The sequence below is a fragment of the Mytilus californianus genome, unplaced genomic scaffold (assembly GCF_021869535.1).
Source record: "Mytilus californianus isolate M0D057914Y unplaced genomic scaffold, xbMytCali1.0.p SCAF_4, whole genome shotgun sequence".
Lineage (NCBI taxonomy): Eukaryota > Metazoa > Mollusca > Bivalvia > Mytilida > Mytilidae > Mytilus > Mytilus californianus.
The window spans coordinates 90,632,992-90,705,080 of record NW_026262690.1 but is presented as its reverse complement, the minus strand read 5'-3'; the positions used below and the strand labels follow the sequence as shown (position 1 = coordinate 90,705,080).

At 32.9% G+C, this 72,089-nt stretch overlaps 4 protein-coding genes across 6 annotated transcripts; 1 reads left to right on the top strand and 3 right to left on the bottom strand.

Annotated features, from left to right (window-relative positions):
• Window positions 1-13,328: 13,328 nt before the first annotated feature.
• LOC127698821 (protein ZNRD2-like) lies at window positions 13,329-24,424 on the bottom strand. 3 transcript variants are annotated; one of them, XM_052202514.1, is made up of 6 exons: window positions 24,290-24,424; window positions 22,762-22,907; window positions 20,356-20,464; window positions 19,403-19,539; window positions 16,321-16,396; window positions 13,329-14,532 (listed from the first exon to the last, which is right to left on the bottom strand). In XM_052202514.1, the coding sequence occupies exons 1-6, from the start codon at window positions 24,339-24,341 to the stop codon at window positions 14,174-14,176; spliced, it is 879 nt and encodes a 292-aa protein (XP_052058474.1). In that variant the 5' UTR covers window positions 24,342-24,424; the 3' UTR covers window positions 13,329-14,173. The 3 variants fall into 3 exon arrangements, with proteins under 3 accessions (XP_052058474.1, XP_052058473.1, XP_052058475.1); XM_052202513.1 differs by having other exon boundaries at window positions 24,278-24,423; XM_052202515.1 differs by having other exon boundaries at window positions 24,355-24,423.
• Window positions 24,425-40,835: 16,411 nt separating this feature from the next.
• LOC127698825 (radial spoke head protein 9 homolog) lies at window positions 40,836-43,613 on the bottom strand. The gene is made up of 5 exons (XM_052202518.1): window positions 43,298-43,613; window positions 42,503-42,668; window positions 42,204-42,333; window positions 41,605-41,751; window positions 40,836-41,213 (listed from the first exon to the last, which is right to left on the bottom strand). Exons 1-5 carry the CDS (start codon window positions 43,522-43,524, stop codon window positions 41,053-41,055), a joined length of 831 nt encoding a protein of 276 aa, XP_052058478.1. The 5' UTR covers window positions 43,525-43,613; the 3' UTR covers window positions 40,836-41,052.
• A 98-nt stretch (window positions 43,614-43,711) lies between these two features.
• LOC127698822 (uridine diphosphate glucose pyrophosphatase NUDT22-like) lies at window positions 43,712-50,195 on the top strand. Its single transcript, XM_052202516.1, has 3 exons — window positions 43,712-44,207; window positions 46,795-47,000; window positions 48,012-50,195. The coding sequence occupies exons 1-3, from the start codon at window positions 43,740-43,742 to the stop codon at window positions 48,202-48,204; spliced, it is 867 nt and encodes a 288-aa protein (XP_052058476.1). The 5' UTR covers window positions 43,712-43,739; the 3' UTR covers window positions 48,205-50,195.
• A 5,474-nt stretch (window positions 50,196-55,669) lies between these two features.
• On the bottom strand, window positions 55,670-70,691 carry LOC127698818 (malate dehydrogenase, cytoplasmic-like). The gene is made up of 8 exons (XM_052202506.1): window positions 70,600-70,691; window positions 69,540-69,638; window positions 68,718-68,814; window positions 66,145-66,320; window positions 65,175-65,297; window positions 64,372-64,548; window positions 56,934-57,047; window positions 55,670-56,372 (listed from the first exon to the last, which is right to left on the bottom strand). The coding sequence occupies exons 1-8, from the start codon at window positions 70,600-70,602 to the stop codon at window positions 56,160-56,162; spliced, it is 1,002 nt and encodes a 333-aa protein (XP_052058466.1). The 5' UTR covers window positions 70,603-70,691; the 3' UTR covers window positions 55,670-56,159.
• Between the last annotated feature and the right edge of the window lie 1,398 nt (window positions 70,692-72,089).

Below are 72,089 nucleotides of genomic sequence, written 5' to 3'. Positions count from 1 at the left end.
GACAAGATAACGATCGATGTAAATTGTCCTTTACTCCTTCTCCACCCTAAACACCAAACAAACAGACCCTGAATTTCAACTTGCATAGTTTTTCTTTGAAGTTATATTCAACTTTAATATTTCAAGAAGAAAAAAATACATCAGATACTTTCATATCTTAGAATTGTCTTTTTATTTAAAATTATTACTACTTAAACACTGATATGTGGTTCATGGCTGTAAAAGGTTTGAAAAACAAGAAAGCATATGGTTTAGAGAGTAATGAGACTATAAAAATATCGTGTGGTATGATATATTATATATACATGTACAATGTATGATATTTTAACTCCATTTTGAAATCAGGGACTAGTATGTACCCCCAAACTGGAGAAGGAATTTTAGTAACCCTATTTTCAAAGGTGGTTGTATGAACGGTCCCTATTGAAATAGAAGAATAGCTGTATAGATATTTGCATTTGAATTCTGATTAAGGAATGCCATGAGACTAGCGACCAAATATTTCCATTCAAAACTCTGACAAATATTAAAGGAAAAAACATGATTGTTTGCCTGCATCATTGATTTTATGAAGGCATATAAATTATTGTGATGTTACACCACTGTCCAAGGTAAGAATTAGATTAAAATGTTTAACCCCGCCACATTCTGTATGTCCCTGTGCCAAGTCAGCAGCCTGTAATGCAGTGATTGTCGTTCGTTGCAGTTTTTCCTATTTGTTTTTCGTTTGTTGTTTTGAACATAAATGAGGACGTTGGTTTTTAAGGTTACATTTGTCATGTCGGGGCCATTTATAGCTTACTATACGGTATGGGTTTTGATCATTGATGAAGGCTATACAGTGCCCTATAGATATTTACATCCTCACTCTGGTTTCTAGTTGAAAGTAGCCTCATTAGCAATCGAACAACATCTCCTTATATATATATGATTAATTTAGAAATACTAGATTTTATTTAAATTGAGTAGAGTCAGTTAATGTAGATTAACTGTATACCGCCATCTTGGATTGTAAAATAGCAGTACACAATCGTTCTAGTGTTTTGCTTAAATCTTCAAATATTGAGACAGATTTTTTGAATAAAGAAAAATAAGTGATGTATTGCATTGTTTGGACTGTTATAACAAATACCAAATATTTTTTTTTGTTCGAAACAATATCTTAAACTAGCCATTTTAAGGGAGATAACTCTAATAATAAAATTTTTGTAATGGAATGTTAATGAAATTTTATTGTGACTTGAAGCAAGAAAACAAGTTCGGTGACACCATTTTTATTTTTATTTTCTTAAAGCATATTATAAAATCTATCTCGGCGTTGAAGACCCATTGGTGGCCTTGGGCTGTTTTTTGGTTGGGCATTTTGGTCGGGCTGTTGTCTCTGGCACATTCCCCGTTTCCATTCTCAATTCTATTGCTATTAGCAGTCAGTGTGGTTCAATAAAGTACAAATAAGCTAAAATAAATGTGGATAGTGTCCACATGTGGACACAGATGATGCCCCAGCTTGCATATCATATAGTTATAAAGGGACATAACTGGAGAACGGTAAAAGTGACGCTACCCAAATTTGAACTTGATCTGAGTTTTGTGGTAATGAGCATTGTGTGTAAGTCTCATAACATTTGGTTGAGGCTAACTTAAGAAGAGAACAGAAACTAAAAATTCAGCAATTTTTCTATTTGTAAACACGCATAACTCTAGAACGGTTATGTATAAGTTTTATAACATTTGGTTGAGACAAACTAAAGGTAGAGAAAGGAAACGAAAATTCAGCAATTTTTATGTTTATAAAGGGACACAACTCAAGAATGGTAAAAGTGTCGCCACCAAGTTTCGTACTTAATCTGTATTATGTAGTAATAAGCATTGTGTATAAGTTTCATAACATTTGGTTGAGGCAAACTAAAGTTAGATAAAGGAAACAAAAATGTGTACTTAAACTTAGTTTTGTGGAAGTCAAAATTAAACATTGCATTGTATAAATCATTGATTGTAGTTGATTCAACTATAATCATGGACAAAGGAAGATAACTCCAATTTTAAAAATTACTTGATATTTAGAAGAAAATAAAAATTTTCCAATTTTTCCATTTTTCCATTTATAAAGGGGCATAACTCTAGAACGGTTAAAGTGACGCCACCAAAATTCAAACTTGATCTGTGTTTTGTGGTAATAAGCATTGTGTATAAGTTTCATAACATTTGGTTGAGGCAAACTCAAGTTAGAGAACGGAAACCAATTTTAGGACGTACGTACGTACAGACGGACAAGGGTAAAACTTAATGCCCCCACTGCTACGGCGGGGGCATAAAAACTCACATTGCTGATGTATTATTTGCTTGCAAGTCAATGATTTAACTCATTTGAATTCGTATTCATGGGACCTTTAATTTAACCCTAAGGAGGACTGAGTTACGCATGGGCTAAGCATGTTCCGTTATTGTGAAACAAGGGAACCAACAGGAAGAATCTTTTCTTTGACCGATTCGGCCCAGAAAAAAATGCATTCTTGTAGACGAAACACGCGTCTTGCGCCTATCAACACTGAGGTTGTAAGTTCGAATCCCGCTAGACTTCAATCTTAATTGATTAGGATTGTTAGTTTTCTTACCAAAGGTCGGTGGTTCTCTCCGGGCACTCCGGCTTCCTCCACCAATAAAAACTGACCACCATGAAATTGCACAATAGTGCTAAAAGTGGCGTTAAACACCAACCAATCAAAACATTTCGGAATTTTGGGTCCTTCATGCTCTTCAACTTCGTACTTTATTTGGCCTTTTAGCTTTATTCGAGTGTATTTTGTAAACGAAACGCGCGTTATAAGCCTGATATAGTTGATGAGGTTTTTTTTAATACAGGTAAAACAATGATTTACATATTTTTTATATTTCTTAATTATTTTTTTTACATGAAATCAAACAGAATCAAGCCAATCGTCATTACACGATCTCTTTAATTTTCAATTTACTTTTTTTGTGCGGCCTGGTGGTCTGAACTAGAGATTATACAATGCTTTAAATCATAACATGATAAGAAAAGGCATGTAACATTTCAAATTATGGAATCGCTAATTAGCGATTTCCAAATAGTTCGTTTAACTTATGGACACAATTCCGATCTTTCTAAAAGTTATTGAATGAACAAATTCAATATTTGTGAACTGCATTCTGGAAAAGTTATTGTTTCAAACGTTGGCGGTTATTTAACATTTAAGGTGTGTTCTTTTTAGAACGCCGAGACATATGTTTCTTTTTTAAATGAAAGTTGAATTTCTGAACTAGTCCACTTATCTAGATTCTTCACACGATGAAAGTATTTATTTGCCTTGTACATATTTTGATATTTACAATACTTGTAAATAATGCTGTGTACATAATATTCAATTTTAAAATCATTTCAAAAATTTTCACACACAATCAATTATAGATCTGCTACGATATAAATACAAAATATTTAGGAAAAAAACTTGGGAGAAACAAACCCCATTGCAACATTATCTTATAGCACTAATCGATTACAAAGTTGTAGGGTCAAAATAAGAACTTTGACTTACTTGAATTTGAATATCAAAGAGTATTAATATAACACTTAAAAAATAATTTCAACAATTACATAACTTTCATATAATATTATATAATCAAAATCATTTAGCACTTCGTATTGTAGTTGTAGACAATATTAAAAATGTTATATCTTTTCGAAAGACATCATTTTAGAATTTCAAATGTGACGTCACTTTGTGCGTTGAGGCTTTGGCTAACTCGGCTGTGTATTTTTATGTGTTGGATTAAGTTGTTTTATGTAATGTATCCGTTTTTATTCTGTAGTTAGTACCCACTTCGGTTTTATCATGTATATCTATTATATAGTCATTTTATAAAATTTACTGTTTGCAAAATTATAAATTATTCTAAATAATAAGGATGTTCTTGTCCCAGGCATAAAACCCTGGCCGTGTTTGGCGCAACTTTTTGGAAGTTTTGGTCCTCGGTGCTCTTCAGCTTTGTACTTGTTTTGGCTTTCAAACTTTTTTCATCTGAGCGTCACTGGTTGGTCTTGTGTGGACGAGACGCACGTCTGGCGTATTGAATTTTAAGCCTAGTACCTTTTGTTAGCTATTATTCGTGTGTTTCTTTGTCCTATATGTTCTCCCATTTATTTGTATTGTGGTACTGTCATGTGATGTTGTCGTTTTAGTGTTGTGTTTAACGTTGCCATAAAAGCGGGAGGTTTGGCATGCCACAAAACCAGGTTCAATCCACCATTTTTTTCTTAAAATGTCCTGTACCAAGTCAGGAAAATGGCCATTGTTATATTATAGTTCGTTTCTGTGCGTGTTACATTTTAATGTTGTGTTTTTGTTGTGTCGTTGTTCTCCTTTTATATTTGATGCGTTTCCCTCAGTTTAAGTTTGTAACCCGGATTTGTTTTTATCTCTATCGATTTATGAGTTTCGAACAGCGGTATACTACTGTTGCCTTTATTTACCTGTATGAATTAATCTGTTACTGAAATACAACACACACTTTAAAATACAACAGAAGTTTTGTTTATGGTAAGAACGTCCTTCTTATACATTTTTGGAAATAAATACTCAAATTCTTGCTTTCATTTCGCAGTTATTTCGAAAAAAATGGAAACAACACTTTATAAAGTTCATGCATCCAAAGCCCTTTTCTGTATTTACCTTCATCAGGAACGCTCAGAGCCGAATATTTGAGAGCCAAGGGTGTACAAAAACCAAACAGTTGAAGAGCTATATTTCCAAAAAAGGACCTGAAAAAATAGCCAAATCCATCTAAGATCAACTTTGCCTGAGGAAGAAGCTTACAATAATTATAGAGTTCTTAAATAACTAACAAACATTATTTGTCTTATTGACCAGCCCCATTTCAAATGCATTACATTTTGTCTCATTCATTTTGGATTTTAATTTATCTTTGTCTCTTCTCTTTTAAGTAAACACAGAATTTAGTTATTTTTAAATGGTTGCATACAATTATGGTAAATGGTTGTTTAACAATTTTTGGAAGAAGATATCACAGTCGTAAAAAAAATATATATAATTTTTTTTTATTCCATTTATTGTTACGTCAGTCAAACATGTCAATACCAAATCCAAATCACTCTGAGAAAGATGTCAAATGCAAAAGAGACTACCTGCTAAAGATGTGGTGTCAATGCCAAATTCTAAATAGTCAAATATGAAATAAATGGAAAATGTGTCCATGGGACACAGATGATGCCCCCGCTTGCATACAAAATTATAAAAGGGTCATAACTACAGAGCTGTAAAAGTGACGCCACCCAAATTAGAACTTGATCTGTGTTTTATGGTTATAAGCATTGTGTAAAAGTTTCATAACATTTGGTTGAGGCAAACTAAAGTTGGAAAACGGAAACCAATTTTGGGACGTACGGACGTACAAGGGTAACACTTAATGAAATGTCTCGCCTGTTTTACTATTCATTGAATTCATGTTGAAAGTCTGTAGTATGATGGTTTTACTACAAGTACCACATAAACTTAATCAATGTTCTATGAAAATGAGGTCATGTTCAAATGAACCATGTAAGACAGACATGTACAATGTACACCTTGCAATCATTCCTTACACCAAATATAGTGGTCCTAGTGCTACTAGTATCTGAGAAACAGATCAAACCTCAAATTCTTAACATTGACCAATGAACCATGAAAATGAGGTCAAGGTCATATGACCCCTACCAGACAGACATGAACACCTCACAATTGTTTCATGCACTAAATATAATTGACCTATTGCATATAATATCTGAGAAATAGACCAAACCAAAAAAACTAAAAATTGTCGAATGAACCATGAAAATGAGGTCGAGGTCAGATGAAACCTGCCAGACGGACATGCACACCTGACAATCATTCCATACACCAAACAAATTGTGCTATTACTTATAGTATCTGAGAAATAGACCAAACCACAAAAAATAAACATTGTCCAATGAACCATGAAATTGAGGTCAAGGTCAGATGAAACTTGTCAGTCGGACATGTACACCTTACAATCATTCCATACACCAAACATAATTGACTAATTGCTTATATTATCTGAGATACGGACTTAACCACGTAACTTTAACCTTGATCACTGATCAATGAAATAAGGTCGAGGTCAGGTGAACCCTACCTGACGGACATGTAGACGTTGCAAGGAACCCATACACCAAATATAGTCATCCGATTACTCAATAAGTGAGTATTTCACAAATAAATGTGGATAGTGTCCACATGTGGACACAGATGATGCCCCCGCTTGCATATCATATAGTTATAAAGGGACATAACTGAAGAACGGTAAAAGTGACGCTACCCAAATTTGAATTTGATCCGAGTTTTGTGGTAATTAGCATTGTTTGTAAGTCTCATAACATTTGGTTGAGGCTAACTTGAGTAGAGAACAGAAACTAAAAATTCAGCAATTTTTCTATTTGTAAACACGCATAACTCTAGAACAGTTGTGTATAAGTTTTATAACATTTGGTTGAGACAAACTAAAGTTAGAGAACGGAAACGAAAAATTCAGCAATATTTATGTTTATAAAGGGACATAACCAAATTTCGTACTTAATCTGTATTATGTAGTAATAAGCATTATGTATAAGTTTCATAACATTTGGTTGAGGCAAACTAAAGTTAGAAAACGGAAACAAATTAATTTATCAGTAGGAAGTAAAATTGAATACTGCATTGTATAAAGCAATGGTTGTAGTTGATTCAACTACCATTATGCACAAAGAAAGATAACTCCAATTTTCAAAGAAGACTTTAAAATATTTTTAGAAATGAAGGGTAAAAATTGCTTTAATTTATCAGTAGAAGGCAAAATTAAACATTGCATTGTATAAAGCATTGATTGTAGTTTATTAAACTATAATCATGGACAAAGGAAGATAACTCCAATTTTAAAAATGATTTGATAATTAGAAAAAAAAAAAAAAATTAACAATTTTTCCATTTGTAAAGGGCATAACTCTAGAACAGTAAAAGTGACGGCACCAAAATTCAAACTTGATCTGTATTTTGTGATAATAACCATTGTGTATAAGTTTCATTACATTCGGTTGAGGCAAACTAAAGTTAATGAACGGAAACCAACTTTGGGACGTACGGACGGACGGACGTACAGACGGACAAGGGTAAAACTTAATGCCCCCTCCGCTACGGCGAGGGCATAAAAAGCTGTAATTTTTTTCAAGCAGTCACGGAACCATGAAAATGAGGTCAAGGACAATAGACATATAACAGACGGAAACTTCATAACATAAGGTATCTGTATACAAGGTATGAAGCATCCAGGTCTTCTACCTTCTGAAATATAAAGCTTTAAACAAATAGTTTATGCAGTCGCCGCTTGATTGTAATACCTATGTCTCGCATGCTGTGACTTTCGTCGCAAACAAAAAAAGAAAAAGAAAAGAAGACAAACAGTATACAAAACACTACAAAGAAAACTAAATATTGAGCAAGACGAACCCAACAAAAACCGGAGGTGATCTCGGCTGCTCCAGAAGGGAAATTCGAACCCTAGTCCACATGTGGTCTAATCCTGTTGCTCTATATATTAGAAATCTGTTCAAAATTTTCAAAATCAAGGGACCATGATTAATGGGGTTGGGCAAAATTGTATGCATAGAAATGAAATGTATCTGCATACCAAATATCATTAACTCCCCCTTACTGGTTCCCCTTAAACTGTCCTAATCAACAACTTTGATTTGCTAACTCCAAATTTTCATCATCAATGTAACATACTTTGAAGAGTAAATAATCTCAAAGGTAACAAGAACTGTCAGGTATAGCTCACTATTGATACACCCGCATTAAGTTTTGGGTAAACAGGAAGTTGTGGAGTTATGAATCTAAAAATGCATTACACGGTCAAGCATGGTGACAAAATGAAGCTTGATAACAAATTTCAGGAAGCTATAATTTGACCTTCCCTAGAAAAATGCAACGAAAATTTCAAACAAAGCCATTATGTTTAGAATATATAAGTATTCGGAAGTTGATGACAGAAGAATCTGAAACTGTGTCACACGATAAAGCATGCTTACAGGAAGCAATATAACAAGTTTCATGAAGCTCCGATTCGTAGTAGCCGAGAAAAAATGTGACGGGAGTTGCAGATGAACAGACAGCAGCAAAACAGCTTACCCTGCATCCTTCGGAGTGGGAGTATAATAAAATATGGTAATGCTAATACAACTGCATACCAGCTGTTGTGTGCATATAGGACCAAAGTCCATGTCATGCCAAAGTAGACCCCAATTTTTTGGATGAGGAAATCAAATAGGTGCAAATGAACATCATCTGAGTAAGATTTTGTGGAATGTTCACAAATCTTTGTCAAGTGGTTCAGGAGCAGTAGTGGATACAAGTAGAACCAAAGGACGATCTGACAGAGACCCTCATCACTATATACCACCTGCTTCAAAAAGGGGATTGTATAATGACACAAATGTGCACAGGCTTAAATGTGTCACCTACTTTACTTATCATGATTGAATCTACACTTCACAATCATAACATACACCAAATATAGTTAGCCTATTGCTTATAGCATTTTAGAATCAGACTTAATTACACCAATGAACTATAAAACGAGGTAAAGGTCAAATGAATCCCCGACAACATGTACACCATGCAATCATTCCATACATCAAATATAGTTAACCTATTGCTTATAGTATCTGAGAAACAGACATAACCAAGAAAATTTAATATTGACCAATGAAGCATGAAAATGAGGTCAAGGTCAGATGAAACCTACCAGACAGATATGTACACCTTACAATCATTTAATACAAAAATAAAGTGGCCATATTACTTATAGTATCTGAGAAATAGACCAAAACAAAACTTTAACATTGAACTTTGAACTACAAGGTATGTAGCATTCAGTTTCTTCTTAATTCTGATATACAAATAGAATAAGCCGCCGCTGGATACTTATCCCTATGTCTCACATTATGAGACATTGTCGAAGGTGAGACAAAAAAGGTTGGTATCGCAGACATTCTTTAATGGTTAGTTGTTAATGCTATCTCAATTGTGATTTCTTTTGGATATGAAGATATTAATCTGTACTTTTTAATAAATGAGATATAAGGAACCATAATCCTATTGCAGTCATCAATGAGATTTGCAGGTTTTAGGAGGTTTTCAATAAAATAAAGGGAGGAAATACATAAGGGACAATCAAAAACTATAAATCAAATTACTGTAAAACCGACAACTTAATCACCAAAAGAAATAGATGAAGAAATAAACAAGTCCACAAAACATTAAACAGAAAACTTAAGATTCAGCAAAATGCACACCCCACCAAATCGGAGGTGAACTCTGGTTATCTTGAAGGGTAAGCAGATCCTGCTGAGCTAGTGTTATCTACTGTGATGGTATATGTATTGAACACTACATCAATGCAAGTGATTTATTCTGCTCTTTCCAATCTTTTTGATTTCATGAGTACAAATTAAGAAATCTAGTTGGAGTTCCTAGATAACTAATGTAACCATTGGATTATGTTGGTTTTTTAAAAACATTTGACTACATTTTTTGTAATTAACCAAGATAAATCTAGAGAAATCTAGGTAAAACATCTTGACATTAAAGATAAGATATATATTATACAACAATATGTTTTAAAATAATTCAATAGCACACTTGGTAAATATATATGTAATTCTCGGCATGTTATTCATGTTAATTATTTTCACATCTGAACAAGAGCTACAAGTTTGCCTGGCTTAATCTGGTAGTCCAACGATTGCATAAATCATCAATTAAAGTATTAATGGTTTTCTTATTAATATTGAATCATCTTAAGTGTGAAAAATTCCATCTTGGTTTAAATTATAACTTATTTATACTAATTTCATTCTTAAGTTGGTTACAAGTAACTAGAGGCTCTCAAGAGCCTGTGTCGCTCACCTGTATTTACTGATGCTTTGGAAATCATGTAAAATAAGGTGAAAATCATAATTAAAAGTATTAGATATTAGATATTATAATGATATCTAAGATAACAAGAAATGATTGTAACAGGATGCTGTTACGAAGTCTCCCAAACGAAGCTCCCATAATTCGAAATTCCCAGTGTCGCCTGACATTGGACAAAGTCCAGTGAAAATTGGTTTGGTCCAGTAAAGTATATGCATTAGTGATGCCTGGGGACTAACCCTGTATATCATTCAAATCATCTTGGCATGACAAACCAGAATATATATGGTTTAGGGGTGGGGATCTCGACCATTTACAAGATATTAGAACTTTCTTAAATGGCATGGGGTGGGGGTGACCCCTGGGGACTAACCCTGTATTTCATTTGATGTGCTTTATCATGACAAACCAGAATATATATGGTTTAGGGGTGGGGATCTCGACCATTTACAAGATATTAGAACTTTTTTAAATGGCATGGGGTGGGGTGACCCCTGGGGACTAACCCTTTATTTCATTTGATGTGCTTTATCATGACAAACCAGAATATATATGGTTTAGGGGTGGGGATCTCGACCATTTACAAGATATTAGAACTTTCTTAAATGGCATGGGGTGGGGGTGACCCCTGGGGACTAACCCTGTATTTCATTTGATGTGCTTTATCATGACAAACCAGAATATATATGGTTTAGGGGTGGGGATCTCGACCATTTACAAGATATAAGAACTTTTTTAAATGGCATGGGGTGGGGTGACCCCTGGGGACTAACCCTTTATTTCATTTGATGTGCTTTATCATGACAAACCAGAATATATATGGTTTAGGGGTGGGGATCTCGACCATTTTCAAGATATAAGAACTTTCTCAAATGGCAGGGGGTCGGGATGACCCCTGGGGACTAACCCTGTATATCATTCAAACCATCTTAGCATGACAAACCAGAATATATATGGTTTAGGGGTGGGGATCTCGACCATTTACAAGATATTAGAACTTTCTCAAATGGCAGGGGGTCGGGATGACCCCTGGGGACTAACCCTGTATATGATTCAAACCATCTTAGCATGACAAACCAGAATATATATGGTTAAGGGGTGGGGATCTTGACCACTTACAAGATATTAGAACTTTTTTAAATGGCATGGGGTGGGGTGACCCCTGGGGACTAACCCTGTATTTCATTTGATGTGCTTTATCATGACAAACCAGAATCTATGGTTTAGGGGTGGGGATCTCGACCATTTACAAGATATTAGAACTTTCTTAAATGGCATGGGGTGGGGTGACCCCTGGGGACTAACCCTGTATTTCATTTGATGTGCTTTATCAAGACAAACCAGAATATATATGGTTTAGGGGTGGGGATCTCGACCATTTACAAGATATTAGAACTTTCTTAAATGGCATGGGGTGGGGGTGACCCCTGGGGACTAACCCTGTATTTCATTTGATGTGCTTTATCATGACAAACCAGAATATATATGGTTTAGGGGTGGGGATCTCGACCATTTACAAGATATTAGAACTTTTTTAAATGGCATGGGGTGGGGTGACCCCTGGGGACTAACCCTTTATTTCATTTGATGTGCTTTATCATGACAAACCAGAATATATATGGTTTAGGGGTGGGGATCTCGACCATTTACAAGATATTAGAACTTTCTTAAATGGCATGGGGTGGGGGTGACCCCTGGGGACTAACCCTGTATTTCATTTGATGTGCTTTATCATGACAAACCAGAATATATATGGTTTAGGGGTGGGGATCTCGACCATTTACAAGATATTAGAACTTTTTTAAATGGCATGGGGTGGGGTGACCCCTGGGGACTAACCCTTTATTTCATTTGATGTGCTTTATCATGACAAACCAGAATATATATGGTTTAGGGGTGGGGATCTCGACCATTTTCAAGATATAAGAACTTTCTCAAATGGCAGGGGGTCGGGATGACCCCTGGGGACTAACCCTGTATATCATTCAAACCATCTTAGCATGACAAACCAGAATATATATGGTTTAGGGGTGGGGATCTTGACCACTTACAAGATATTAGAACTTTTTTAAATGGCATGGGGTGGGGTGACCCCTGGGGACTAACCCTGTATTTCATTTGATGTGCTCTATCATGACAAACCAGAATATATATGGTTTAGGGGTGGGGATCTTGACCACTTACAAGATATTAGAACTTTTTTAAATGGCATGGGGTCGGGGTGACCCCTGGGGACTAACTCTGTATTTCATTTGATGTGCTTTATCATGACAAACCAGAATATATATGGTTTAGGGGTGGGGATCTCAACCATTTACAAGATATTCGAACTTTTTTAAATGGCATGGGGTGGGGGTGACCCCTGGGTACTAACCCTGTATATCATTCAAACCATCTTAGCATGACAAACCAAAATATATATGGTTTAGGGGTGGGGATCTTGACCATTTACAAGGTATTAGAACTTTCTTAAATGGCAGGGGGAGGGGGTGACCCCTGGGGACTAACCCTGTATTTCATTTAATGGGCTTTATCATTTAGAACATTTTCAATTAAAAAAATTGTGTCTATCACAAACAGTTTTCAATTTATAATCATTTGAAAATTTTTAAAAATAAAATCCCATAGGGTTCTATAGTAAAACCCTCTTTTCTTTTTGCCCCTCAAAGTACCCCTTTATAAACCCCATTGCACAAACAAAACCCTGATTGCACCACTAGACATGTTAGTCTAACATATTGTGAAACCCTAAGTTAATCTGACAGCGGTTTTGGAGAACGGGTGCGGACAAGTTCAAATTTAAAAGTGGCGGAAGAAGAAGAAGAAGAAGAAGAAGAAGAATAATAATAATAAGAACTGAGCAAAAACAATAAGTCTTCCCAAACTTCGTTTGGGAGACTTAATAACAAAAAAATGCAAAATTTTTGTAAAATTACTAACTCAGGGGCAGCAACCCAACAACGGGTTGTCGGATTCGTCTGAAAATTTCAGGGCAGATAAATCTAAATCTGATGAACATTTTTGCCACCTGTCAGATTTGCTCTAAATGCTTTAGTTTCAGAGATATAAACCAAAAACTGCATTTTACCCGTAAGTTCTATTTTTAACCAAGTACCCCATGATGGTTGGGAGGCAAGGCCATCGGACAAATTTTTTAAACTAGATACCCTAATAATGATTATGGCCAAGTATGGTTAAATTTGTCTCAGTAGTTTCAGAGAAGATTTTTGTAAAAGATTACAAAATTTACAAAAAATTGTTAAAAATTGACAATTAAGGGCAATAACTCCTAAAGGGGTCGACTGACAATTTTGGTCATGACAACTTATTTGTAGATCTTACTTTGCTGCACATTATTGCTGTTTACAGTTTATCTCTATCTATAATAATATTCAAGATAATAACCAAAAACGGCAAAATTTCCTTAAATTTACCAATTCAGGGGCAGCAACCCAACAACAGTTTGTCAGATTTGTCTGAAAATGTCAAGGCAGATAGATCTTGACCTGATAATCAGTTTTACGCTATGTCAGATTTACTCTAAATGCTTTGGTTTCAGAGATATAAGCCAAAATCTACATTTTACCCCTATGTTCTATTTTTAGCCATGGTGGCCATCTTGGTTGATTGGCGAGGTCATCGGACACATTTTTTAAACTAGATACCCTAATGATGATTGTGGCCAAGTTTGGTTAAATTTGGCCCAGTGGTTTCAGAGGAGAAGATTTTTGTAAAAAGCTAATGACGACGGACGACGACGGACGCCAAGTGATGAGAAAAGCTCACTTGGCCCTTCGGGCCAGGTGAGCTAAAAATGATTCAATTTCTTCCTCCTTTTTGATCATTTTAAAATGATACTTTTCAATAATTGTTGTCATTTTGTAACATTAAAATATACAGATAACACTTAAATGCATTAGATTTTTCCACATTTGTTCAAAAATTAAAATTTGATCTATCATTTAATCAATTCATAGTTTCATAACCACTTATTAAAACAGCAGTCGAATAGCATACCTATGTCTCACATTCTGAAAAATTTGCAAGAAGCAAGACAAAAAACTAAATGAAATCATTCGCACAAATGCCATAGTATCTTCTCATCCATATACCGGTATTTATTCATGAAAACTGGAAAACATCACAATTTTGCATTCAAAGCAACCTTAGGGGTAAACAGATACCAGTTATTCATTAGTAAATTTAATAGTCTGTAATGATGAAAAAGCATCTGCAGCTGATTTTATCAGATTACAAATTTGTATGCTATAGTCCACACTGGATGATGACTGGAGTTGTTGGGTTGCCCATTCTATTTTGTGTCTTAATACATCCTCAGTATAGGATAAGGTATTGGTACACTGGGATCGACTAGTTGTTCTTGTCACCGTCTGAATCGGTCGTGAGGACATTGCAGTGGCATTTCTTAACATAGCTGGGGAGGACATTGTATCAGCATTTTCAAACCTTGCTGAGTTGGGTATTGCAGCGGTATTCGCTAACATTTCAGAGGATGATGATGTTGTTACTGCTGTTGGGGTATTGTCTGAAATATAATAATATGGTTATACATGAAAAAAGAAGTATACTATCAAACACATGCTATTAAAATAATTTAAAATCTTAAAGCAAATTAATTTTAATCAAAAAAACAATATATACCTTAATTAATGAAATATCATTAACTCAATCAATGGTATCATTTAAAGTTAAAACTTTACCTATAGGACTTTCTAGAAACTCACTTCCGAAACCAAGAATCTGATTTAAAATTATAATTAAAATTACAATTAAATACAGATTATTTCCCTTCTTGGGAAGTTTACTGGTATGAATACTGGTTCACTGCAGTGCAGAGCAAAGGTGAGAAGTTAAATAGAAAACAATCTATTACCTTAGTTTACAAGCATTTCAAATTTTAAAATAGAGTTTGGTAACAAGTATGTTGGAAGAAAAAAAACAATTAATTATTTCATTTTTATATAAATCAAAAATTATCTTTATTAAAATCAACAGGGATTAAAAACCACTTATCGTTGACTCTTGTCTTCAATGAGCTTCATTGCCATGAAGTAGTTCTACTTCCTTACAAGGGAGATAACCAACTTCAAATTTTAATTTTAGAGTAAAATTTGTAATTCCGGATGTAAGTTTTGAAAACGGCTATAGGAATTGATACAGCCTATATTCTAGAGTTCATCTCTATCTTCAAATAGCACTCACCTTAGACCTTGAAACAATTTTGGAATTAAATTAACTTTCTGAAAAACTATTTTGCATCATTTTATCTTTATGATACATAAAAATCAGCCAAGATTTTCAAAACTTTCAAAAATTTAAACAAAGTTGACCGTGAATTATGTGCAAGGTACAAATTGTTCTTATGTCAACTGAACATACAAACATACTGTAGACTAACTTCTGAGATACATCTTTTGGCTTTTGGCTATTTCAATCTACTTCATGGTAATTTATTATTTTTATGATTTTCTATCTTTGTTGATGAATTAAAAAAAAGAAGAACCAAATTTCACATATTTGCAATGATATATATTCATGTTATTTTTCAAGTGAAGGTGAAAATAATTGGTTTACAATATTCAAAACTCAACATCATAAATAAACAGAAATTTGCACAATTCAATTCAATACTATTTCAGTCACAGTTGTATGGAATGATAAAAAGGTTTTTTTCTTGTATGAATCACTCAAAGTCAATAATTTCTTTTTATAATTTACTAAATAACATCCTTCAGATGTTCATAAGACATGAGTCCATCAAAAATTAGAATTTATATTTTTCAAATTCTGTTTTATGTGTTAGCATTAGTGCTGCATACTTCAAGCATTTGCTGCAAAACTGCAAAAACCTCATTTAAAGAATGTCAAATGAGTCAAGGCTTTTACCACAAATAATATGTTGTTACAGGATGTATTTTACAAAGTTGTTAATGTGTGTAAAATATCTTTTTGGGTAAGTCTTTGGCACATATTCATTTTGTCCAATAAGTATGTGTAAAATTGTCATTTTAGGTTGAATTCATCATTTTCAATATGTTTACATCTTAGGGACATTTCTGCACTAAAGTTTTCAAATTATATCAACCAGATCATTTATCAATAAAATTATCATTTTTCTGAAAGCTTCAATGATTTTTCTATTCTTGCAATATCAGGGGACAAATAAAGACTTTTATTATGCCTCCTTCTTTAATTAAAATTTGACATGTTTTTGACGTTGGTTACAGGTGTTTTACCGATAACCTGTGAATTATTATACAAAGTGCCTTCTCACACATAACTTCATATATTTTCTTTCTGAACTGGCCCATACCTTTTCCATCATTAAGAATTTCACAGGATACACAAAGATCTTTTTCATTTCTGCCTTTGCCTTGTAACAGAATAGTCTGAAATATTATAGATGTAAAAGTTCAAACGAGTACTCATTTATTCAAGAATTAATTGGATCTTTTTGTTGTTTCATTGACATGGATAAGTACTGAAAATAGAATAGTGTGTATGAAACCAGCAATCAGTTTATTCTAAAATTGTGTAAAATGCTAGTGAAACCATATACTTTTGTATACAAATTTCCAATCTATCGGAAATTAAACTTAAACCCCTTTGGGGCTCCAGTAGTGTACCCCCTTAGGTCACAATTTGCTCGAGGTCACCAGATCACTTTCAGTAAATACAACATTTTTAAAGTTGACAAGTCCTTTTAAATGAGACGTCAGGTTGCAAGGACGCCTGTTAAACCTGGTAGTGGAACAAATATTAAAGAATTTTCTCCTTCAGGAATAAAGGGTATAGAATATTTGTTCCAACAGGAACAGATATTATGGCATTGTCTAAAACAAAGTTTCCAGAGGCACTTCTGTTAGGTGGAATAAATATACTTTGAAAGATGAAAATGATATATTCGATATATATGTAGGCTTCAATTGTAACTATGAGGTTCGACTGTCGCTATGAATGATCCTATTCAACATTAAATGAGGATTCCTTGTAGAGGCTCCAACAATCAATAATCTTTTAATGTTTCAAAATATTTCACTAAAAAGATTTTTGAATAATTGGCTAATCAATCAAAGATTACCTATGATCGCCTTGTTTGTCTTCAGATTATTCTATAAAATGGGTCAAATTCTAAAATAGCCGGGTTGCAATAGCTGTAGGAAGAGTTGATTACAAAAATTTGGTACCCAGTTTTTTAATTTTTGCTGGAAAATAACTAAGTTCCCAGGAAAAATGAGAAAAAAAATCCTCAAACAGTTCCATATTAGCAGGTGCACAGCTTCAACATATGTACAATCTTCCTGTGAAGTTTCAGGGATCTGGGTTGAAAACTGAAAGAGGAGTTTTTTACACAAATTAAGTACCCACTTTTCCCCACCTGTCCATTTGCCCAACATACATGTAACCATACTAAACCAGTTGTTTAGGGGCCAGTTGAAGCCCGCCTCCAGGTGAAATTCTATTACAATAATCAGTCTCCAAAAGTTTCAAAAACATTTGGCCATGTAGTTTCAGTGAAATTTTTAAAAACAGGCAAATCAGAATCAATGATTGCCTTTGGCCACTATGTTTTTAGACCCAAATGAGAACCATTTGTAGAAGCTTTTCTGTACATCATTTGTACAAGTTAAAATTGGCCAAGAAAATGCAGAGATGGATCCCCTGGACCAAAAAGCAAAATCTGTTAAAAAAAAGCCTCCGAAAGTCCTTGTCATGAAGAAGTTCACCAAAAAAAACCCAAAAAAAACATTAAATTTGGATCATAATTAAAAATTCTATGTACCATGTATTACGGTAATTTTTGGCCCCTTAATTCTGTAAACCAAATAATTTTTTTGCAAGTGACTCATCTATATGAATTTGAGAGGAGAAAATGCAATGAATATAACTCTGCAAATTTGGCTTGGCAAAATGCTTGGGATTTATACATGCAATATAAGTGTACTATCTTTCAAACCCCATTAAACTAGAGGCTCTAAAGAGCCTGTGTCGCTCACCTTGGTCTATGTGCATATTAAACAAAGGACACAGACGGATTCATGACAAAATTGTGTTTTGGTGATGGTGATGTGTTTGTAAATCTTACTTTACTGAACATTCTTGCTGCTTACAATTATCTCTATCTATAATGAACTTGGCCCAGTAGTTACAGTGGAAAATATTTTGTAAAAATTTACAAAAATTTACAAAATTTATGAAAATTGTAAAAAATTTACTATAAAGGGCAATAACTCCTTAAGGGGTCTATTGACAATTTTGGTCATGTTGACTTATTTGTAGATCTTACTTTGCTGTACATTATTGCTGTTTACAGTTTATCTCTATCTATAATAATATTCAAGATAATAACCAAAAGCTGCAAAATTTTCTTAAAATTACCAATTCAGGGGCAGCAACCCAACAACGTGTTGCCTGATTGGTCTGAAAATTTCAGGGCAGATAGATCTCGACATAATGAATAATTTTATCCTCGTCTGATTTGCTCTAAATGCTTTGGTTTCAGAGATATGAGCCAAAAACTGCATTTTACCCTATGTACTATTTTTTAGCCATGTCGGCCATCTTGGTTCGCGGGCGGGGTCATCGGACACATTTTTTAAAACTAAATACCCTAATGATGATTGTGGACAAGTTTCTTTAAATTTGTCTTAGTAGCTTCAGAGGAGAAGATTTTTGTAAAAGATTACAAAAATTTACGAAAAATAGTGAAAAATTTACTATAAAGGGCAATAACTCCTTAAGGGGTCAACTGACCATTTTGGTCAAGTTAACTTATTTGTAGATCTTACTTTGCTGAACATTATTGCTGTTTACAGTTTATCTCTATCTATTATCATATTCAAGATAATAACCAAAAACGGCAAAATTTCCTTAAAATTACCAATTCAGGGGCAGCTAACCCAACAACGGGTTGTCCAATTCATCAGAAAATTTCAGGGCAGATAGATCTTGACCTGATAAACAATTTTACCCCAAAGTCAGATTTGCTCTAAATGCTTTGGTTTCAGAGATATAAGCCAAAATCTACATTTTACCCCTATGTTCTATTTTTAGCCATGGCGGCCATCTTGGTTGGTTGGCCGGGTCACCGGACACATTTTTAAAACTAGATACCCAAATGATGATTGTGGCCAAGTTTGATTTAATTTGGCCAAGTAGTTTCAAAGGAGAAGATTTTTGTAAAAGTTAACGACGACGACGGCGGACGCCAAGTGATGAGAAAAGCTCACTTGGCCCTTTGGGCAAGGTGAGCTAAAAATTGTTGAGAAAACCAATGGCTTAGATTTCAAATTCTATCTTGTATTTTATGGTCTATAACACTATAATTTATGGTCTATAACATTATAATACCACACATAAGCCACAAGTGAAACACAAACAAACGGATTACATACATCACATTTACTGCATGTAGATCCTAACATTTTGTATCCCTTCAGTAAATAATCTCCTAATAGTTTACTGATTGCATCAGACCTTTCCAGTCTCTCTTCACCACGTAAAGATTGCTCAGAAGCTTCAGCCTGAAATACTAAAAGAAAGAAGTAATGACTATATGCAATCTAATTAAAATACAGATCCTGTATCCAAGCTTTGTTTACAAGGATCTGAAAACGCTCCTTCTACTTTCTGTTTGAACATGTTGAAAGAACTTTCAGAATCCTCTGGTTTTGTCCAATTAAGACACTTTTAAAAATTTGAAGGCTGAAATTTCATTGGCTGATGTTATAATTACTAGAACAGAAAGTAAAACAGAGTGTTTCAGATCCTTGACAGCAATGCTTGCACACAAGATCTGTATTTTAATCAGATTGGACTATATGCATTTACTTTAAAATTTTCTATCTTAATTTATTGTAGAGTGTTAAATAAAGGATCTGATCTAGCGGTTCAGGAAATTTTAGCTTCTCTCAACTAGTATTTGTGGCAAATATATAACTGTTCAAATATGGTAAAATACATAATACATTTGTATTCGTAAATTTTTATAGCTTATTTTAGCAGATTATAAATATTTGTGAAAAAACTTTCAAATTCAATCAGTTTCAGTATACGTAATATCTATATTATTTATTTACAAGTTATAGTTTGTTTGATTGATTGATTGTTGGTGTTTATCACCTATTTCAGCGCCACGTGTGGAGGAAGCTAGAGTATCTCAAGAGATCCATTGACCTATGACAGGAAAACTGGCATTTCTAGTCAATTAAGATGAGTCCATCTAGTATGTTTGAATTGTTGAAGAAAAGGATCACTTTTGGTACTCCCAATGAGAGACTGCTTAATAAAGGTTTGATTGTATGCCTTTTCCATATGTCCGTCTACGAATAAGCATGAAGAAACTTACCAGGGTTGTTTTCTTGAAATTCTTCTGGGATGTTTTCTTGTGTATCTTCATCAAGTTCTTTGCAGGCTATACAATACTTCTCCCCAATTGGAGTTTCTAATAAAATTGTCTGGAAAGAAATCAGTGTGAAGTTTCCTTAGTTTCATGAGTAAGTTTGCTATTGAAAAATAAAAAAATCTGTAAAGGGTTCCGCCAAACCTTGTGTCTTGTCTTTGATTGCTGCTGTGAGTGTAAGCATGTAATGTTGACTGTTAAAAGTGAGTTCATTTATCAGTAAAATACAGAATTACAAAAAATCAAACTTTTTCTTTCAATGTTATTTCTTGATTTTTTAATATAATTAGCTTCTGTCCAAGTTAAATAAAATTCCATTAAGGTTTTCAAATTTATCATGTCAAAAAAATTAAATCAGATACTGCCTGTTAACTGTTAAAAAAGTAAGTCCATCTATCAGTAATATACTGCAAAATTGAAAAGAAAAAATACGTTTTCAAAATGTTGCTTCATACATTATCTCTTAATCATAATAAGGCCAAAAAATAATATTTGTCTGTTTAAGGTTACATACTTTAAAAAAATAGGGTAGGTAAGTCTATTTCCATTTTATTTTATTTTTTTATTTTATTTTTTGTGACATGTTTTTGAGTCATGCCGTTTCGTCTTGTCGTGGTCCGAGTTGATCATTGGCCGAGTTTACCCGTATTTTTAATGATTGGATTATTTCCCTTGGTAATTGGTTGGAAAAAATGGCGGCAAAGCGTTTATTTCATCACACGAGTTGCAAATTTCCTTAATACAGCTGTCATGTTCACGATTGTGAACATTGGGATGTATCAGGCAATTGATTTATGTTATTTGCAACACTAACTTCGCTTTTGACACAAGTTCAGCATTGTTAAGTTTATTTTTCACTTTACAACGGAAATAAAATGACTTAGGGTCGGCTCTCAAAAGTAGGGTTGGTCGGGTAACCGTAAACAGACATATATTTTTTTTTGGCCTAACCACCTTTCCATGAAGCATCCATATATATAGTTTGGTTAACCTAACTTGTACAGTACAAAGTTATGCCCTAACACAAATCAGACAAGTTTTACTTTCATAGGTCAGGATTCAAAGTTCAAAGACAAAGGTCAAAGTAACCTGAATTTGGTATGAGATACTCTACCTTGCCGTGGAACATCTTCATACCAAGTTTGGTCAAACTAAGTTCTACGATACATAAGTCATGTAAGTGATGCTCCGAACACAAAGCAGGACAGATAGACAGACTGAAAAGGAGATTCCTATATACCATCCCAAAACATTGGGAGGGGGGGGGGGGGTATATTAAAAAGCAAATGTGATTCCTCTTTTATTCCTACAAAATGATAAATGTTTGGGCCAAATGCAAATGTTTGTCTGCAGAAATTTTTTTTTCATTAAAATCTTCAAATGCCAATACATTAATGCAAGCAAATAAAAAGAAATGAAATGGAATTTATCATGGCCTAATCATACTACTTTTCCATCTGACAGGGCATACAAAAACTTACATGTACATGTAGTTTGGCTAGAGTAAAAAATGTCTTCTATTTCTTCTAGTTTGTTGAGCCCTGAATTTAAAGCAAAAAGGAAAAAGTATGACAAGGCAACTTTTTTCACCGTTTCAAGTCGAAAATAAAAAAGAAATAAATCTATTAACAAATAACACCCTTCAAACAACCTTGCAAAATTACAGTCAGATATCAGCAATAATAAACTGGAAATTCTCTTGAATATTTGCTTTAGGTCTTTAAAACTTATCTATGGAACAAAATGCAAAAGCTGCCAAAATTGATTGTCTGATTTCAAAATCTTTCCGTTAATCTTTTTTAGGCTTAAGCAACAGCAACAACCCAAAACAATATATTGCCACAGGTTAGCTTGTGCAAAGTTGTCGATGTGAGTGAAATATCTGTTGGGTATTGATGTTGTTGACACATATAATATTACTAAAGTATATGAAAAATGGTAGTTTTGGGTCAATAAGTGGCAACAAAGATGATTATTTTTTCTATTTCATTGAAAAGACTACATGTATATACTTTTGTTCATTTATCACTAAAACTTTTATTTAGTTTGAAAGAATTGAATAATTTTACAAATTTGATGGAACTGTTTGTGGAAAATTGCTGTTACAGTACACATTAGGTGATTGACAATTTCTTTAACATGTTTAATGATCAAATTTCACAGTGAATTCTAATGTCGGTTATTTACTCTCTGTACATATTCCACTAGTAATATAAAACAGCATTATTCATCAGAGTGTTATCACTACCCCCCACCACCATTTTTTACAATCATCCCTCAACACCAGAAAGACTGATTTTTTAATTGAATCACATTATGTGTGCTTGTACTATCTCTTCCTATTTTTATTACCTCACAAAATTGGCAGGTTGAACCAAGCATTTTGTAACCTTTAAGGAGGTATTCACCCATTATGCTACTAATCTTGTCAGAGCGTTCTCTTCGTGCTTGAATAATTTTCCTTTCAGCTTCAGTTGGAGGCTGCCATTCATAGTCATCTGTAAAAAATCTTTTATTTTTATCATTTCATTTTCAACTTACTTCAAAGGCTCCAGATCTGTGACTGTCTATCATGCTTTAAAGTATTTAAAAAAAAAATGGTCAGATTTCAATGAGAGACATTGGTGAAGATTATCCCCACTTAATTACAGGTGGCGCTGTGGTAGATCAGGTCCAACAACATCTGTTTGCATGATAAGGAAGCCAGCATGCTTTCATTGGCACATGATACACAAATATGTGTATGCTGATGCTTAAGCCTTAATTATAATAAATTCTTTTGTTTCATTTTTATCTTATTCACTATTTAATATATGTAAATATATCAATTCATCCAAGATTACCTAGAGTGGGAAAGTTAGGAAGATTGAAATTGAGATCCTAGAACTACAATGTATTTCAAACAAGTGCACATTGCTTAAGTGTGTCATCTGCTTTACTGATTATCATATGATTATTATTGAATTTTATATTGAAAGTTTTCAAGATAAGATTCTACTACAGGCATAAAACATGAATTCAACATTATCATTGATCTATGAAATAAATTAATAAATATTTTTTTTAAATTTTCTTTAATTCAAGCCCAAAACCCAAGCAAAATTGGATCCTTTTAATATCAACTTTGAAAAAAACTTAAAGTGCAATGATGAAAGGCATTTTTCTTATCACTATGTTTTGGGAACTTATCACAATAATAAATTACTTGGCATTAGGCCAGTTAAAACATAACAAGAGACAATTTTTCTGGAAAAGTTTATGTACATGTTTCTCCTGGTTGATTTTGTTGTCGTTGGTCAAAACCTTGCTCTTGTTCTTTCAGGTTTCATCTATCTTTTGGACCCCTGGTTAGCACCTGTTTTATTTTGACAATGTTTTAAAGTATGACGCAAAATTTGAAAGGAGCTTGTTTGACTTTATGGTGGAAAAATTTGTAAACAAGTTTAAATCATCTATCATGTCTGGTTATTCCTGCCAATCCTGACCCGTTTCTAAATCAGTTATAAAAAAAAACAGGTGCTTGTGATATAGACAGACATGTGACATGTGTGACATATACATTCAGTTATCCGGCATAAACAACAGGTACTTGTTTCTGTAGAAAATAATACCTTAATAAAGTATTTTACAGAAACAAGTATGGTCAGATCATATGTTTTCGTACGTCATATGAATTCGTAGTATGCATGCTTTTTCAATGGAAATTGTGACGTCACAATCACAATGCATTTTTCATAGCAAAAAACCCATGAGACAAGGATACCGTGGCATGGAACACCCTCCCCCTTTTATTTTATTTTCTGCGTTGCTGCAGATGAAAATGAAACTGTGAGCGAGTTTGTCTTCAAGGCTTTGGTGATAATATTACCTAATGTCATACCGCTAGACTTATTCATGATGTTCATTGGGATATCGATTGAGGTGTTAAACATGAAAAATAATAACTTCCAAACTTCTTTCGATCAAGCATTCGGCATACATTGGTAGATTCCTGTACATTGATATATAATCTACCGAGGTGTATCGAACGCTAAATTTAGTCTGGTATCATATTAATGGCGATCCAGGCTACAATTCAGGCTCTACAATTATCGTGATAACTTCCCTTGATTTTACATTCAAGTTATAAAATAAAAGAAAAGCAAAACGTGGACCTAAAGCAAAATGACCATTGGGTTTGAGCTGAGACTACTATAGTAGTCTCAGGTTTGAGGACTTAAAAAAAAGTCTGATGCCATGAAGAAAAAGTCAAGGGCCATCCACCGGTGCTGATCGGTGCTTGAAAAACCGTCATGTATACAGTACATATTCCTACACAGTTTTCAGCAGAACTCTGAAAGTGATTTTAACCATATGCGAACGATTTCTTTTCACATGTATGACATGTATTTTTTTGAGTTGATGCATTTATAGAAAATCCCGTAGAAGAAGAAGAAGAAGAAGAAGGAAGAAGAAGAAGAAGAAGAAGAAGAAGAAGAAGAAGAAGAAGAAGAAGAAGAAGAAGAAGACAAAAGACAACAATAGTCTAGTATACATACACAAGGACGTATACATGGTATAAACTATCACTGTATTACTTTGTGTATTATGTATTGTGTTTTTCACTAAAAACTTGTTTAATAATAATCTTTGTATTATGATGTTTATGTATCTTGCCCGACAAGGGCCCATGATTGGTATAATAAAATAATGTCTAATAATGTCTAATGCCATACAAAGAAAAAGCAGTTTGAACATAAATGAACTACACGTTTTCAATTTAGACTTGAATATAAATATAAATATATATGTATACGTTTAACAGCGTTTTACCCCCTTCTCAGGTTTTTTATCCAACTCACTCATAGGTTTGAACGTTGTTTTCAATTTAGGCTTGAATAAATATATATATATATACAAGTTTATTGTTTTCTGTTTGGTATTAAATTAATATTAAGATCTATTTTGTACTGGTGATCAATTTATTTGGCAATCGCCAATGGCAGTCAGCAGGGTTTAAGAACATCGTTGTTCAACCTGTTAGTCAAATGCGTTTTGTTAAAATATACTTTTTCACTATTTTGGTCTTTTGGAAAATGTTGTTTGTGCTGTATTTAGACCCCTCTACCAAGAAATTTGTTCTACATGCACACGTATAAAAATTGTGGTTTTTATCCAACGCAATCATAGGATTGGACGTTGTTTTCAATTTAGACTTGTTTATATTTTTCCGTTTGGGCTTGTATTATATTTTCCTTCGGGTTTATATGATCCGTTCATCCTATTTCGACTCTTTAAAATTCAAGAGTCTATCCTAAATTGAGGTAAATTATATGGCCTTCCAAATACCGTTTCGATCCCTTACATCACTGAAGAGACATTAGTTGTCGAAATCCGGATATGGTGTATAAAAAATTTGTGCACCTCATGTTTGTGGTAAACCATCTTTTCCACAAGTTTATTGTTTTCTGTTTGGTATTAAATTAATATTAAGATCTATTTTGTACTGGTGATCAATTTATTTGGCAATCGCCAATGGCAGTCAGCAGGGTTTAAGAACATCGTTGTTCGACCTGTTAGTCAAATGCGTTTTGTTAAAATATACTTTTTCACTATTTTGGTCTTTTGGAAAATGTTGTTTGTGCTGTATTTAGACCCCTCTACCAAGAAATTTGTTCTACATGCACACGTATAAAAATTGCGGTTTTTATCCAACGCAATCATAGGATTGGACGTTGTTTTCAATTTAGACTTGTATATATATATATATATATACGTTTAACAGCGTTTTACCTCCCTCTCAGGTACACCCCATCATGAAAAAGTTCCTTAAAAATTGGCAATGTATTGGATATTTAACTTAACTGCAAAAGCCACCAAGGGACGGTGCTGCATGGCAAGGTAAGAGATAGACGCACATGGTATATATGAATGTAAATAGACAATTTGGTTATGATATTATGAGCAGATGCACAAACCGGCCTGGTACATGTCATCATCGTGTCTGATGCAGAGGGGTTGATACATATTGTAAGATGACCCGACTGCAAGAGGCACCAAGGGACGATGCTAAATGACATGCCCAAGTTTTCATAGTACTAAATAGAAAAATACTTTAGTTAAATACAATATATATGGGAATAATTCTGATTGTCAATGATAAAATAAATATAAGAAAGTACATTATTATTATTGGTGAGTCTAGGTAACCAACATGCCATATCCTCGTGCCTGATGCAGAGAAGCTAGATCTATATTTTGCCTTCATCAATCAGATCACAAACAGATATATCAACATCGTCTACATTAAGCATGTGTTAAGTACTGTAGCCAGATTAGTTTTTGGCTAGGAATCAATTGCTTAAAGCTATGATAGAGTGAGTTAATCATTGAGTACATGCAGTTTCTCCTAGTTAGAGATGATGTGCATGAAAATAAAAAAAAATGTTTTTCATCATCAATTTCATTTGAGGTGCACCTGAGACATACTCTGTTTTGTCGAGAAATACCATGATATCTACCTTGTTCAATTCTAAGTCTACTAGAACACACCCGCGAAATCGCGGGTATTTAGAGCTTGGTTGAAAGTATGTAAAACATTTTATGTCTGGAGAATTTCAGAAAAGTTATCAAACTGAGTCATCATTATTATTGGTGAGTCTAGGCATAAATGAGGCACTTGGAGACAGGACAATTTTTTAAGCCCTCTTCCTTTTTTCCAAAGTCCGTTATTTTTTTGCTCTCTGTTAAATTCCATGATTTTCGCGTTTCTGTATACTATGAACATACATTTAATATAAATAAAGTGTGTTTGCTATTAACTATATATCATTTCCAAGTTTCTTCGCCACGGCGATCACTCACGCGGCTATATTATATAGAGATTCTCTATATATTTTAGGATTATAAACATAGTATACACGCAGAATAACGCGAAAATAATTGTCCTGTCCCCGCGTAATTATGAAAATTGTGTTTAAAGAGGGGAGTAAAGGGGGTATCTGCACGGAAGAACGCGAAATAAAATTGCCATTTCACGATGAGCGAACAATTGAAAATTTCTTGCACATTGATCTTTTTATCGATTTCAAGAAACACGATGAATAACGAACCTTTTTCACGGCTGCACGTGAAATAAAAACTCGCAAAACACGTTGCAAGATAATAACCCTTTACCCCCTCTTTTAAAGTTTAAAATCGGAAGTCTTGGGTATGAATTAAAAGTCGGTCTGATGACGGAAACAATATCCGGACGCCTTTTTCTTCGTTTTTCTCCCAAAATAACCCAAACTGAATAATCATAAGAATGGATGACAAATGCGACTATGCATGGTACATATAGGACACAGAGGCATGATGATTAATTTATTGGGGAAGGAAGAGAAGCGACACACAAAATGAGGTCTCGTTTAATAGTATAGATGTGAGGAAATACGCACTCGAGTAAAATTTCTCCTCCGCTCAGGGGATCGCAATAAAATAAGATATCTTTCAAGACCAAAATTTATCTTGAAAGTGCTATAGTTACAGAGCTTTCCATCAATACAGTTGTGCATTTGGAGTCTCCACTGATCCTCATAGTACTGGTACAGATTTTTTTTTGTATAAAAATTTCATATCCAACTAAGTCAGACATCACGTGACTTTTGTGACGTATACTAGCCGCCATTTTGTATTATATTGCCCCATATAAAATGCATAGGTGCTTCAATAAAGTTGAGTTTTCTCATGAACCTGACCCGTTTTCTAACTTTTGCAAATCAATCCTTGATATTCAAACATATTTCTATCAAACAATGTTGGTCCTAACAGTTTAATTTTTGATTAAATTCGGTCACTGGAGTACGTAAAAACATGTACTTTTTCTCGTTATTTCTCCGTTGACTTAATGCTAAATTACCGATACCCATGTCTACTTGTATAACAAATAAAGAAATTCCGTTAATAAAAATAAAACTTTGCAACTCGATTAAGTATATTCAAACATATATCTGGCGAAAAATACTATTTAAAACAGTTTAATTTCTGGGCAATTTCGGTCAAAAATCGATTTAAAAAAGTGAATATTTCGGGATTTTTCAAAATGGCGGATGATGTATATGGAAATGTTGCATCAAATCGAGGATTTGTATAGTAAAACTTTCCTTGATTTAATTTAATTTTCATGTAGAATCTCTGATGTTTCTGTTATTTTCTTTGGTGATATTTCGATATGATTGATTTCAAAATTTATTGATTAAAAAAATATTATTTTAAGTGTGACACGGGAAAATTTTATTTTGACAGATATCCAGGATATACTGTTACCAGAAAATAGTTAACAATAAAATTTATAATAAAATTTTTTCTCTTCTTTTTTTAAAAGGTTTTTTTCCTGTTTTCTGTATAATTTATCTTTCTTTAGAAATATATTTATACATTCCTTTTAGAACAAAAAAATATTTACGTCCCAAGAGAGAAAAAAATCCCAACAATTATTACAGATAAATATTCCATACCTTCAAAATCCCATCACTTGACGAACAGGTGAACTCTGACTTTGGATGTAATGTTACATAACAATATATTGTCAGGTAGACGTGCAAACCAAAAGCAACCAGGTGACATTAAACATCCTGTGTATACATGTATTACCAGAGTTTAAATTTTGTGATATACAAAAGTTTTCATAACTGTACAAATAAATATCTTCTCTTCCCCGTGTCAAACCAGAAGAAGTATGTATCATAATAAACTTAAAGAAAATATGAATATTATAAAAAAAAATCTTTAAAAAAATAATTTTTGCTTTAAAAGATAATCAAACTAATATTTATGTTTCTTTATTTTGTATTATTTCGTAAAAAATTAAACGAGATTTCATTGAATATGATTTTATTATTTATTTTTTTAATTCAATATTTTAAGCAAAATCCAGGCATTCAATAAATCGATATAAAGTTAAACTTGTGTAAAAAAATTTGTTATTGTATACATTTCAACTGAGACATATAATACAATTGCTCTGATTTCAACAACATTGTATACCCGACAATATTTATCGACAGAGTTATCGGTCCTGAATAGGACTGATATAGTTGGGTATGTAAAGCTGTAATTGGTTGCAGAAGCTAAACTGCCAACCCCTTTAATATTCTTTAGAAAGAAGTTTAAGGATCCATACCATGATGGAATTTTTGACTCATGTATTAATTTTGACTCTAAATATGCCTCCTTTAGTAATGGAAAAGATGAACCCAAATTTTCAAACCTGTGCCAGTATCTGATCAGAGACTTTGCAATGTCAAAATGCAGAGGAAATCTACCTAGTTCAGAAAGTGTGGCAAAATTTGTTTCCCTTTTGGCAACGCCAAGTAAATGTTTACAAAATTTAATGTGTAGTCTTTCTGAAAGAAGCTTAGGATAAGCCTGATCTACATTTGTAGTCATAGATTTTTTATTTTTTTGAAAGGGTTAAAATATCCCCAAATTTCTGAACTATATAAAAAAATAGGTTTGACAGTATGATCAAATACATGAAGGCTGTTTTTAAACTTGGATTCAGTGACAGAAAGTCTTTGCGTAGCTTATGGTAGGCTTTTAACGCCTTATTATACATTTCTCTCTGAGCGAAGGAAAAAGATCCAGATGCACTGAAAGTTATTCCTAAATATTAACAATGTTGAGCACAATCAATAAGTATGTCATTAAAATAAAAATTATGTTTGATATGTCTGCCTGCCTTGTTTAATACAAGCTCCTTAATTTTATTTGGGATTAATTTTCAAACACCAATCTTTACTATAAGTACTTAATCGATCAAGTTTACTCTGAAGTCCTTTTGCTGAAGTTGAAAAATGACAATATCATCAGCATATAGTAAACATTGGACTGGTCGTGAATTAACCACGACTGGATGAGGCGAACTTTGGAAACAATCTGGAAGGTCATTTATGAAAATTTTAAACAAATTAGGACTCAGATTGTCTCCCTGCTTTACTCCTACTTTAGTTCTAAAGAGATATGTCACCCTTTTTTTTTAATCGAACACAAGATTTACTCTCGGCATACATGCTCTTAACGACATTATAAAAGTTTGAACCCACCCCTATAGTCAACAGCTTAAGTTTTATCCCAGGGTGAATGACAGTATCGAAAGTCTTCTGGAAATCAACCAAGCAGGCAAACACTCTACCTTCTTTTGTATCACAATAATCATCAATAATAGTCTTTACAATGAACATATGGTCAGATGGTCGTGCTTTTTTGGTAAACGCAATTTGGCTATCATCAATGAAATGATATTTATCTAAGAATTTACAAAGACCGGTGTCAAATATCTTATTAAAAAACTTCCCCAATGAATCAGTGATTGTGATTCCTCGATAATTATTAGGATCAGATGCATCATTCCCTTTATGAATTGGGAATAAATAAACCTGTGGTCCAGAGTTCAGAGTATTTTTCATAAGAAAGACAAAGATTAAAAATTAAAAAAAAACATTGTAGTATGCATCATTCCCTTTATGAATTGGGAATAAAAAACCTGTGGTCCAGAGTTCAGGGTATTTTCCATAAGAAAGACAAAGATTAAAAATTTAAAAAAAAACATGTTAGTAAAGAGGTTTTACCATATTTTAACATAGTATTGGAGATATTATCTAAGCCTGCTGTTTTATTAACCTTTATAAATTTATGACAAAGCAGTAGATATTTCAGTTTCAGAGATCCTACTGCCAAGTTCATTAAAACATTTATTTTTTCAAGAATATTCAGTTTTCGTAGTATATTAAAACATGAAAATGAATAGTAGGTGTAGACACCTTATAAATCAGAAGATGTGGTATGAGTGCCAATGAGACAAGTCTCCATCTAAGTCACAATGTATAAAATGTTAACAATTATAGGTCAAAGTACGGCCTTCAACAAAGAACCTTGGCTCACACCGAAAAGCAAGCTATAAAGGGCCCCAAAATGACTTGTGTAAAAAAATTCAAACCGGAAAACCAGCGGTCTAATCTATATAAAAAACTAGAAACGAGAAACACCTATGAATCACACCAACAAACGACAACCACTGAACAACAGGCTCCTGACTTAGGACAGGTGCATAAAAATGCAGCGGGTTTAAACGTTTTAACAGGCGCCAACCTTCACCCTAACCTGAGACGGTAGTGTAATATTACAACATGAAAAGACACACTATAAAACATCAATTGAAATGGCTTAACTCGATCAAAAAGACATTTAAACAAAAACAAGTAAACATACACCGAACGAATAAGTTTGATCTATGACACAATATAAATACAATATTAAAACGTAGGTGCCTATATAACATAGACGTTACAGGTAGTAATAAAGAAGATATAGGAAGAGTGTCACTGATGATAAGACAACTCTTACCTGGGACAAAATGGCGTTAAATAAAACAACGTACATAGGTAAATTTAAATATAATAATTTTGTTGTTAGGAGTACGGAAGTAAACATAAAACTGAGTTGAATTAAAAAAAAAGGCAGTTGCTATTTTGCCGACGCCGGCCAAATAGTAAATATGCTCTTTTGCCGGTTCTGATTAAAATATTTTAATTAAAGCCGGCAAAAGGGGTCTCACTAATTAGCGACAAGAAGCGACATGAAGAATAATTTAGCGATAAGAAAACAAATTACGTTTCAAGAAATATAAAAAAATTAATTGTTTTTAACAAATAAATATAGAAACATGCATTTAAGTGGTTTTTTTTTTAAATACGTGTATTTCGATTATTTTATCATACTGGTAGACAATCGAAGAAAATTAACATTTGTTCAAGAAAATAGTTTTTTTTTTTTTTATTATCGATGATAATTTTATGTTTAAGATAATATATTCTATAGTTTGCAGCATATATAGTGTATAGGCGAATGAATGAATGAAAAAAGGGGGTGGGGTAATTTCTTTGTTCTTTAATCTTTAAGCCCTACTTTATGGACACTAATGCTGCGTTCACACGTAATTCGAATTCGATTCGCATTAACTAATTCGAATTAGTTTAATTCGCATTCGAAACGTTTAACGTCCATACGTAAATTCTCATTCGAATAGCAATGCTCGTCATAACGCTTTCCTGTCCTAACGACGTTAACTTTTAATTCGTCATGATTAACAAAAACGCATTTCTAATGCGAATTGGATAATGCAATTTAGCCAATTCGAATTAAAAAAGAAGAGTGTGTGAACGCGATTAGCGAATTCGATTCGCATTCGATTCGAATTCAATTCGAATTAAATGTACGTGTGAACGAGGCATAAGTATACTCAGATGATTGAAGGATTTGTTTATCCCTTTTGCTCTTATTTTTAGAGTAATTGCCATGTGCTTTTAATTACATAATTTATTTATCAAGATTACTTCACTGTTGTGACACCACCTGATTCTGGGATTGTAACTAAATGTCCAGAATCGTAAATACTTTAAAATATTTTTTTAATAAAAATTCCTTACAAGACGGCATAGCTACTAAATGCAACAACATTTAAAAGTTTATTAAACAATTAAAATAACCTGTATGTAATTGACTTTTAAAAAAAAATATTGTATTGTTAGTATATAAACTTTCTTGTCGCTAACTTTGTCTTCTTGACGCTATTTTTTTCTTCTTGTCGCTAATATTTTTCTTCTTGTCGCTAATATTTTTCTTCTTGTCGCTAATATTTTTCATCTTGTCGCTAATATTTTTCTTCTTGTCGCTAATATTTTTCTTCTTGTCGCTAATTAGTGAGATCGGGCAAAATAGCATATTTCTATAGCAATGGCTACTTTGCTGGCAATATAGTAGTGGATTTGTTATTTTGCTGGTTCTTTATAAAGAGTGAATTTTATTTTTATTTTTGAAAAGTACTACGAAAATGTGCATTGCCAACATAAAAGAATCAAATGATTACTCATATAGTTAAATAAGATAACAGTAGCAATATTTGAGCTACACATAATCGTTTAAAAACATTTATGAGCCCAAGTGAAAACTGTATTTATTATACTAACTTTATAATACAGTCCAAGGTGAAGATAAGAATTTTTTAAAAGAAATGAAAAAAAAATGAGCATTCATTTGTAGCAATGAAATCATATCAAAACATGTAGTTGAAATTACTTCTAAAATCATTTGCAGTCTAATGATTCATGTATGCATAAGAATGAAATCTCCGATTTGTTTAACTATGTTGTAAAAAAAAATAAAAAGTAAATATCGCATTGCATATAAATTTGATAAAACATTATACAATCTAACAAAATCAATCACATAGCTTCAAAATCAAAAATGTTTAAAATGAATTTGCTTTTGAAATAGTAGTCGGTTCGGTTTGAATTGCATATCTGTAAACAAAATAGTTTTTTACTGGCAAAATTGGCTTCCGCTTACCTATAGCCGGCAAAATAGCATATTTTGTATTTTGCCGGCGCCGGCCGCAAAATAGCCACTGCCAAAAAAAACCAAACAAACAAGCAAATACACACCTCCCTAAAAAACAAATAAACAAAAAACTCACACTTTTCACGTTAGCGGCACCATCTACTACCCTGACTCAAGGAATTGTATATTAAAAAGGAATAGAAACGCGGCTTGAGATCAATCGGGACTTCCGCGGGGCGATAATTCATGTCTGTTTCGGTCGCAAATATGATAAATAATAAAAAGAATCATAACGGAGGTCCATTTTATGTTATATTTATCGGTCATCCTAATTCACAGGGTCATCTTCCTTGAGAAGATATAAAGGAGGATAAAAACCAAGACAAACAGTAGAAACAACTATTCTAGAACTTGTACTCTTCTTTATGTTTCTGGTATAATTTCTGAATTTTCTACAATTTTCCAAAATGTCTGTTTGGTATTTCATTATTCTGTCAAAACGTGTCTTTCAATCTGGCAGCTTAGTACGAATTTTCAAAATGTTGAAAGTAGAAAAGAACAAAGTGTCAACATAAGATATTATTTTAAAGAAGGAATATTTTGCTTCAATTTGTGTAAATTGTTCTATAACATCGTCTTGGTTTAATGAAAATGGTAATAACAATGAATTTTCAATGATTTTTCAAAAACATGTTTATACTTTACCATTGCATTGACGCCATTTTGTTCAGTCAAGTTCCATACCGACGAAGTCTGAAAGTACAGACAAAATATATAAATATGATAGATTTCATTTTGGAATTCATGGTTTAATTTAATACGCGATTAAATTCATATTTTTTTTATTTTTTTAGGACTTAATCATTATTTGATATTAATTAATTCCTAAGTGTTAAACAAAAAAATATCAAATGCAATGGTGGATCCGTGAGAAGGGGGGGGGGGGGGGGGGGGGTGGGGGTATTTTAAAGCAATGATTAGCCACTTGTGATGCAAATATTATTTACATTGCTAATTCAAAAAATACTTTTATCGAGTTGAAATCAAACTAAAAAATGCCAGTTGACGATTCCTGTGTCATACACCCATACTGTATTATATGTCTCTGTTGTAACTTTGTAATCTTTGTGTAAAATGGATTTGGAAAGGTAAAGTGAAAATTTTCTTTGTCACAGAGTCAAGTCAGTCATCGTTTATAGTATTCAATTTGCAAAATCCCTCTAGATATGAAAAGAAATAGTTTCGATTCTGAAATGGCATTTGATTACATTCATCTATGTTACAAACCAGTATTTTTAAAACATTCTAATGGTATATAATTATTTATCATATACTTAGTAGTAAATACAGGTATACTGTATTTGTAATACAATCAATGGCAATCGTGCTGTATCAACCATCCGTAGCGTGATGATATCGATATCAGTCACGGTTACATCCCCTACAACTCTATGACGTAACGTCATCGATACCAGTCACGCATTTTTTAAAAGCTTTATCAAACCCCCTAATCTGTATTACATCAACTTACGGGGGAAAACATCTAGTACTTGAAATATATAATAAATTGTATATGATATGGCTTTTTTCAATATCACACCCTGTATCAACCCTCAACCAATATAATCCCTCGAGCAGAGCTCTTGGGATTATATTGGTGTCTTGCATGGGTTGATACGGGTGTGATATTGAAAAGCCATATGATATTATATACAGGAACGTTAACACAAAGCCGTTATCTCAGTATCACCTGTTGTGTTCGTAAAAATATATACAAACACGTAATCTAAAATACAGAAGATAAATAATATCATGAACATTAATGTTTTTGTTAAGTAAAAAAAGTGTTATTGTAACTAAATGATCCAGGTGGTTTCTTGAGAATATACTATGCTTGAACACAATCAAAAGATATATTCAAGACCAGAGCTCTGATTCAAGCCAATAGTGTGAATGCTATATACAACCTATAAAACAATGTGCGAATAATCTCACCTATGATTAGTCCAAATCGCGAAAAATGCGAAATTGCGAAATCGAGAAATCGAAGAGATAACTCAACTGACTTTTCCGTTTAATCATTAGTTTAATATTTTCCTTGTACGTAGCAACCCTGACTCAAAAAGTCATCATGTGACAAGAAACCTAAGATTTGGAATATCGTATCAACTGGGAAATGTATACTCCATGTAAAGGTTCTACTGGAATGTTGTTACATAGAATTGGAAAGTCCACAATAAGGAAATATTAATCAACAAATTTATCGTAAAGTTTAGTTATAAATTGACATTCATTGGCAATTTCTAGATGTAAGCCAAGTTATAAAGGAGACATAACAGTTATTGTATTCATGGCATGGACTTTTAATCCAAATTGATTGGAATGCTGTGATCAATATAGTCAGAAAATCTGTATAGCGGAAATTAAAGAAAATGCTTGCTTCTTTTCATTCTTCTTGAGATGATGAAAGTCTGCCCCATACGAATTAATTTGAAGAACGAGAAGCACAGTTGCCGTTTCCCAAAAGAAAGCCTACGGTTTATAGAAAAACAATTCCACCAAACATAACAAATGCATTGTCAATAAAAAATTAAGCATCTTGATAATGATGTCAGTTTAAGATGTCGTTATGTTTTAATTAGAATGGTGTTTAACACAATTTTCCTTTTAGCAAGACATTTATATCTGCGTATGCCATTCTTTCCTATGAAACAAAATTGGACAAAGAACCCGTTTAGAAGTTAGAGTGAAGAATACTTATGTATAGGGTAGAAAGTCTACAATGTTTTATCTACTGAACGAAGATATGGACTTATATTATCTGTACTCTTGATTTTTTACAAGTACCCACATCTGAATACTAGTAACTATGCTGCTTGAGCAGGTAGTTTTACACACTGAATCCGGCCAACTTCTCATATGCATTGATTTTTACCCACCTCTCATACTCGTTCACGTTTTAAATACCAGGCAACTTCTCATACTCATTCATGTTTACCCGGCCAACATCTCATACTCATTCACGAATACCAGACCAACTTCTCATACTCATTCACGTTAACCGTGGCCCGGGTAACTACTCATACTCATTTACGTTTACCAGGCCAACTTCTCATACTCATTGACGTTTACCACACTTCTAATACTTATAAGGGCGCAACCATTTAACTTCAAAAGGATATGGTTTTTTGTCTGAGTCAGAACATTTTTTTTCATTTTTTTCGACGCTATCAATCAAATTATTTTTTTTCAAAATTTAACACAATAAGGTATGGGGAAAATCTAGAATCAGAAATTTTTTTTTTGTCATCTGCTTGACCACAATAATTTTTTTCATCAAATTGGTGATCAGAATATTTCTTTAGGAAAAATCCATAACCACCCCCTTGAAGTTAAATGGTCTTTCCATTATAATGGAATAATATCAAAAGGCAATACTTGAGATCCACTTTCTCCTTCAATGCAAAAAATTAGAAACTTATAGAAAAACATTTATAAAAGAACTTTGTATTTCTTATCCTAATCTAAAGAAATGTAGCACCGAAAATATGTTTATATGGCTAATGGGTTGTGAGAATCTAGAAGTTCTAAAACGCCTATGTAATTTAATAATCAGTCTCTGGACTGAGAGGGATAATATTATGTTAAAAAAAGTAAATGATGCCGGTTAACTGACCCAGTGAATCATTCATAGGCCAAATTTGAATTTTATGGCACTAATGATATCCATAAACAGTTGAATATGCCTCAAAATTTCTATATGTTAAATATATATACATATCTGGGGTTTTGCTTTTTCTTTTGTGTTTATTTTTTCTCTATTCTTTATTTTGTCATTATATATCATTAAGAATTAATAATAATCATTGTAATAAATTATTTGTAATTATACTGCTCTCTTAGGGCGTCCTTGATTGACAATAAAAATATTGTATTGTATTGTATTTAAATCATTAAATGATATGGTTCCTAACTATTTACAAGAAAACTTTCATTTTATTGGTAATCAGAATTATAATTTACGTTCGGCTGATGAAAAACTATTAAATCTTCCGAAACCAAAAACAAACTTTTTAAAGAAAACATTTACATATTCAGGTTCTCAAATATGGAACAGTTTACCAAATGAAATAAAAATGAGTAATACACTTGTATCTTTTAAAACAAAATGTTACAAATTTTTCATCAATTGTGCAAATTAATATGCTTTTTCATTATTATCTAGATACAATTGTATATTGTGTATAATATATCATTATAATATTGTATGTACTTATAGATATGTTATTATTATTTTGAGGACTCTCAGCGGGAAGATTAGTTTTAACTAATGGGATTATCCTCTTGAAATAAAGATTATTTATTTATTTATTTATTTATTTATTTCCCTTAACGTTTACCGTGTAGGCCAACTTCTCATACGCATCCACATTACGTCCGTGCATGTTCCTCAGTACTATATACGGACTTCATAAGTAGGGGTATGCCCCTTAAACAAAAAACTGCTCCATCAGATTTATAAACATGAGTACACACGCTGCAATGACTCGCCTGCTTTAGTAACCATTGATTTTATGTTGATAGTCCTAAATGTAAAGCTTTGCTACAAGTATCACATAAACTTAACATGATCCAAGAAAATGAGGTCATGGTCAAACAAACCAAACCGGAAATACATGTACACCTTACAATCATTCAATACACCAAATATAGTTGAATTATTGGTTATAGTTTAAGAAAAACAGACCAAAACACAAAAACTAAACACTGAGCAATGAACCATGAAAATGAGGTCTAGGTGATAAGACACCTGCCAGTTGGACATGTACACCCGTTACAATCATTCCATACACCAAATACAGTAGACCTATTGCTTATAGTATTTAAGATATTGACTTAACCACGAAAACTTAGCCTTATTCACTGATGATGATCACTGATCCATGAAATGAGGTCGAGGTCAGGTGAAAAATGTCTGACATGTGAAGATCATGCAAGTTACGCACATACTAAAAATAGTTATCATATTACTCATAAGAGAGAAATTTACATTAAAAAAAACTTTACTTTTTTCAAGTAGTCACTGAACCATGAAAATGGAGGTCAAGGACAATGGACATATGACAGACGGTAATTTCATAACATACGTCAACTATTTACAAAGTATGAAGGATCCTGGTCTTCAAACTTCTAAAATATAAAGCTTTTAATTAAGTAGTTAGTTAACTCCACCGCCGGATCACTATCCCTATATATCTCGCTTTCTGTGACAGAAGTCGCAGGCTCGACAAAAAACGACTAATATCGACACTACGTCTGTTTTACATTTACCACCATGAATTGGTCGACCGATACGATATATCTGTGTGAGTCTGTGTCTTCATATGTTTTATGAGCATCTATATTTTATGAGATGTGTGAGAAAATAATAATACATGTACATGTGAAATTAACGTCTGCTTAGAGGCAATTTGATATATCTAATCCTCAGTTGCTTATCAAAAATTAAAATGCATTTGTTGACGAATGTTTTCCAATTAAGGACCTGAAAAACTGTCACACATGCACGTGGATGGTCTAGTTGGAGAAGGTAATGTTTTTTTATGCCGTGTTCTTAGCGGAGAAGCAGCAATTTAAATGCCAATTTTAAAGTCTTTGGTATGACTAAAAAAAAAGTCAGGACCGAATAGAGTGAAAAATAAAAAGGCAGGACAGAGATTACAACTAAAAAAAAAAATGCAGGACAAAATTTTTCATCCTAGCCCCCCCCCCTATAAAAATCAAATGGCAGCTCCCTAAATAGTATTACCATAATGAAAAGTTTTACAACACTTTAAAGGTGATCAGAGAATCATGATTTCGACCATTAGTTATGGTAAATAAGTCAATAAGTTGCACCCTTAATCTTATTAAACATCTAATTCACAAAGAATCTACTGACAACGAAACATGTCACCTCATCCATGAAACCGAGGCTACACCTTTATTCTGGCCTATGTTATGAATGGTTCACATGTTGGTGTATTCTGCACTAAAGTTGAACTGGGATATCATATCTACCTCACAAAATATTGAATGTTTGGTATATTTCATTTATATAATGGTTTTGCCACGTCCAAGTCTGAAATATTAAGCAAAGCCTTAATTTGGAAAGGGACCAATGGATGAATGTACAAATCAACTTTACATAGACTTGTCGCAACAAAATGGAAAAAAATTATATCAGAATAAACTTGAGTAACATGCAACCATATGAAATAATATCAGAATATCAGTCATAACTGACAGTGAGTGTAATTTCTATTGCTCTTGGAGGTTCACTATATATATATGCTTTGTTCCTGGAGTGGCACCATCCTGTTTTTAATATAACAATTATATAAGGTAAAACTTAGAGTTTGTCTAGTTGTAAATTATGTCTTAAGAAAAATATGTCTCTGGTGCAACTCTTGCCTTGCGGTCATAAAAATTTGGAGTATGATTATATTTCTCAGACATCAACCAATCAAAATACTGGATTTGATGTTCCGAGTACATGCACATTTTGTACTCTAAAAACTGAGTAAAGTTTTATGACAATAGGCCCTGATCATTACTTTGACTGTTACACTCACAAATAGTTTGTTGTTAAACACCACTGTAGCATATTTTCACTGATATAACAGTAAAGGTTTTATGCCTTGGGATGATCAACTAGCTGCTAAAAGTGTTCTGGTTGACACTTTTTTATCAATATTGTTGTAAAATAACTGTTCTTAGGAGCTTTAAACAATGTTGAAACAAATTTCAATAAACATGTTGGGGCCTTTTGTAGCCAACTATACGGTATTGGTTTTTCTCATTGTTGAAGGCTGTACAGTTGCCTATAATTGCTTACATCCACTTCATTTGAACTTTGGTGGAAAGTTGTCTCATTGGCAATCATACTACATCTCCTTATTTTCATATATATACTTATCGATAAACAAACCAATGTTGATAGATCCAGAGGAACAACCCCTTTTATTTAGCTCTCTTTTTAAGTGTTTCTGGATATGTGGTCCAATCATAATAGAACTAAGAGAAAAAAACTAGTTTACACAAATTGTTTTATTAATATTTATTATTTATTAATGAAACAAATGAGAAATTTCCAAAGAAATATATATGAACTTCTACAGTTGTTCTTAAAGGAATAAATATCTTTCATATATCTACACTCCTCCTCAATGATTCCTTCTTACACTTAATGTAACAAATTGTTTTATTGAATGACAGTCAGCATTAAATTAGTTCGAAAGGACCTAGTTATAACATGAAAGGAAGGTCCAAATTCTTTTCTCCAATTCCAACATAGACATGTCCAAATCTTCTTGATCCGGGAACATGGAAGAAAACAAATCCATTCCACCATAGACTTCTCAATGTAACAAGTCCACTTCCTCTTTCAAACTGCAAGCTCCAGCAACCTAAACAAAAATTAGCGATTTCAGTGATTTATGCTTGCTTAAAAACTAAAGCTGTAATTCTGAAATTAAAATATTCAAAATCTTTTTCTGACAATTAAGGTATTCAAAAATATATGAAACAAACTAGAAAATTAAGTTGAAGCCAGCTGTAAGCATAGTCTTTGTCATTCATGATACCTTTTCTGTAAAATCATGGAATATACAATTCCCTTGTGTTAATATTACACTTCATTCTTTGCAGGTTCAGAGTTAAAAAAAACAAACAAAAAAACATCAAGCTTATTCAATGTTTTTTTTCATACATGCAATTCATGTGACACAACTTTAAGAAATGCATGTACCAATGGCTGTACTAATATCTGGACCATGTAATGTACAAATGCCAACATACCTTTTGGAATGTCCTCTTCAATAGTGTCTAAGAAATCTATTGATTTGTCAAGATTTGCTTTTTGTAATAAGGTCTTTTCAAACAGAGCTTTTGGTTCTCTGAAATGCATGTAGGAACAAAGTTTGGCAGCCTCTGAAACAGAAAGACCTGCAACAGAAAAAAGTATGATATTGTTTTAATCTATTGTGACAAAGTATATATATACATAATACCATTAAGTAAGCTTTAATAAAATAAAGCGGTTTACAAATATAAATTTGCTCAATCTGTCAACTCTTCAATTGTCTTGTTTTTTCTACATTGCAATAATTGTAATAGAGCCGTTTTCAATAGGTGAAGTTGAAGTACTCTCATTTCATATTTAAAGTGTAATGACAAAAAGTAAAAGTGCTGATTTAGACAGTTTTCTCTACATTTTTGTGTTCCTCAATTCATGAATGATGTAAACTCTAATTTAATACACATTTATCAAAGTACATTAAACTTAACTGCAACAACCAACAGAGTATTGCTATTTATGTTAAGAGCCTGTAATTAAATGTAAATGTTCAATGCTTGTTGCATATTCATCAATTTTGAAATTCAAATATTTTCTGTACCTTCGAAACATCTATTTGAGAGAGTTTCCCCAGTTGGTGTTTTAATAAAAGATGCTCTGGGTACAATTTTCACATCCTCATCAATTTCGGCAATCACTGATGACAGTCTTTCCTCTTCTTTTATCAAAATCTGTAATTAAGGACAAAAATTTATTGGTAAGAACACTAAATAAAAGTTTAAATACTTGAAGACTATTATAAATATAACTAAATTATTCACTTAGTTGAATTTTTGGCACCAGCTACAAAATTTATGTTTTCAATAAAAAGTAGAAAAAGAACTGAAACCATGTACATACTGTTTCTTCCTCTTCGTGACCTTCTTCTCCATCTGCAGATTTCTTTGTTTGTACATGTTCAAACTCATGTGAAGGATCTCCAGTGAATCTCCCTTTTGCCAATTTACTCTTTTCTCTCATTGCTTTTGTAGCAGGTGGGAGAAGTCCCCAATTTACACAATCTTTGCTGAAATAAAAATAAAAACACCATGTCAATAAACCTTTTTCCTCAAAAATGTAAAAGTTAGAAAGTGGCAATTAATTATGGGTAGATGTAAATAGTGTAACAACTGTAACTCCCATAAAGTACAAGGAAATAACAAACACTTTGAAAACTGTATGTTGACTTCAAAATAGTTTTGTATCCTATGGCCTTGGGTTGCTATCTCATTGACATTTACCACACTGTTTTTTAATTTTCCAATTACTAGATTTGTTTTTATGGAAAAATACTTCTGAAAGACCATTGACACTTTTTATGCTGTTACAAAGACATTGACAAATTTTATTTTCAAGTAGTCACTAATGAATTAGGTTCTACCTTATCAGTCATGCTTGGTTTATGGTGACACACACACATATTTATATATAAAAGGAATAATGTTTTTTTATAAGTTTTAATGCTGTCCTTCATCTTGTCACTTTATGGTAGAAGGCAGATGTGTTCAACCAATAATGAACATTTATGACTATACCTTTACTGGCATACCAATAGTAACAAGAACAGTATGCTCTTTTCAATTGTGACTGACTCTTACTCCATTTTTTGAGTTTAATATACCGAGTGGATACCTTCTAGATTTAAATTGGACTTACCTGTAAAGAGTTTTGCATTCAGCCATTTCATCTTTTTGAGTTCCCTGTGCAATGAAGTAATCATCTCTGATACCGAGAATTTTTCCCCAGAAATAAATTCTGTGAAATTTGTATCTGTTTTGCTGGATAACTAAGGAAGTTTGGAGTGCAGCTTTTTGTTCTGGACTAAGAACAGTGCCACTTGTTCCAACATAATCTATATTCAAGTGTAAATCTGCTGCTTCCATCTTTGTACTTGTTCAATTCTTTTCTGTGTCAATAAACAACTGTTCGTCTCCACCGTTTGTGAGTGTTGCCAAGGGAAACAAACAGGCCGGAACACTTCCGGATAAAAATACGAAAATCAGTATCATAATTGCGCTTTTTATATATGGAAAATCGTTCTAGAGCAGTAAACATGTGTATGAAGTCGAAGAGCAACAAAACAGAAACCAACTCAAGCATGGATTCAGAGGTTGAAATGATGTTTTGTACCCCGCCAAGTATTACACTTAACCGAAATTCAACTGTTGTACGGAACTCGTCTAAGTTTAATCGAAATATTTTACCTGAACTGGAGACTGACATTGACGATATATGGTCAGATCGACTCAAAAAGAATCCAAAACTTTACAATGCCACTAAATTTAGACTTGACACTACTGAATTAAATGCAAATAAGGTTAAACTAAACATCGGAATAACTTCTTATAAAGATTTTATAGGTACTAACTGGTCACCTAATGCTAAAGAACTTCAGAACAAAGGGGAGACAATCTTTAATAACCCACAAGGTTTCATGTCTGATGCCCTTGGAGTAGGAGCTCTACTTTTATCCTCAGATAATTATGTTACATTCCAAATGAGAAGTTTAGATTGTGGAGAAGCATGTGGTATGTGGGATATACCTGGAGGCCATGCAGAACCAAAGGTATAAAACTAAAGTAATCTTATCCTCACAGTGGTGAATCGATTGATTAAATGTATAAATTTAGGTACAAATCATGTTTATAGTAAAAAAATAAAAAGACTGGAATTACTAAGAAACAAACATAAAATTATTCATTACTTATCAAATTTTCATATTTATTTAATCACATTTAGTGCTAAGCTAAGACAATTTCTTATTCAACAAATAGATTTTTGTTTATATATTTATTTCTCTCAATATCATGAAAATTATTAACTTATACTTTCCTTGATGGGTTACATTTGTACATGTTATTGTTTTTTTAGCTATCCTAGGTTTTGATGCTTTCCGTTCTTCATTTGTCAAAATTCAATTGTGATATCACATTGAAAGAACAGGTCTTCGTGCAGATCATTGAAAAAGAAAGATAAAGACATGCCTACATGGCCTTATAATCCTTAGAGATACAGATTCCACCACTGAACCTCTAGACGATTAAACAAATGCTAGGCAATCTCTGCTTTTTAAATTTCACAATTTAACTGTTAAGAGTGGAGAAATGTAGAATCACAATTGATGCAGAGTTAGAATCTTTATAAATACAAAATTGCTACATGTACATGTAGAGAGGAATAATTTGGGTGCTAGAAAAGAAAATAATGAGCATCAAAACTAAAGAATAGAAAATAATGGGTATAAAAAATATAGAAAAGAATATAATGGGCATAAAAAATAAAGAAAAGAAAATAAAAGAAAATAAAAAGCATAAAAAATAAAGAATCAAAAATAAAGAATAGAAATTAATGAGTATCAAAAATAAAGAATAGAAATTAATGAGCATCAAAAATAAAGAATAGAAAATAATGGATATCAAAAAGAAAGAATAGAAATTAATAGCCATATTAAAGAATACAGAGATGAAGACCCACCATCCAGATAATGGTTTGAAAAAAACATCCCTGAAAAGAAATTTGGATAAAATGCATATATGACATACATACATTGTACATGTAAATGTTTCAAAACATTGTGAATAGTAATGACAATATTTCTATTTCAGCACTTTTGCAAAAGTTCTGTTTTCCCAATAAACGTCTTTTTAAACACACTTTATTACAACATGTACAATAAAATCAGATAACATATTTAGTATTGATCATTTATCTCTCAAGCATTTAACAGTTCTACAAAATGTTTCTGATATACATGTAGTAATAATACAAAAATGTATTTAAACAGATTCATGGTGGCCTACGGTAGGGTTGTTTTCTCTTTGACACATTCCCCATTTCAATTCTCAATTTTATCTCTTTTACTGCACGTCAATATGAATGAAAATAGAACATTTTATCTGAGACAATGTGTGGTTGTTCCTTGTATATATTACAAATAGAAAATATTTAAAAAACTATGTTTTGGGTGATTACTTAGGAAATGACGAAGAACAGGAACACTAAAAAATTTGACTCTCTTCTATTCGCTGTTTCTGAAGCTACTGCATTCTGGGTAATATTTTTAAAAAGTGTACACTAAAATGTTGTGATTGGTTTAAAACATTCTAAACAATGGTAATTGAACCAATGAAGTAATTATTTTCATTTTGGTGCATGAACAATGAGATTACCCATAGTCCCTTTGATTCTATAAAAGGGGAATTGCAAAAAGAAACTTTAAATAAAATGGTTAATTTTACAAACAATACTTATGTTTCATGACCGTCCTTCACCTCGATTTATGTATTCAATACAATTTGACGATACCAATAACACAGTTACAGTATATATACATTTATACAGAATCTTCATACATTGAAGATTCTTATAACTTACATTCTATAATGTATATATATTCTGATAAAAAAATAAATTATCAAGAAAATATGGTCATCTGCAATATGATTAAAATACAGATTTAAAACATTTAAACCTGCTGCATTTGTTTTCACCTGTCCATTAGACCGCTGATTTTCCTGTTTGAATGGTTTTACTCTAGTCATTTTTGGGGCCCTTTATAGCTTGCTGTTCGGTGTGAGCCAAGGCTATGGTATAATGCGTACTCTTTTTCTTTCTTTTTTATTTTAACATTATAATACATATTATTTATTCTGTTAGAATTATGTTTGTATGTTTCACAAAAAACTGTAACCTTGATTTGGATGACAACAAAACAATGAATGACTAACATGACTAACCTTACATTCTTTATACATATATCCTGTGCATTCCAATGTTAGATATTTCCTATGAAATGCAACTTTCATGCAAGCAAATTGTTCCTATGACAACATTGCAAAAATGCATAGGAAAACAAACGAATAATTTTATATAACTCGTACTGATTATAACATAAAAATGTAATTATTTTTTGTAATTTTAAAGGATTGTACAATCGTTGATCTTGCACACATATTTAGTATGAAGCACTTCCATCTTCATACAAAATGTGTTCTGACAGGTTAACACTTTTACACCCCAATAAAAGTAAAAGAAGAAGCATGAATTAAGTCCTTAAGGAAATATTTATTGGTAAATTTGATAATCATTGTATGAAATAACTCCTTTTCCACATTTTGATTGACTTTAATTTTGTATTTGTTTGTTCTTTCCAGGAAATTGTAGGAAAGAAACCGATGTCAGAAATAGAAATAGATGATATTGATCCTGAAAAAATAACCAATGAAATATATGACTCAATTCTCCGAGAGGTAGTGGATGAAGTAAATATTCCTATGAACTGTCTATCAGATCCACTTTTGATGGGGATATGTAGGAACAATACATCTGCTGGCAGACCTAGTGCTGAATTTCTTATCAGGTACAATGTCTTTTAAAGTTCTAATATTTTAATTGTTTCAGTTTACTAACAACGTTACTAAAGGATTAAACACATTTTTTCTAGAGATTATTGATGTGTAAACTTGACTGATTAACTCACAAATTGAGTATGGTAAATGTTGTTCTTTTTCCTGGAAAAAACATACCAAGTACGAAGGACTTGTAAGTACTGTTTGTGATCCGCAGCCCAGTTTACACATCTATAATGATTGATTTCATGCATGTTCAGGATGAACACATCTATAACCTATTGGAAAATGTGATTTATCCTAATAATTGTCAAGCCAAACAGTTGTTATTTTTTTCTTTCAATTTCAATTTTCTTGGAACCCCTAGATTCCATTCTTGTATCTCACATGAATATGTTACAGTGATATCAACATAGTGTTAACATAGCTGAAGGGAAAATGCATCAAAGATACCAGGATTATAATTTTGTATGACAGATGCACATTTTGTCTTCAAAAGACTCATCAGCGAGGCTTAAATAAAAATGTTTAAAGGCCAAATAAAATAAGTAATGAGCATTGAGGATCATAAAGTAGTTTAAGCAACATGGTCAATCAAAGTGTATATATAGGAAACAAAATTCTACAGACCAATCACATTCAAATATTTGTAGATTTGCAAATAATATATGCATGATCTATGTTGAATATGGTATCAGTAGTGTATGCAGCAATGAATCCACTTTGTCCATTCAGTAAACCTCAGCAGATTACCCTACATCAAATGAATAATCTGCATAGGTGTTTTCAAAACAACAACACTGTCATTACAACAAAATGTATATGTAATATTTTGACATGTCACTACACTGCTGCAGATCCAGGTATTTTAAAAGAGGGGGGGGGGTATTGCAGAAAATGTGAACAACTGTGCCGTGCATAGCAAGTCAAAATACATTTTGGACAATTTAATGCTTAAAAATAGTATATTTTCCAAACATGTGTCTTTTTAATGATAATATTAAAATTGAATTTAATTTCAGATGTAGTTTAAAGTCAAATGAAATAAGAGAATTATACCTACAAGGGAACCAAGCTGAAGCAGACGAATCTACTTGTATACGATTACTTCCCCTTGATGAAGTTTTAAACATGACAGAAGAACATGAAATGTGGAAGAATATGGCACCATCATCTAAAGGGTGCATAACTCTTGCTAAAAAATTCAAATTTTGATACCATTAACTTTAGTATCATTTCATTGCATAAAACATTTGAAAATGAACTACATGAAAAAAAAATATAGAACATAAAGTTTATATTTTAGGCTGAGTTGGGCATTTCAACAAATCATAATAACTCTTATAAATATATGTATTACTTGTTGATATCGATTTTGTATTTGTCATTTTGTTAATTTTACATTAATCACCAGATTATCTCCCTTTTTGTTGATAAAAGAGTAAGACGTAGTCTTTGATTTTTTTCTCAAAGAAAAACATATCAACCTCTAGTTATTTTATTAAAGCATTACAGGTTATTTAACATTATGAACAGAATATGTTAGGGGGGGGGGGAAAAAAGATTGGTTAAACCAATCTTGTTTATTTTTTTTTATAACTGTTTATTTGAAAGCTGCATGAGTTGTTTTATTTGTTATTGTATATTTTTTATATCTGGTGAAAAGCTCATCAGAGCTTATGTTCAAATGTTCGTCAATATGCCTAATCAAAATATGGTTTTACTAACTTACTTTTTTCTAAAACAAAAGAACTTTGTCGAGTTTTTTTTTTATTTGACATTATTTAATGTATTTTATTGAACTGTTTTTGAACTTTTACAAATTTGCAATGCATTTGATATTATTTATACATTTAGTTATTTAATATGTTTGTTATCACTATTTAATTTATTAACAACTTGCTGAAATTTGGACAGTTTGGATATGTTTGAGCTTTGTCATGATTTTGGTGATTATGAGCTTTGTTCAAATGTTCCCAATTTAGATCCTTGTCAAAATGTCTCAATTTAGAGCTTTGTCCAAATGTCCCTAATTTAGAGCTTTGTCTATATGTCCCCAATTTAGAGCTTTGTCCATATATCCCCAATTTAGAGCTTTGTCCAGATTACAGCCATATAGTGCTTGTCACATTGGTGTTGGTGCTTTACATAATTAGACCATATGGTGGCTTTTAAGATGTCCATTTTGGTTTATTGTGTTGTTGGGTTGCTTTTCTCATTGGTGTTTTCCAACGTCATCATTTATTCATATTGTCTAATCAGATTAGATTATGTAAAATTATTAGTATAGGAATAGTTGTAGTTTAAAAAAGTGTGATTTGAATGCAGATAAATACGCAAGAAGACATTAGTTAGGCCTGGGAAGAATAAAGTGACTATTTATCTTTAGAAAATAGTTACATTGACCTCCTGATTTCTACTATAAAGTTGTTCAATTTTCACAAGTGGTTAATTTTATGTTCATCCCCATATTTTTATATTTATTTACAGTAGAACTGTAAATTCAGAAATTATGTGTGCATTTAATATTGCGATTTTGTCATGACTGACCAAAAATGTGGGTATAATCATTGTGATAATAGGAAAAGCTGCATACAAATATATGTGATATATGTCAGATTTCAGAATGCAAGTTTTTATTATTGCGATTTTCACCCAATCGCATTATGCAATAATAAAAACCTCGCAATGATTTTTGAATTTGCAATAGTCAGTTCTTTTTGTCCTGTACAAATGTTGAAGGTTAACCATATTTATTTAAATGTATGACCCAGAAGCTTTGTGTTTTCCCAAAAGGGAGAATGGGGGCATAAAATTCAGTCTTCAAAAACTACATTTACCATGCGAAATGTGTGTCAAATTAATTTTATTTTATTTGAAAGGGATGGGGACATGCATGAGAGTCCTGGCATAAATAATCTCACAAAATCAGAGTTCAATATGTTTTTTTTTGGCCAGAATGATAGAGGGGAATAGCCTATTTGAGCACAGGCCAATATGAGAATAAATACTGTAGAATTCATACATATAAATGTTGCACATGATATTCTTGTTTGTTTGAAGTAATATTTTAAATCTTACCATTGTCATAAAAGTCTGTTTATTACATGTATATCATATATATTTTTAAATGTTATTTATAGTAATATTTTATACAGAAGGTTGAAATAGGATTGTAATCTAAAAAATAAATATATATTTTGTTACTTTTCTTGATATGTTGAGCCTTTGACTTTTGTCGCAGAAAGCTCGACATAGGGATAGTGATCCGGTGGCGGTGGCGTTAGCTAACTTCTTTAAAGGTTTATATTTTCCAAGGTGGAAGACCTGGATGTTTCATACTTTGTATATAGATGCCTTATGTTTTGAAGTTTCCATCTGATATATGTCCATTGTCCTTGACCTCATTTTCATGGTTCAATGACTACTTGAAAAAAAAGTTAAGATTTTTTGTAATGTTAATTTCTCTCTTATTATAAGTAATAGGATAACTATATTTAATATGTGCGTACCTTGCAAGGTCCTCATGCCTGTCAGACAGTTTTCATCAGACCTCGACCTCATATCATGGATCAGTGAATAAGGTTAAGTTTTTGTGGTCAAGTCCATATATCAGATACTACAAGCAATAGGTCTTCTATATTTGATGTATGGAATGATTGTAAGGTGTACATGTCCAACTGGCAGGTGTCATCTGACATTGACCTCATTTTCATGGTTCAGTGGTTAAAGTTAAGTTTTTGTGTTATGGTCTTTTTTTCTAATACTATATGCAATAGGTCAACTACATTTGGTGTATGGAAATATTTTACAATGTACATGTCAGTCTGGCAGGTTTTATTTGACCTTGACCTCATTTTCACGGTTCATTGCTCAGTGTTTAGTTTTTGTGTTTTGGTCGGTTTTTCTTAAACTTTAACCAATAGGTCAACTATATTTGTTGTATGGAGTGATTGCAAGGTGTATATGTCTGGCTGGCAGATATCATCTGACCTTGACCTCATATTCATGGTTCATTGGTCAAAGTTAAGTTTTCATGATTAAGTTTGTTTCTTAGATACTATAAGCAATAGGTCAACTATATTTAATGCATAGATTGATTGTAAGGTGTACATGTCTGTCTGGCATGGTTCATCTGACCTTGGACCTTATTTTCATGGTTCATTGATCAATGTTTAGTTTTCCTGTTTAAGTCTGTTTCTTAGATACTATAAGCAATAGGTCAACTATATTTGGTGTATTGAATGATTGCAAGGTGTACATGTATTTCCAGTTTGGTTTATCTGACCTTGACCTCATTTTCTTGGATCATTTTAAGTTTATGTGATACTTTTAGTAAAGCTTTATATTTAGGACTATCAACATAAAATCAATGGTCAGTAAAGAAGGCGAGACATTTCAGCGTGTGCACTCTTATTATACTATGCTGCTATTTACAGATATACTTGGCCCATTGAATGAGTTCAGGAATGCTACGGAACTTGCATTATGTGAGACAAATTAGAGGAGTCATTTATTTATAGTACCCGGTCATTTACAAGAAGGAAAGTTGATGACATGGTAATTTACTTCCTGGTTTATCATTTCTTCGACTGGTATCAAAGAGCTTACCATTCCAGTGATCATCTTCTCATCATTTGATATGCTTTAGTTCCATGAATAACATCTTAATGATTTTTTATAAGGAAGGCTGCACATGTTTGTTTCAAGATATGTTTCACTGTGGTGCCATGTTTTTATTTTTAAATTATCTACACGTGTCAACGTATATTTGTTCCGCCTAACAGAAGTTCCACTGGAAACTTTGTTATAAACAAGGTCATAATATCTGTTCCTATTGGAACAAATATTCTATACCATTTATTCCGTTAGGAACATTTACTGTAATATTTATTCCAGTGGAAATAATATGGTAATTTTTGTGCATTGCATAAAATGTACAGGTACATCTATAACAATGTCTTAATACTAATTCAATCAAGGAACCTTGCAACAACACATTGAGGGATCAGTAAATAAATTTCTTCCACTATGCAGCAATCATTGGAAGTTGAAATTTCCCACCATCCTTCCTGAATGACCACTTTATAGTACCTGATGTTTTGCTGTATTTTTTCATTTGTTCTAGTCCTGAATATTCATGAAATATTTGCCACTGGACATGTCCTTAACAATGAACAAAGACCCATAAAGTAAATTATCATAAAAGTAAGGAAACAATTTTCAAACAAAAACATGTACCAGTATGCAGTTATATTTATTGGGGCCTGTCTAACGCTATCCTAGTACAGTAACTTCAAAATGATATATACTTTTGGCATTCCTCACCGTTCACCTCAAATATACCAATAGAAATTCAAATTCATAAGTATTGTTTGCAATGAATTTCTATCTTTCATTTTATATGGACCATTAGAATTCACACATTTGTATAAAATGCATTCCAGTTTAGGAGGCACACTTGGAATTTCCAAAATGCTTAAAATTTATAATAACATACAAGTATCTTAGTAATCTTATAAAACCTCATATAAAAAAATACCACACTACTAAACCCTATTTGGTCTTTCCCAGAAAAGCATTGTCTGGTCTTTTTGTGAATTTAGGAATGATCAAGCAAGCATTGAAAGGAGGGATTCTAGATGTCAAAAACCAAAGACACAGGAGTAGCCTATGTTTTTCATATATATGAGTTGGTATACTGTTCTGGAATGTCTGTTTCACAAATGACAACAAAGGTTCTAATTGTAGTAACCACAGTCCTATCCTCTTTACCTTGAAAGTGACATACAGAATTAAACTTATCTCAGAGGTTGAACTTACATGAGCAACGCAAAGGATACCACATGTGGAGTAGGATCTACTTATTTCTCTGCAGCACCTGAGATTACCCCGTTTTTTGGTGGTTCATAATGCTCAGTCTTTAATTTTCTATGTTGTGTTTTGTGAACTGTTGTTTGTCTTTTCATTTTTTACCATGGCATTGTCAGTTTGTTTTCAAATTGTGAGTTTGAATATCCCTTTGGTATCTTTCGATGAAGTTGCATGCAAAGGTAAACTAGGTGTGCAAACCCTAAGAACACTTTCTTGGATAGGCAAGACATTACGGATTGAGGAAACCACAACTTTAAGACATCAAAGAAATTCATATGTTCCCAGTTACTGTGAGATAGAAATGACTTATCTAGAGTAGAAAAAAGACACACAGAGGAATATGTACAAAAAGTTTGGTTCAAATCAGTTCAGTGGTTTCAGAGTAGATTTTGAAAAAAACAAGCATTCTGAGAGTATTGCATGGCAATACATAGTCCCCTACCGGTTAAAAATTAATTGTACTGGAACAAAATGCTAACTTGATCTATAACTTGTCATGGTGTAAACTATATAACAAATATCAAGTCATTATCTTCAAGCATGACGAAAAAAAGTGCGGAAAACTGATAATTTAAGTGAATTTTCTAAGTCCAAGGACCATAACTCTGCAAAAAATCATCAAACCAAAACAAAATTCAAACTTGAACTGTAACTTGTCATGATAAAACTATATACCAATTATCAAATCAATATCTTCAAGCATGACGAAAAAAAGTGCGGTAAACTGATTATTTGAGTGAATTTTCTAAGTCCAAGGACCATAACTCTGCACAAAATCATCAGACCAGAACAAAATTCGAACTTGATCTGTAACTTGTAATGATAAAACAATGTACCAATTATTAAATCAATATCTTCAAGAATGACGAAAAAAAGTGCGGAAAACTGAATATTTGAGTGAATTTTCCAAGTCCAAGGACCATAACTCTGCACAAAATTATCAGACCGGAACAAAATTCGAACTTGATCTGTAACTTGTCATGATAAAACAATATACCAAATATCAAATCAATGTCTTCAAGCATGAAGAAAAAGTGTGGAAAACTGATTTGCCGGACTGACAGAAGGACAGACAGACGGACAGACAGACAGACGGACAGAGTGCAAACCTAAAGTCCCCTTCGACTTCATCAGTAGGGGACTAATTAATTACAGATGCCAAGTGATGGCAATAGCCACAAAATTGCACTTCCAAATTTAAATAACTATACAACTTTTAATTTCTTTAGTGAATAATTCCTTGGAGGAAAGTCAATTTTCAGCAAAAGATACACACATGAGTGCACACTATGAAATGTCTTTCTGATGATGATTGAACTTTATGTTGAAAGTCTTTTACATCAAGGTCTTACTACAAGTACAATGTATCTCATTAAAAGTCGACCAATAAACAATGAATATGAGGTTAATGTCAGATAAATACTGTCAGACAGATATGTACACCCTACAATCATTCAATATAGTTGACCTATTAAACATGGTACCTGTTAAATGTACCCACTTTAAAAAATACTGTAAGCATTGACCAATCAACCATGAAAATGAGATCAAGGCCAGATAAAACCCTGTCAGAAGGAAATGTGCAAATGACAACCATTCTATACACACATTTTTGTGTCTGTCCCAAGTCAGGAGCATCTGGCCTTTGTTAGTCTTGTATGTTTTTTTAATTTTAGTTCATTTATATGTTTTGGAGTTTAGTGTGACGCCCATTTTCATTGAACTAGTACACAATTTTGTTTAGGGGCCGGCTGAAGCCTGCCTCAGGGTGCGGGATTTTCTCGCTGTGTTGAAGACCCATTGGTAGCCTTCGGCTGTTTTCTGCTTTTTGGTTGGGTTGTTGTTCTCTTTCACACATTCCCCATTCTCAATTTTACTGAATGTAGTTGACCTATTACTTACATTTGAGAAAGGGATCAGATTATGAAACTTGTTGACCACTGAACATTGAAATGATGTCTAGGTCAGTAGAACTCTATCTGACCGACTTTTATACCTTGCGATGATTCTATATACAAAACAACTATGATTCCATCCTATTACTAATAATAACTGAAAAAATCATGCTTTTTTAAGAGGTGGTTATAGAACCATGAAACTAAGGACATATACCAGACATATTTCATACAATTAGACATCTGCATACCAAAAACAATAAGTACTAAAAGCTTGAAGTACCAACCAGGAACCAGCAATTAAACAGCTAAAGAGAACATGGCAATAGATTGGCCACAACTTGAGGAAACCTGTTGATACCATCACAAGACAGGCTTTAGAATGGAACCCTCAAGGTCATCGGAGACAGGGAAGACAATTTCACAGTTGGAGAAGATCAATGCTGAAGGAGCTGGAGATTGGATATACCTGGAGCGAAGCAAAAGAAACAGCCCACAACAGAGTAAGGTGGAAAGTAACTGTGGCAGCCCTATGTTCCACAAGGATTGAAGAGGACTAAGTCAAGTAGGTCATACCAGAAATAGATAATCCAGCTATTCTACCTTTTCAATATCAAGCTTAATATAAAAAGCAAACACTGATACCAATGAGCATCCTTATGTTTCATAAAAACAAATGAAAGTTTTTTGGCATTTTTTGCAAACTTTTTTATTGTAAGTCCTATTTCCTAGTTATTTCAGGATCATGGAAAAAGTGTTAAGTCACTTGCCTAATGAAAGTGATGGATCCAGTCTGAAAGATTCATAACGTCTTTTGGTTTTTTGTAATTGGGTTGATGTCTCAGTATCATATAACCAATGTATCCTTTTATTCATATCTAAACGACTGTGGAATAAAAGTACTACTAATATACTAGTTAATTATTTATTGAGATTTTGTGATACATTGTAAATGGACGGCCCATTAATCAATATTAATAATCATATTGCAAGTCGGATATATCGTGCAGCCATCGATTGTCAATCCACCAAAAAACCTCAATCCACATCAAACTGTTATACCCTTTATTTCATATAATAGTTGTCATACGAAAGTAGGCCGAATGTGTACAACACACTCTAATATGTAAAAAGTCAATAGCACTAAAAATACAATGTACGTGGAGAAAAATGTGTCTCACCTTTGAAATATGTAGAAAATTCCTTAAAATATGAATAAATAATAAAAATACAGATTATTCCAAAAAAAGTTTAAGATTAGTCAATTTATTCCGGTTTAGGATCGTTAATGTTCTTGAAAATGCAGTTCAGACAGAGGTTCTAAAATATACACAGTTACAATACAAGCAGCCACAGAAAACATGATTGTTCTAAGGGAGACAACTACAATTTAGAAGCTGGTCAAGATTCACACACGCTAAGAGCCATATTTTTCTCTTCCGATAGCTCTTTCTCTGTGGCATCCATCTTCTCTCTGGAGAAATCATTAATAGTTAATCCTTTAACAATTTCATAGGTATGATCTGGTTTTGTACGAACAGGAAAGCTGTAGATTAGACCTTCTTCAATATTATACGATCCATCTGAAGGGACTGCCATTGATACATATGTACCCTATAAAGATAATTGTAGAATGAACTTTTCTGGATTTTGTCCAAAATGTCTAAAAACATGAATAAGTGATTTTAACAAGTTTCTAATGCTGTAGTCAAATGAGCCCTCCCAAAATCGATAATAAAATACCAAATATCTGTACAGTAACAATGTAAATATTTTGTTTTAACTTCTCATCACTACACTGCTTTGTAGCAAACTCATATAGGTTATTTCATTGGTATAGTTTTAAGGTTAGATTGAAGATTCAAAAAAGATTTTGTATCCAGACTTCCCTACTTTCATCAAAAGACTGTAGGACATTTGGTGGAGGAGGCACTCAAAGTAATAAATTGTGGGTGGTGCATTTTCTATAGAATTCTGTAAGAATTAAAAGTGAAATAAAATGAAAATTTTATATAACGGGTGGTTGGGGTCTAAAAAAGTGCCTCCCATCACCCATGCTTTTAAGTGAAAAAGCTGTTCATGGGTGAAAGAACTCATTGTTTTATACAAGTAACTAGCTTATGGTAAAACATAACTGATTACTTCTATGGTATTAAATCATGCAAGTTGACTTACGTCTGGTACTCCATTCCACCAGTCTCTTACATGATCTACAATAGCTTTTGCTGCTGACATGGCACTAGATAATTTTCTAGCTTTAATAACTGCTGCACCTCTTTGCTGGACAGTCTGAAAATGAGAAAAATGTAAAATATGTAGAAATAGCTAAAAAAACTACCTGTATAAATTGGAAATTATTAAACAAAATACCTCTCTGCCTTCAACAAATTATTTGCAGGAAATCTTTAAGCAACCAAGCTAAAACAATGATATAATATAGAATTTCCCTAAAAAATACACTCCTGCAAAAGTCCAATTTTTAATCATTATCCTTTTAAATTGCTGAAACCCCTTATAAAATATCTGACACCAAGGATCAGGAAATTTTTATGCCCCCACCGTAGCGGAGGGGGCATTAAGTTTAACCCGTGTCTGTCAGTACGTCCGTCCATCCATCCGTCCGAACGTCCCAAAGTTGGTTTCCGTTTTCTAACTCAAGTTTGCCTCAACCAAATTTGATGAAACTTATACACAATGCTTGTTACCACAAAACACAGATCAAGTTTGAATTTTGATGGCGTCACTTTAACTGTTCTTGAGTTATGCCCCTTTACAAATGGAATAAAATGCTCCGCAGGGCGCAGCTTGATACGACCGCAGAGGTCGAACCCTGAACAGTTGGGGCAAGTATGGACACAACATTCAAGCTTGATACAGCTTTGCATTTGGATTGTGATTAAATATTTGACACAGCATAGGTTTCTGACACAGAATGAATGTGGTCTAAGAACTTAAAAATTTTAAATTGTACATTCACCTATTATGGTCCAATATCCAAAATCTAAATACATGGTTAGATTCAGCATATCAAAGAACCCCAAGAATTCAATTTTTGATGAAATCAAACAAAGTTTAATTTTGGACCCTTTTGACCTCAATGTGGACAAAGTTGATAACGGGGCCCAAAATTCAAAACTAAATACATGGTTAGATTCAGCATATCAAAGAACCCCATATATTCAATTTTTGTTGAAATCAAACAAAGTTTAATTTTGGACCCCAACTTGGACAAACTTGAAAACTGGGCCCATAATCAAAAATCTAAATACATGTTTCGATTCAGCATATCAAAGAACCATTAGAATTCATTTTTTGTTAAAATCAAACTAAGTTTAATTATGGACCCTTTGGACCTTAATGTAGACCAATTTGAAAACGGAACCAAAAATTAAGAATCTAAATACACGGTTAGATTCGACATATCAAAGAACCCCAATAATTCAATTTTTGATAAAAATCAAACAAAGTTTAATTTTGGACCCTTTGGACCTCAATGTGGACCAATTTAAAAACGGGGCCCAAAATCCAAAAACTAACAAGAAATGATTGTAACAGGATGCTGTTAACAAGTCTCCCAAACGAAGCTCCCATAATTCGAAATTTCCAGTGTCGCCTGACATTGGACAAAGTCCAGTGAAAATTGGTTTGGTCCAGTAAAGTATATGCATTAGTGATGCCTGAGGACTAACCCTGTATATCATTCAAATCATCTTGGCATGACAAACCAGAATATATATGGTTTAGGGGTGGGGATCTCGACCATTTACAAGATACTAGAACATTGGGGGTGGGGGGAACCCCTGGGGACTGACCCTATACATCATTCAAATGTTCGAGACACGACGAACAGGAATATATATGGTTAAGGGGTGGGAATCTCGACCATTTACAAGATATTAGAACATTGGGGGTGGGGGGAACCCCTGGGGACTGACCGTATACATCATTCAAATGTTCGAGACATGATGAACAGGAATATATATGGTTTAGGGGTGGGGATCTCCACCATTTACAAGATATTAGAACTTTCTCAAATGGCAGGGGGTCGGGATGACCCCTGGGGACTAACCCTGTATATCATTCAAACTATCTTAGCATGACAAACCAGAATATGTATGGTTTAGGGGTGGGGATCTCAACCATTTACAAGATATTAGAACTTTCTCAAATCGCAGGGGGTCGGGATGACCCCAGGGGACTAACCCTGTATATCATTCAAACCATCTTAGCATGACAAACCAGAATATATATGGTTTAGGGGTGGGGATCTCAACCATTTAAAAGATATTAGAACTTTCTTAAATGGCAGGGGGTGGGGGTGACCCCTGGGGACTAACCCTGTATTTCATTTAATGTGCTTTATCATTTAGAACATTTTCAATTAAAAAGATTGTGTCTATCACAAACTATTTTCAATTTATAATCATTTGAAAATTTAAAAAAATAAAATCCCATAGGGTTCTATAGTAAAACCCTCCTTTCTTTTTGCCCCTCAAAGTACCCCTTTATAAACCCCAATGCACAAACAAAACCCTGATTGCACCACTAGACATGTTAATCTAGCATATTGTGAAACCCTAAGTTAATCTGACAAGTGGTTTTGGACAAGGGTGCGGACAAGTTCAAATTTAAAAGCGGCGGAAGAGGAAGAAGAAGAAGAAGAAGAAGAAGAGGAAGAATAATAATAATAATAAGAACTGAGCAAAATCAATAAGTCTTCCCAAACTTCGTTTGGGAGACTTAAATACACAGTTACATTCAGCATATTAAAGAACCCCAAGAATTCAAGAATAAAACCCCATTGAAATTGGTCAAGAAATAAGCAATTTATACGAAGTATCTTCTTTTGCACAATACTGTGCAATTAAATATTTCTTGCTATTGCGCAATACTGTACAATTGACAATTTCTTGCTATTGCTCAATATTGTGCTATTGGATATTTCTTGCTATTGCACAATACTGTGCAATTGAAGATTTCTTGCTATTGCACAATACCGTGCAATTGAAGATTTCTTGCTATTGTGCAATACTGTGCAATTGAAAATTTCTTGCTATTGCACAATACAGGCCATAATCTTGCCGGCGAAATGACGATTTAAGTCGCCTAAGAATTTTGAAAATCGCTTAATCTCGCCAGCCGACTGACTTCATAGCGAAGTCAAATCGCTATCAAAATCGGTAAAAGGGAGACAACTTGTGATTGACAATTCTCACAGGTAAAAAAAATGGCGACTGACAAGGAAAATCGAGATTTTCGAAACGACCCAGGACTAATACTGTGAACGATCAAATTAAATGAATACAACGGCGACTTTGAACATCATCGGATAGAACTTTCAAAACTATTCAAACGGAAAACTGACCGTCTGTTTAAGTTATCATTTTAACGATGATTTTCATCTCAGGATGTTGCGTAATCACTCAGCTGATTTGTTTTATTTTATAACTTACACGAGTCGATCAATTTCACTATTCGGTCGGTAAAAGGTGGGAATTAACGGTAGATTTATTATATTGATTGAATAAAAATTGAAATATAAAAGGTAGAAAGACTGCTGATGGATAATGTAATTGCAAACGTACGACACTCGACCAGGTTGTGATCAGCGGTGGATTTTTTTCTCACGACCATTTCGTTGATATGGATGATATTTTTTAAAACTGATAGAAATTAGCTCTTTGTCGGATAATTAATATGCGATTGAAAGATATTTTCATTTATAGACTTACAATATTTAACGATAATCTCAATTTACAACTAACATAATGTCCTGGACATTATTGTATTACAAAATAATGACAAGTGGTGATATAAATTAAATTCCCAGTCATGTGAAATTCATCAGGTAAACTGGGAGTTATATTTTTTCTGGACTTTTAAAAAATAAATTGAGGCAGATGCACATGAATTTAATGCATCATAATCAATATTACTAGGCTACTCCCTCGTGTCCCAATCAACAAATTTTATTTAGAACACAATGGTATCAATAAATAAATAACAACTATATATTGTCAGAGACATATAATACAATTATTATATGTCTCTGATATTGTCAAAACCTTTTTATTAAGAACTTTCTACATATACATTGTGTACAATAACATATGAAAAAAACTGCAAGTATATCTTTTATTGAATATAAAACAATTTCCTTAGTGATAACCATGAAAACACTATGCAACCGAAACGGTAATGGAATCTCACTTCTCCAAAAAATTGACCACTTCTCCCTTCTCTCTCTTGGAAGGAGAAGTCACTTCTCCCTCTTCAAAATCCTAGATTAGGCCCTGACAATACTTATTATATAATAATTTACACATCCTGTTTGGTGTGTATCTCCTACCATATCATTATTATTTGCTTTTAAATATATATCAGAAATAACCAACTTAAAATGGAAAATTTTAAAAGAAAAAAAAAGGAAAAAAAGAAAAAAAAGAAAAAAAAAAAAATCCCTCCCCCCCAAATTTTTTGAACCCCCTTATGATTCATCACCCCCAAACTCAATCCCAGCCTTCCCTTTGTGGTATGGTACCTTGCAGTACAATTTCAGAGAGATCCATACACTTGAACACAAGTTATTGTCTGGAAACTAGAAAAATGTGTTTTTTGGCCCCTTTTTGGCCCCAAATTTCTAAACGTTTAGGGCAATTACCCCCAAACTCAAACCCAGCTTTCCCTTTGTGATATGGAAACTTGTAGTACAATTTCAGAAAGATCCATACACTTACACACAAGTTATTGTCCTGAAACTAGAAAATGCTTGTTTTTTGCCCCTTTTTGGCCCCTAATTCCTAAAATATTGAGGCAATTACCCCCATCATCAATCCCAGCCTTCCCTTTGTGGTATGGTACCTTGCAGTACAATTTCAGAGAGATCCATACACTTGAACACAAGTTATTGTCTGGAAACTAGAAAAATGCTTATTTTTGGCCCCTTTTTGGCCCCCAATTCCTAAACGTTTCGGCCATTACCCATAAACTCAATTCCAGCTTTCCCTTTGTGATATGGAACCTTGTAGTACAATTTCAGAAAGATCCATACACTTACACACAAGTTATTGTCATGAAACTAGAAAAATGCTTGTTTTTTGCCCCTTTTTTTGCCCCTAATTCCTAAAATTTTGAGGCAATTACCCCCAAAATCAATCCCAGCATTCCTTTTGTGATATGGAACCTTGTGGTACAATGTCAGAGAGATCCATACACTAACACACAAGTTATGTCTGGAAGTTACAAAAATGCTTATTTTTGGCCCCTTTTTGGCCCCTAATTCCTTTACTGTTGGTACCATAACCCCCAAAATTAATCCCAACCTTCCTTTTGTGGTATTGAACCTTGTGGTAAAATTTCATAGAGATCCATTCACTTAAACTAAAGTTAGAGTGCGAAAACCAATGTGTCTTCGGACGACGCCAGACGACGACGACGACGACGCCAACGTCATACCAATATACGACCACAAAAATTTGTTTGCGGTCGTATAAAAATCGCTGAATTTTTTGTTTCCGTTCTCTAACTTTAGTTTGCCATAACCAATTGTTATGAAACTTATACACAATGCTTATTACCACAAAATGCAGATCAAGGTTGAATTTTGGTGGTGTCACTTTCACCGTTCTAGAGTTATGCTCGTTTGCCATGGAAAAATCCCTGAATTTTTCATTTCCGTTCTCTAACTTAAGTTAGCCTCAGCCAAATGTTATGAAACTTATACACAATACTTATTACCACAAAACTCAGATCAAGTACAAATTTGGGATAGCGTCACTTTTACTGTTCTTCAGTTATGTCCCTTTATAACTTTATATGATATGCAAGCTGGGGCATCATCTGTGTCCCATGGACACATTCCCCATTTAGGTAGCAATACACAGTTAGAAGTTTAGTTTCGCATTATGGCCATGGTGAATTTTTTAAATATGAAAGTTTTTGTACAATAAAATTGATTTTTAGATAATTGAAGAATAATATAGCCTTCTTAGTGGGTTTATATGAACATTTAGATTGTTTTTAGCATGTTTTATAGGCCATTTTTCTGTTTGACAGTCCGTATTTTCCTATCCGTACCGCCCATAGGTCCATAAATTATTGTTGTGTTTATCAACAAAGATTTTGCGCTCGATCTTTTCAATTCAATTTTATGGAAAAACGAGCAGAAATGCATATGATTTTTTTTGTAGATAGATAGATATATGTCTGTGGATTCAGGAAAGGTATCACTGTAATTGATTGAAATTTTCCTTTGGACCAAATTTTGGAGACTTTTGTGACATGTTCACCCCCTTTTTTTGCAATATTTTGTATCAAAGAAATGCAGATTGTTGCCATGGTTACACCCAAAAGAGATTATATTTCACCATTATAACCATTAGAAATCAAATCTATGGAAGATTTTCTTTCTATAAATATACACATGCATAACACAAATATTAAGCCTTATTTGTTAGAAAGGAAGGGAAAGAGGGTGTTTAAAAATTATGAGTGTCAATTTTAAGTTTTTTTTCTAACTGTGTATTGCTACCTTATTTCACACAAACTCGGTCAGTTTCAGATGACTTAAAAGTTGGTGCCTTTTTTTCAAATTGTGGATATCACACTAGAGTAGATATTCATAGCATCAACGAACTTGTATTGACTGTTTCATGGCATTTACTTCGTGAATTTTCTTACCATTTATCTAAAAACGTTCAAGAACTGTTTAGGGAAGGCAACAGTTGAAAATTGAAATGATTTTAATGACTCAAAATGGTTATTTCTCAGACATCGCTAACGTTCATTGTTTCTTACGATTTTGTAGACGAAATTAAAACCGGAAGTTTTGCAACAATACTAAAGTACGAGTAATTCCGGATTCATTTCGGAGATTCATTTTGTTTATCAAATTGACAGGAAATCACCGGCTTTTTAATTTTATTACCTTTGAAAGTGTTTCAATATAACAGATAATAGTTGCACTTGTTTAATTTAGCATGAAATCATTTTGCATTTTACGATTAAGTGTCTAATCTGGAGAAGACAATTTCATGCATGAGTATTACATAGTAAATAAAGCACATGTGTTACTCGTGAAAAATTACTTTTTTCTACGTAAATTTAATCAAGTTTTAATTTTGAAATCAGAACAATTGAATGTCTTTGCTGAAAAGAAATTAATAATGAATACAGTTGTCATGGAATTTTAATTTCTTTATGATATTAGTTCTGAGCTTGTGATCAATGTCAGGTGTGACTTAAAAACACAGGTAAAAAGTGATTAGCGATCATTAGCCAATATTTCCCGGAGGCATTAATATAGTTATTAGGAGGGCCCTCAGGATTATCAAACTATACTGGAGTGGCAGTTTTATTACAGGAAAGGGATTATAAAACAAAAATAAGTGAAAAATGGCGATAAAGAAACCCTATCTCAATGAAATAACAGATATTATTTCTGTAAAAAAATAAAATTTGTCCTAAATCCCAATATTTCTTTTAGGACAAATAGCTTTCAGTTTAGGTCATGACTGGCAAATATGACTGTTTCTGGACCTTTGTCTGACACACTTAGTCTTCATGCGGTATTAAAATAGTAAAGCACCCATTTCCTTATGTGGTTATAACATACCTTGATGAATTCATTGTTTAGCCAATTATCATCTTTTACAGCTTCACGTACTGGCATGGTCTTTCCATTTAAGTCTACGACGGCTTGGTTGACATCTGGATATTGAGTAGATGAATGATTTCCCCAAATGACACAATTCTTCACAGAACTGTTACTTACACCTAGCTTAGCAGCAATCTAAAAAGCATATTAAATATATTATTATCAGACTTAGATGATGTAAGCGATGTTAACAGCAAATACATGTACAATACATGAATTTTCATGTTTTTTTTGTCCATTTCTGTGACCTATGCCATACTTTAGTGTTTTTTGGCAAATAAATTTTGAATAGAGTTTCTGTGATGTTCTGTCTGTCCTTTTGACACACTTCAAAATAAAACAAAAAAAAGCAATGTAAGATGATTTATATGTGTTTTAATTTAGTAGCTTTCATGGTAAAACAGCAAAGAAAATGATGAAATGCTTTGGATAAGTCTTAACTGATTAAGTGTTAAAGAGTTACACACTAGTGCTTGACCATTAAAATGGCCAATCTGATCAGCACTGAAGATTTAATCATTTGTGCTCCAGCAATGTTTGGTTCAAGTTTGATTAGTGCTAAACAATTACAAACATGTTCTATTGCAATGTTTTGTTAAAGTTTGATTAGTGCTGAAGAGTTACATACTTGTTCTTGTGCAATGTTTTGCTCAAGTTTGATATTAAAGCGCATGTAAGAGAAAAAAAAACAAAAATCATCTTATTTGAGCTGTAAAGCTAAATAGTCACAATTTGACCCAATCTTAACATACATGACATACCTGTGCTTGTGCTCTGTTTTGATCAAGTCTTGTCAGTGCTGTAAAGTTTGCTGGGTTAATGGATGGTGCATATTTCTTACAAATATATGCATTGGTATTGGCTGGATTTCCAACAACTACTACCTATAAAACAAAGAAAATGTTAACTTCAATAAAAAATCTGATCGAAAACAATTGTAGTATTGATTAGTTAAAGCAGTTTAACACCCCTAGTTATTATTTTTTATTGAGGATGTATTTTCCACTTGTCAGCAGGCATAGGCTAAGTCAAAGTGAGGACTAATTTTCTAAAATAACATAATACTAAGTACTTAAAAGATCAATAAAAAAACAAGTATTAGAATGAAATATTTTGGGTGTACTATCTGAATTTTTACATGAAATTGCATGCACAGTTGTGCAAAGTATACCCCCACTTGTTATAGACATTAAAAAAATTCAATACTATTAAGTGGATGTAATAAAATTTGTAGTATCGTCAAACAGTTAATGTGGTGATCAGATAGATCTGAAAATTACTTACATGGTGCAATTTATCTATATTAAGTGAGAGTTGAGCAAGTTTGTGTAAAAGTTTCGCAGAATTTTGTCAAAAGGTTTAAGAACAGAAGTTATAACAGTAGAAAGACCAATGATCACAAGACTGAACAAACACACACCACATCACTATACATTGCCCTGTATACATCAATCCAGGAACTAGCTCTGCTCCATTGTCTTCTAATAGGAAAAATTCAAGTTCTGTTGCTGCCTTATGACACATTCACAGAATTAAACAAAAGAACACAGTTCTGATTCAGATCTTTGACAATTTCACCTTTTCTTAAACTCTGGGTCACTTAGGAGCTTGACATATTGTATAGACCCTTGAAAATTGTTAAAGACTTTACTGCTTAATGTTGACCTCCCGTTGCCTTTACAGTGTTTTCTATCATTTGATTGCCGTCTCATGTCTGTAATTTCATCCTACCTTGATATTTTTCTTGGCCTGTGTATCAATTGCATGTCCCATGGATTTAAATATCTTAACATTAGCAGCTAATAAATCTTTTCTTTCCATTCCTTCCCTTCTAGGCATGGCACCTACTAACATTGCTACATCAACATCTTTAAAAGCCTCCATTTCATTAACAGATGGAATGACCTCTACAAAATAGACATCCAATTAACCTGACAAATTGCAATTTACATGATCTACAGTTTCACATTTTTAAATTTTGTGTTAAATTTTCTTATAAAGATAACAAATAACATCTAATAATGGGAAAGAAGGGGTATGGTGTATTTATTAACACCAAAATCCATGCATCCAAAAGCAAAGGAACTGTGAAATTATCTCAAAGTATCAGTGATTGTTGTCATTATATTAGTCTGTCACTCTGTGGTCTTTATTCTTGCAGGTAGTGACTAAACTATTAACCTAAGTGCATGATAACTTATCAGTTCTATGACATCCAATGTTTAAAAATGTTGTATTATTAATAGACATTGTACCGGTAAGTTTATTCAATAACAGCTATAATTATGTTGTTCTATTCATGTCAATGCAGAATTTTATGATTTTGTTCTTTATTTTTAGGCATCATTCACAATGCTTTTAAAAATCTCTTACCCTTTTTCTTTAAAAAAAAATTAACAAAACAAAGTGAAAGAAACTTAAACACGAGTGTACATAATAAAATGTCTCGCCTGCTTTACTGACCATTGATTTTATTTTGAAAGTTTTAAAGATGAAGGTTTTATATCACATAAACTTAACACTTTTAAAGATCTATGACAATGAGGTCAAGGTCAGATGAATCCTGTCAGAGGCACATGTACACCTTACAATTATTCCATACAGCAAATATAGCTGACCTATTGTCATTGAAAAACAGACCAAACCACAAAAACTTAATACTGCCAAATAAACCATGAACCATGAAAATGAGGTCAAGGTCAGATGATACCTGCCAGACAGACATGTTCACCTCACAATCATTCCATACACCACATATAGTTGACATACTGCTTTTAGTATCTGAGAAACAGACTTAATCACATAACTCGCCAATGTGGCGAGTGATATATCAAATACTTCAACTGGCCAGAAAAAAAATTCTCTGGCCAGTTGAAGTATTTTGACAGTTGTCAAGCCTTTTATTGTCAAAGGTCCATGAATTTTAAGTCTGTTGAACCAATTTTAATGTGCAGTGTTACTAAAAATGTTATTCCTAGCTCTTAAACAGTTTATTTATCGCGATTGGCAAACTAAAACATTATTATGATGACCTGACACTTCATTGAATCAGTATGCTAAAACCTACTATACGATCCCCAACTCGCAGATTTTAATTTCTTGACATGACTGAAATAAACGTATTACATACAGTTGGGTATCAGTCATGTCAGTGAGTTACAAATAAAACATTTAATATTTATTTTACCTTCCTATGGTCCATGTATGTTTATTTTAAGCAAAATACAGGATGGACATTGTATTTGTTGACCAGATTTGAAAGCCATTTTTTATACTTTACTGAATGTTCAACAGTTGATTCTGGAGGGTAATTATGAAATAGTAATTTCAAAATGGAATAGTTTTTAAAGCTAAATAATTTAAACAAACAAAAGGAACTAAACAAAAAAGCAAAACCAGAAACTAGACATAAAAAGGCCTTTGGTACAGAACAGTGTAATTATTCATGTTTTTTAAAATAATTATAGTAGAAGAGGCTGCTCAATAACTCCAGCATTTGTAGTAAGATTTATCCATAATCACTGGAATAAGGAAGTCTGGTTATGACAACAAAAAAAAACTTTTGACTTGTCAGTTGCGGTAAAAATGTATTTGAAACCCCTCTTCTAAGGTAATCACAAGATGAATTGACTGCTCCCTTATATAACTGAGACTACTATACTTAAATAGTAATTCAAATTGTCAACTTCAACTTTTCAACTTTTTATTTGATCACTCAGACACAATACATACGTGTAACAAGTTACATGTACCAGTCATATAAAGATTAAAATGATGAACATAAGTACATGCATTTAGTAAGTGGAATGGAATATGTTTTAATAATTATGTATGTAAAAGACGGCGAGTTCCAAAAGTAAATCGATCGCCAAGCTGGCAAGTGGAATTTCAATTTGGCGAGCTGAATTGAAAAGCTTCTCCCCAATTTGACAAGTAAGGAAAAAAAAAGGTTTCACACACTGAGCATCCAGGTCTTCTACCTTCTGAAAAATTAAGCTTTATACAAATAGTTTTAGCTGACGCTGCCTGATAGTAATCCCTATGTCTCGCATACTGTGACTTTCGTCTTTCGGCAGAGGCGAGACAAAAATCTGCTACATGACAGTGTTCTCCTCAGAAATTTCTTATATCATCCTGGTAAACAGGATATTATGAAATACCATCTTGTTTCTAGAAACTATAGCATCACACCTATAACACTATCTATAAGAAACTCATTTCAGATAGCATCACATTCTAGCAATATAGCATTACATTACCATGATGCTAAAAGGCCCTGGGGAAAACACTGCATGTATGTTTACCTTTTAGTAATGGAAGAGCACAATCCATCATCTCCATGACAACACCTTCTAAAACACCCAACATTGGTTGAATATCCAGAAGAACAAGGATGATTGGCTGAAAAAAAAATCAACTTTATCATGTTTATTGCATGACAAACTTATACCACAGAAACCAGTTATGAATTCCTTTTCATAGAAGCCAACATTCATATAGTGGGCCTCAGTGAAGATTAGTTTTGTAGCTAACTGTGTAACCCTCTTTGAATAAAGAATTATTATTATATTATTATAATTATCCCACAGAAAGATGAGGGTCCAAGCAAAGGGTAGTATCTAGAGAGTGGGTAGGATAGAGAAAGACTAGGTAATCAAATGTTCAGTGATGTTATATGATGTTAGTGACGAAAACTGTTATATAACATTTACCTTAAACGATTTTGTATTGAGTCAGCAAGCAGTATATCTTTTCAAACACAAATGTTATTTAAAAGATAGGCTATAAAAGGGGACATAACAGCAACATTTATAGAGCAAATTTTATTAATTTGTTTGCATCAGTTATAATTATCTATCATATTGTGTAAAGGTACAGTATATAACAAAATGGTTAAAACTTAGATTTATTATTATCTTGTATATTTCTGATAATAAAAAAGTATTGACATGATGGATACACATCAACTGATGTTCTCTGGTACATATATTCAAATTTTCAGAACTTTTTTTGTTGAACAGGCAGCATGTGCATATCTTTCTTACAGTAGTACAGACACAAAGGAAGTTTAATTTTAGAAGTGTAATAGAACTTAACAATATACTGTGTGTAAAAATATACTTTACCTGATTAGGTCCAAAGACATCTCCTTTTGCCACAGAGTACAATAAAGAATAAGCAATCTGACCAGCAGCACCAGTTACAAGCACTCTCAATGGTTCAGCCTATAATAAAATATACATACATGACATACATTATTTCTTTTTATGCTATCAACTAAAATACATTTTTCAGAACTTAGCTTATCTAACAACATGAAGCCTTTTTTTTATTGTGAAAAGCCATTCCTCGATCTATAGAAGTAGATATAGTTAATCCATCAAGATTATTCTTTGGTCAATTGATGTCAAATTTAAAGCATGGTATATAATCTTATATTCATGTAATTATTTCTGAAAAATAACCTCATTTCATCTACCAACATACCCAATTTGCCTCACAGAAATGCAATGCAGCAACATCAACATTATTTACCTCTTGGCAACACAAAGTATATAAAAGATTCATATATTTCCAAGCCACCAAAAACAATTATTCCAGTAAGTCATCATATTCCAATCATACCTGTAGAGTTCAATTCTCTTTTTTTTTTTTATTAATGTTTATATCTAATTCCTTGTCAATAACACATAAAAACCTAAACTGACCATATTATTGACCAAATAACATTATTCAGTTATCTATAGGGTTAAACAACTCAGGGTGCAAACAGGAATCAGGGAAAAAACGACCTTAGATTTGATGGAAGAAATGTGGACACAGTCACAGGGTAAGCCTTATTTGTTTCCTATAGTATAGTCTATACAAAATTCATGAAAAGGGAGGATAATTAGCTGATAAAGTAACGAAATTTTATTGGTATCTGTGGCATAGAAAATAATAAAATGAGATTACTTCCCACACACCCCTTCGACGGGACATAATTTGAAGCTGATGCTGACGTGCATCGGTCACTACTAATATGCAAATGAAGGTTGACAACCATTTGAAGGTCGTTCCGCACTGTCTATGTCTCGACTAAGATCGTGCTTGACATACAACTTGTCATTTCGCTACAAAGCATTAAATATTGCAAATATATGTTCGTTAAAGCTTTACATTAATTAAACCCTAAGAAATCTATACCATATTTGTTTCTTTTCCTGTTTTCTACAAGCGTAAAATAGAGACACACTTCCTCTCACCGGCTGAAAAGGTCAAGGACTCTCAAATTGTAATGCTCGAACCCAAATTCCGGTATGTTTGCGGTTTTCTGGATTAAAAATTGATAGAAGTTTTTGATACTTTGCCAACATATTAGTAGAGTTTACATCATGCTATTTTCAAAAATACGATAAAAATATTACGCCATGGAGCCTTTTTTTCAAGCTACAGATATTGGGTGTCTTAAACTGAGACTATTATACAGTATTACTAATACGACTGAATTTAATAAAACAGGTACTTATTTTAAAACCATTTATATATTGAAATTTCATTTGACCATATTTATTCTAAACTACAAAATGAAAAAAAATCATGCTTTATTCTGGAAAAACTGTGATGTGTTACCTGAGTTTGAGAAGGCTATCACTGCATTTCAACATGCATTTATAAAATACTATTACCTGAGACTACTATAACAGTTATAGTAGTCTCAGCTATTACCAAAGACATAAAATACAATTAAATTAAATTGTATCATATGTCTCTGCTATTACATACTGAGATTACATATAAAAATATGGTATTAATTTCCCATTGGCACGCGATGCTTTCTAGTATCGAAGAAAACTGAAACTACACTCGTATTTTTCCCACCTAACAGAAGTTCCCCTGGAACTTAAAAACAATCCAATAATATGTCTAATATGCGTTCCTGTTGGAACACTGGCCGTCCTACACTACTCACACACAGTGATACTACGAATCAGTATATTCTAGTGCTTTGAACGCGGAATAGAATGTAGCTTGAATTTATGATGCACATTGGCACATATCTAGTCCAAATTCATCATCTATTTACAAACAGAATTTATCTCATTACACTACACATTTAATATTGTAATAATGTCCAATATTGTTCATATCTTATTTTGAACTTTCATTCAAACGGTTGTTTACACATGTCTCTTGGATGATGATATTTATTATTTGTTAAAACTTTTACTATGATGTTTATGTATTTTGCTTGATAATGACCTATAATTGGTTTAATAAAGTGTCCGAAGATACAAATGACCGCTAGAACCAAAACTCATAAGTCAGAGAGAGACCGAAAAAATCGTGTAAAAAACGAAAATCGACGGAAGTATTTAATACGTACATGGGGGACATATACTTGCCTCCCCATGCCGCTAAACTTATATTTGCTTGAGAGCGACACATCTATTGCCATGGCACGTTTATTCAGAAGAGACAGATAACATCACATCACAAATACGGACCCTGGGCGAACAGGTATTAGGGCGAACAGGTGTTAGCTAGGGCGAACATGAATCAGGGCGAACGAACCCGGATTCATCATCATACAAATCAAATCAAATCAAATATTTTATTATTCCAATCATGGTCCCACAGGGGGCATTTACAATTAAAAATTATGATAGTATAAGCAACAAACATGAGACATTGTA

Coding starts and splice junctions, on each gene's coding strand:
- LOC127698821 (XM_052202513.1), bottom strand. CDS start 24,341: ATGTTTAACACCTCAATCGATATCCCAATGAACATCATGAATAAGTCT. Junction 22,908..24,277: donor GTCTAGCGGTATGACATTAG/GTAATATTATCA, acceptor GATTTTTTACAG/ATGACTATGAATGGCAGCCT. Junction 20,465..22,761: donor CAACCTGCCAATTTTGTGAG/GTAATAAAAATA, acceptor ATTTCTTTCCAG/ACAATTTTATTAGAAACTCC.
- LOC127698825 (XM_052202518.1), bottom strand. CDS start 43,524: ATGGAAGCAGCAGATTTACACTTGAATATAGATTATGTTGGAACAAGT. Junction 42,669..43,297: donor GAATGCAAAACTCTTTACAG/GTAAGTCCAATT, acceptor TTTTTATTTCAG/CAAAGATTGTGTAAATTGGG. Junction 41,752..42,203: donor CTCAAATAGATGTTTCGAAG/GTACAGAAAATA, acceptor TTTCTGTTGCAG/GTCTTTCTGTTTCAGAGGCT.
- LOC127698822 (XM_052202516.1), top strand. CDS start 43,740: ATGGATTCAGAGGTTGAAATGATGTTTTGTACCCCGCCAAGTATTACA. Junction 44,208..46,794: donor GAGGCCATGCAGAACCAAAG/GTATAAAACTAA, acceptor TGTTCTTTCCAG/GAAATTGTAGGAAAGAAACC. Junction 47,001..48,011: donor AGTGCTGAATTTCTTATCAG/GTACAATGTCTT, acceptor ATTTAATTTCAG/ATGTAGTTTAAAGTCAAATG.
- LOC127698818 (XM_052202506.1), bottom strand. Junction 66,321..68,717: donor TGCTCTTCCATTACTAAAAG/GTAAACATACAT, acceptor TCTATTTTGTAG/AGGTCATTCCATCTGTTAAT. Junction 65,298..66,144: donor AGGCCAAGAAAAATATCAAG/GTAGGATGAAAT, acceptor TTTGTTTTATAG/GTAGTAGTTGTTGGAAATCC.